Below are 68,533 nucleotides of genomic sequence, written 5' to 3' on the forward strand. Positions count from 1 at the left end.
ATTCATTTCTGCAAAAATCTCAAAATCGATTTTAATTTTTTTTTTTTGGGGGGGAACAAAATTGACTGATACGACGGTTTTCAATTCTTTTTCAATTCTTTTTTTATTTCATTTCCATTCAAAACATAATACAAAGTAATATAAAACAATACAAATCAAATACAATTTTACAGAAGGGCATTCTTACTTCGTAAAAAAAAAAACCAGTATAATATAGAGCATAAATGGATATGGAAATGAGGGGGATCCACTAAAAAGCAAAGCTTGTAAAATTGTGGATCCCCCTTGGAAAAGAAGAAATTATAGTCGATTTACTATATGCGTACATGCATGTATTACAGGAAAGAAAAAGAGAAAAAGAAATCATATTGACGGAAACATAAAAACTGAACAAATGCAAAGCTATTCACACAAAGAGGTCTTCGTTGCAAAGGATATGTTGCGCAAGACAGGAAAAAAAAACAGAGAGAGATGATGACAAGACGTAGAAGACAAGACAAAACAAGAGACAGGACAGTACAAGACAACTAGTTTTTAAAAAGGAGTAAAACTAAGAATGGGAAAGGGCTGACCATGAACCAGCTTGATCTGGTGAAATAACAAAGGATATGACTGGACAATATAGATGAAAAAAGATAAAATAAAAGTGAAAAATGTAAGGATTATAATCAAGATAATGAAGTGTTAGTTCCGTTGAGAAGAATTATAGGAATTAAGCAGGATACGTTTGAGTTTACGTTTGAATGAATTCAAGGAGACACTGTCTTTAACATTATTAGCGAGTGAGTTCCAGAATTTAGGACCGTTGAATAGGAATGTATTTTTGGCCAGTAAAGTTCTGTAAAGTGGGATGTGAAGTTCGTCAGAGTGTCTCGTGGGGTAGTTATGATAAAATTGATTTTTAGGGAACATGGCATCAAAAATATGGGGAAGTGCATTATTATTATAACTATACATGAAGTGCCCTAACTGTAGTAAATACAGGTCTTTGACTTCCAACAGTTTACTTTCTAGAAAAAGTGGGTCCGTATGAGAACGGAAACATGTACTATGAATGATACGAAGTGCTTTCTTTTGCAAAAGCAACAATTTATCTAATAAATATTGATGGGTATCACCCCAAATAAGAATCCCATAGTTCAAATAAGGCAAGATTAAGGATGAGTAGAGCATGATTAATGATGTGGAGGGAATGCAAAATTTTAGCCTATTAATAATACCAATATTTCGTGAAATTATTTTGGATATATTTTCAATATGATTTTTCCAAGAAAGTTTACTGTCAACTGTTATTCCAAGAAATTTGGTGTAAGGTACCATTTCTAATGGGGTATTATCAAATATAATGTTCATCGGTAACTTGTCTATGGAATTACTAAATAACATGTATTTTGTTTTGTTAAGGTTCAAAGATAATCAATTGGCTCTTATCCACTCAGTAACATTAATAAGTTCAGAATTAATAACATCAACTAAAGTTTGTGGATTCTGATGAGAAAAAAATAAGGTCGAATCATCTGCAAACAAGATAAGGGATAATATTTTGGATGATCTACAGAAATCATTTATATAAATTGTGAAAAGAAGTGGGCCCAATAAGCTACCCTGGGGGACTCCACAGTTAACATATTTCAAATTGGAGTTATGATCTTTAACAAACACGTATTGTTGTCTGTTAAGTAGGTAGCTCCTGAACCACTCCAAGGCCTTCCCTCGCACACCATAGTGAGATATTTTTTTAAGTAGGATTTCATGATTAATGGTATCGAAGGCCTTGGAGTAGTCCAGGAAAATACCCACAAGGTGACTAGATTTGTCTAGAGCATTGACTACTTTGCTGACAAAATTCATCAGGGCATGAGTGGTGTTGTGCTTGTCGCGAAACCCAAATTGAACATCAGATAAAATATTATGCATTGACAAAAATTTTTCTGTTCTGACGTATACTATTCTTTCAAGGATCTTAGAAAATGTGGACAAAAGAGAAATAGGTCGGTAATTACCGACATCCAACTTATCACCTTTTTTAAATAAAGGAATTACCTTGGCTATCTTCATTTGATTTGGTACTGTACCATTTTCTAAGGAAAGGTTGAATATATGCACCAGCGGGGAAACAATAGAATTTATTACGGATTTTAAAAATAAAATTATTAATTTCATCAAAGCCAGGGCTTTTTTTATTTTTCAAACCAGATACTATATCAATAACTTCTTGATTATATGTTGGAGCAAAAAATATTGAATTTGGATTAGGCGGGCCGAGAAAGTCCGAAAAACTTTTCGTCGCGGGAGGAATATCTTTAGCTAGATTTACGCCAATGGAAGAGAAATGGTTATTAAAAATATTTGAAAGGTTGTCACCATCATCAACAATGACATTATTAAATCTAATTTTGGAAATACTTGATTTATTATTGGAGAGATTCATGGTCTGTTTTAGAACCTTCCATGTGTTTTGCATGTCGTGTTTATATAGAGCCAACTGCCTCGCAAAGTAATTTTTCTTCTCAATGCGTAATATTTTAGTAAGTGTATTCTTATAAGATGTGTATTTTATTTTTGATTGTTCTGTACCTTTCATTTTGAATTTATAAAATAAGTTATTTTTTCTATTAATCGAACGTAAGATAGATGGCGATATCCATGGTGACTTAGAAATCGTTTTGTATGTATTACGCTTATCTTTTTTTAAGGGTATATGCAGGTCTAATTTCTCATTTATTATATTCATAAAAAGGTTAAAGGACGCATTAACATCTACAGAATTGTATACAACTGACCAGTCGACATTATCCAAAGAAGCACCTAGACTGGCTGTATTTTCGTGCGTAGGTCTACGTCTTCGTTGTTGGGAGTGTATCGGTCTAATTGGTCGTCTTAATGAAAAATGAGTAAGAATCGGGAAATGGTCCGTCATGTCAGAAAGTATTATAAAAGAATCGGGAGGAGGGAGAATGTTGCAGAAAATATTGTCAATAAGTGTAGAAGTTTCATTAACTACACGAGTTGGTTTAGAAATCAGAGGCAAGAAGGAGGCCGAAAAAAAAGTTTCAAGAAAATCTTGAGATATATTGTTGTGTTTCAATAAATCAATGTTAAAATCACCTATAAATATTACATCCTTATTAACGAGAGCTGGATTATTTGTTGTTTGGGAAAGGTAAGTTAGAAAGTCATTTGTATTTGAGTTTGGGGGTCTATAAACTACACCAATAATCATATTTTTACTACCAGGAATATTAATTTCAATAAATAGAGATTCTACAGTGGCGTTCATGGAGTTAAGATAATCACAAACCGTATACTCGTAGTCATGTGAAATATAGAACGCTACCCCACCCCCAGGTCTGTCTTCTCGGTTATTCATTACGAAATCATATCCGTTAAGAGAAAATTGATGGTTAGAATCACACGATATCCATGTCTCAGTAAGGCCAATTAAAGAAAAGGGGCATTTTTTAGAATTTGAAGTGTTATTCAAAAGTAACTGAAGTTCATCAAAATGTTTATTTAAACTTCTTATATTAGCATGCATTATGCTGAATGTATCGTCCTTAAATTTTTTTGTAAGATTATTTACCTGATGTTGCGTAATATACTCAGAAGAAGGATTTTGCAATATGTTATGATCCTGTTCAAAATCGAGATCTAATTCTTCCGAAGCTAAATTTATATTATTAGTAACAAAATTATCATAAAATGAAGGATTAATTGGGTTGTTAAGTACAGTATCCTGAGGTCTCAATTCGCTGAAGAGGTCATCATTATCCAATGTTGTAAATGGAAGCTGAGGTGTATTGTCTATGCTAAGAAGTCAGTACATATCCGAAAGTGTTGTGTTATGTCCAATAAAGTGTCGGTCATGGTCATATAAGAGGCAGTAAAGCAAAGTAACAAAGTGAGGGGAGAAGGCAAAGAACACAAAACACATATAGAACATGAAGAAGGACGAGGAGGCGCAACACAAAGGATTCTTACGCAAAAACGAGAACGTAGGGCAAAGACCTCTAAGTGTGAACGATGCAAAGTCAGTGAGAACGGAACGATTATCGAAACAGACATTGGTGGAGGAGATAAAGTGAGAAGCTCCAAAATAAAATAAAATGTAGTGAGATACACCTATAAAATAGTACATTCAAATATCAAGATATAATTTCAAAAATGTATAGTGAGTAAAGAATAAAGGAATACGACATACATGGCATGATAATTTAACATATTTGAGCACAAGTCTTTTAATAATCTTTGCATTCTAATAATTGAACAAGAGTACCAATCACCAAATACTCAGAAATTATTTCATAGTTGTGGCAAGAGCGAACAAAAACAAAGTCAACTAGATTTTAATTCGTCATTAGGACGAATTAGGTGGTCTGTCATGATTTTTCATTCAGTGTCGGCTGATGTTGTATGAAATGATTTTTTAGATATGATTCATAATCTTGATCATAGACATTCTAGGAATAAATTTTTACCATTGCTAAATGTGATTATTAATGTGGTGATAACAACCGTCATGATGACAATGATAATGCAATACGGTAAATACGACATGAAGTTTGGAGCACGTAAAATGCCTTAAAACTCCTCAAAAATTTGATACGATTTACCGAATTTGGCTTTCCAAAATTGCGCTATGAAAGGAGCCTTCTATTTCAGAGCAGCAAATTTTTAATCTACAGTTTCATGTTTTGTATGGAAAAACTTTTTAAAAATTGTTTATTCTGTCAACATTTTTTCTTTTAAGCTTTCAAACAAGAATTTTCACAATGTTCAAAACGTCTGGTAAATTTGAATTATTTTTAATGAGAAATTTTGCAATGCTACAATTTCACAGCATTCACTTCAAAACTCACTAGTGATGTATCTGATGAAAGAATTAAGTAGATTTTTTTTTTTGGGGGGGGGAATGTTTGCAAAATTTCTGAAATTCCTAAACATTTCACATTATATTTTCCGTCAAGAATTTTCAATATCGATTTATTAATTGTGTATGACTTTAGCATTAACTTGAAAATTCTTTCTTGATGACTTTACAAAAAAAAGTTAGGTGAAAGATTCAAATACAGGCAATTTTCCCGCAAAATTTCAAGAAAATATTTATTTAAGTAAATCGCATTTTTTTTATTTCACAGAAGGTATCTGAAAATCTGTTATATTTTATATTTAGTGAAAATAACCAAATAAAAAAAATCTGGAAATTTCCACAAAATGTCCGGAATGAAATTTTTCAACACAATAGCGTTTCAATATTGTAGCATTTACTACGAAAATACATAAATGATGTTTTACAATGTTAAAATTACCGCTTAAAAAGTTCCGGAAAAACTACGAAAAATGTCCTACACGAAAAACCGCAAAACCAGTGAGCTTCAAATTTACAGGAAGACCGTAAAATTGGTTAATAACACATTTTCTCAAAAAAAATCTCCAAAATTAGGCCCACAAAAATTTTGCAAAAACTTAAACAGGTCACAAAACATTGATGCTGCGGTCAAAAGTGAAAATTATTCACACGTTATTTGCAGAGAATTGTTTCGACTACATCATATCAAAATTTGAGAGAAAACTGACCACTAATAAAAAAGATACAGTCAAATATGCATAAATACGTTGACGTATATTGCAAAAATGTGTAATTTTTATTTCTAACATAATTTTGTGGTATTTACACATTCTCCAAATGAGATATTTACTATATGCAAGAGCGAGGAAATATTGGGGGTCAACGGACTCCTTTAAGAGCTACAGTGAATTTTATATAGGCATATTTTTGCCCACTTTTGACTTATTTTGCGAGTTTTTACGCGCGTGTATTGCACATTTGAATTGACGCGCATTTGCGTATTATTGGTCGTAAGAGGCTGAATGAGGTATCAAATTAATCAGAAGATCATGGACAGTGAACAAACATAAAATAAATGACGACTCGAAGATGCAAACCGATGGTAGGAGCAAAAACGCGCACGCATACCTGTGAGCGCGCAAATTTTTGACATGCTCAAAATGGCCTGAAACGTACCCAAATTTGACCACGATTGATTTGGGGAATTTTAAAATTTTGACGCGCGCGTACGTGCGCGTCGTGACCTTTGCATGACCTCTGTTGACATGTCCTGATGACCTGTCATCTGAACTTGATATGATGCAAATATGAATGATTAATGATGATTAGTTGCGATGATATGATCAATAATTTAATTTTACAAAATGGCGCCTAGATGACGTCATCAGGATTTGATGACCTTGAAAAGTTTCGTTTCGCGATTCCACAATAATATCCATACATGACATGAAAATCAAGAAATTTGACAGGCCCGATTTTGAGATAACCTGGCGTCAAAATTTGGCAATAAAAATAAATAAAGTAAAATCTGACGAATATAATAGGTGATCTGTCATATTCATGACAGACCACCTAATAATAAAGGGAAAAAAAAAAAAAAAAGGGGGTCAAGCCAGGTTTGAACCACCGACCCTAGCGTTACCAGGCAGGTGCGTTATCCAGTCGACCACGATCTTCCGGACAGACAGGGAGCGCAAAACAGGAAACATATTGTCAATGTAAATTGTTGCAAGTACAAAAATGTCATGATGACAAACCTAGTACAAATTCCAGTTTTGAGAATAGTACAAGCTTTAAAATGAAACAATGGACATATTGTCTAAAGGGTACATTCTAAGGTAAAACATATTTAAAATTTGGCGAGAAAAGACCAATATTTACGTAATTAGAATCAATTTACATGAGTGTTGTGACATCATGAAACAGAAAACACTAATTTTTAGTTCCGACGCCATGTTGATGACGTCACGATGTTTTTAAGGGTCAAATGTGGCATAAATTCATATCTTCAATTCATATTCTATTCGAATAGGAAAAAAAAATTGGGGGTCAACGGACTCCTTGAAGAGCTACAGTGAATTTTATATAGGCATATTTTTGCCCACTTTTGACTTATTTTGCGAGTTTTTACGCGCGTGTATTGCACATTTGAATTGACGCGCATTTGCGTATTATTGGTCGTAAGAGGCTGAATGAGGTATCAAATTAATCAGAAGATCATGGACAGTGAACAGACATAAAATAAATGACGACTCGAAGATGCAAACCGATGGTAGGAGCAAAAACGCGCACGCATACCTGTGAGCGCGCAAATTTTTGACATGCTCAAAATGGCCTGAAACGTACCCAAATTTGACCACGATTGATTTGGGGAATTTTAAAATTTTGACGCGCGCGTACGTGCGCGTCGTGACCTTTGCATGACCTCTGTTGACATGTCCTGATGACCTGTCATCTGAACTTGATATGATGCAAATATGAATGATTAATGATGATTAGTTGCGATGATATGATCAATAATTTAATTTTACAAAATGGCGCCTAGATGACGTCATCAGGATTTGATGACCTTGAAAAGTTTCGTTTCGCGATTCCACAATAATATCCATACATGACATGAAAATCAAGAAATTTGACAGGCCCGATTTTGAGATAACCTGGCGTCAAAATTTGGCAATAAAAATAAATAAAGTAAAATCTGACGAATATAATAGGTGATCTGTCATATTCATGACAGACCACCTAATAAAGTAAAATCTGACGAATATAATAGGTGATCTGTCATATTCATGACAGACCACCTAATAATAAAGGAAAAAAAAAAAAAAAGGGGGGTCAAGCCAGGTTTGAACCACCGACCCTAGCGTTACCAGGCAGGTGCGTTATCCAGTCGACCACGATCTTCCGGACAGACAGGGAGCGCAAAACAGGAAACATATTGTTAATGTAAATTGTTGCAAGTACAAAAATGTCATGATGACAAACCTAGTACAAATTCCAGTTTTGAGAATAGTACAAGCTTTAAAATGAAACAATGGACATATTGTCTAAAGGGTACATTCTAAGGTAAAACATATTTAAAAGTTGGCGAGAAAAGACCAATATTTACGTAATTAGAATCAATTTACATGAGTGTTGTGACATCATGAAACAGAAAACACTAATTTTTAGTTCCGACGCCATGTTGATGACGTCACGATGTTTTTAAGGGTCAAATGTGGCATAAAATCATATCTCCAATTCATACTCTATTCGAATAGGAAAAAAAAATTGGGGGTCAACGGACTCCTTGAAGAGCTACAGTGAATTTTATATAGGCATATTTTTGCCCACTTTTGACTTATTTTGCGAGTTTGCACGCGCTTGTAATGCACATTTGAATTGACGCGCATTTGGGTATTATTGGTCGTAAGAGGCTGAATGAGGTATCAAATTAATCAGAAGATCATGGACAGTGAACAGACATAAAATAAATGACGACTCGAAGATGCAAACCGATGGTAGGAGCAAAAACGCGCACGCATACCTGTGAGCGCGCAAATTTTTGACATGCTCAAAATGGCCTGAAACGTACCCAAATTTGACCACGATTGATTTGGGGAATTTTAAAATTTTGACGCGCGCGTACGTGCGCGTCGTGACCTTTGCATGACCTCTGTTGACATGTCCTGATGACCTGTCATCTGAACTTGATATGATGCAAATATGAATGATTAATGATGATTAGTTGCGATGATATGATCAATAATTTAATTTTACAAAATGGCGCCTAGATGACGTCATCAGGATTTGATGACCTTGAAAAGTTTCGTTTCGCGATTCCACAATAATATCCATACATGACATGAAAATCAAGAAATTTGACAGGCCCGATTTTGAGATAACCTGGCGTCAAAATTTGGCAATAAAAATAAATAAAGTAAAATCTGACGAATATAATAGGTGATCTGTCATATTCATGACAGACCACCTAATGAGTTGAAAGAAGGGGACATGCCCAACATATTTGAAATGTCAAATGGATAATAGAAAAGGAAGATTGTCATTTAATGTTAATAAAAGTAATTATTAACAAGAGGCAGACATTTCCTTTTCAAGTATTGTGTAAACAAAATGTGGATTATTCAACTTGTAATCCATAGTAAAACTGACAACAAAAAGTGATGCAAGCATGCCTGGCATGATCAAGAGCAAGTAAACACAGATTATTATTTTTTTTTTATATACAGTGCGTCCCAGAAAAAACGAAACCGATATTTAGCGATCATTTATCATTACTTAATCATAAATAAAATAGACAAATGACCTACCAATTTAAAGCTTAGAATCTCCTCTTTCATCTGATATTTCTCAGATTATTTTTCATTCACGCATGAGTGAGCAAATACAATTTGAAGAAAGGATATCAAAAACTCATTTGGCGGGGGGTATCTGGGTTTCAAAAAGACAACCACATTTTTGAAAAGTTCGATATCTCCTCGTTAATTTGATACCTAAATTACAGAAAATGGTCAAGAAATAACAAAGTTCTGGTCATTTGAAATAAGGCTTGAATTTCAATAATTTCATAAAATGAAGAGGTTCTCCAGGCTGGCTTTCAAACTCACTCGACACTCCGTTTTGTTGGCGATCAGCCATGCATTAAATCTTTTGTTCACCATCCGAAAGCTTCTGTGGGAAACCGGTAAAAACACGTTTATCTCGTGAAATTATGGAAATACAAGCCTTATTTCAAATGACCAGAACTTTTTTATTTCTTGACCATTTTCTGTAATTGAGGTACCAAATTAAAGAGCAGATATTGAACTTTTCAGAAATGTGGTTTTCTTTTTGAAACCCAGATACCCCTCGCCAAATGAGTTTTTGGTATCCTTTCTTCAAATTGTTTTTGCTCACTCATGCGTGAATAAGAAGTAACCAAAGTAATATCAGATGAAAGAGGAGATTCTAAGCTTTAAATTGGTTGGTCATTTGTCTATTCTATTTATGATTAAGTTATGATAAATGATTGCTAAATCTCGGTTTCGTTTATTCTGGGACGCACTGTATATATAATTGGGTAATGCTAATGTTACAAAAATATAGAAGTCAAAATTGGCATTAATCGAGACTGAAGACATTGTAGTTCATGATTTGCATAACTCAGACGCTGTTTTATGATCTTGCAAGAGGGGGGGGGGCGCTGAGACAATGCTAAGCAAAAACAGAAAAAATCCCCCGTGGATGGGACCATGGAGTTATAACAATTGAAGGAGAGGTCATGCCCAGCATGTTCAAACAACAAATGGATAATATTAAAGGAATATTGCCATTAGTGAAACAGCCATTGGAAATTATCACAAAGTGCAGACATTACCATAATCAAGCATTTTTTAAACAAGGTGTTGATTATTCAATTGGAAAACGATAGTATAATAGACGAATAATGACGCAGCATGCTTGACATGGTCAAGAGCAAATAACAAAGATCTTTACTCATAAAATTGGGTAATGTTAATGTTACAAGAATAAAAGAGTAAGTCAAGCATGGCATTAATCGAAACTGAAGACATTTGTAGTAAATGATTTGTTTATCTTTGGCGATCTTATATGATCTTGCAAGATACTAAACATGTGAGGAATGGCATGCGAGGCATGATAAGTGAACATAATTGTTTAAGCACAAGTCCTTTTTGTATTCTGATAAACAATCAGGAATACCAAACACCAAATTCTCAGTAATTATTTTATAGATGTGCATGGCAAGAGCTAACAAAAGGTAAGGACTTAACGAATTGAAAGAAGGGGTCATGTCCGACATGTTCAAATACCGAATAGATAATATAAAAGGAAGATTACCATTTGGTGAAGCCAGCCATTGGAAGTTATTTCAAAGGGCAGACATTATATAATCAAGCATTTTTTTTTAAACAAAGTGTTAATTATTCAATTGGAAAACGATAGTATAATAGACGAATAATGAGGCAGCATGCTTGACATGGTCAAGAGCAAATAACAAAGATCTTTACTCATAAAATTGGGTAATGTTAATGTTACAAGAATAAAAAAGTAAGTCAAGCATGGCATTAATCGAAACTGAAGACATTTGTAGTAAATGATTTGTTTATCTTTGGCGATCTTATATGATCTTGCAAGATACTAAACATGTGAGGAATGGCATGCGAGGCATGATAAGTGAACATAATTGTTTAAGCACAAGTCCTTTTTGTATTCTGATAAACAATCAGGAATACCAAACACCAAATTCTCAGTAATTATTTTATAGATGTGCATGGCAAGAGCTAACAAAAGGTAAGGACTTAACGAATTGAAAGAAGGGGTCATGTCCGACATGTTCAAATACCGAATAGATAATATAAAAGGAAGATTGCCATTTGGTGAAGCAGCCATTGGAAGTTATCACAAAGGGCAGACAATTACCATAATCAAGCATTTTTTTAAACAAAGTGATGATTATTCAATTGGAAATCGATAGTAACATAGACGAATAATGAGGCAGCATGCTTGACATGGTCAAAGCTAATAGCACAGATCTTTACTCATAAAATTGGGTAATGTTAACAGGTTAATGTTACAAGAATAAAAGAGTAAGTCAAGCATGGCATTAATCGAAACTGAAGACATTTATAGTAAATGATTTGCGTATCTTTGGCGCTCTTTTATGATGTTGTAAGATACTGAAACATGTGAGGAATGGCATGCGTGGCATGATAAGTGAACAAAATTGTTTAAGCACAAGTTCTTTTTGTATTCTGACAAACAATCAGGAATACCGAACACCAAATTCTCAGTAATTATTTAATAGATGTGGCAAGAGCTAACAAAAAGTTAGGACTTAACGAATTGAAAGAAGGGGTCATGTCAACATGTTCAAACACCAAATGGATAATATAAAAGGAAGATTGCCATTTGGTGAAGCCAGCCATTGGAAGTTATTACAAAGGGCAGACATTATATAATCAAGCATTTTTTTTTAAACAAAGTGTTAATTATTCAATTGGAAATCGATAGTAAAATAGAATAATGAGGCAGCATGCTTGACATGGTCAAGAGCTAATGACACAGATCTTCTCTCAAACAATTGGGTATTGTTAAAGTTACAAGAATAAAGAAGTCAAGTATGACATTAATCGAAACTGAAGACATTTGTAATTAATGATTTGCATATCTTTGGCGCTCTTTTATGATCTTGCAAGATACTAAAATATGTGAGGGATATGGCATGCGAGGCATGATAAGTGAATATAATTATTAAGCACAAGTCCTTTTTGTATTCTGACAATCAGGAATACCAAACACCAAATTCTCAGTAATTATTTTATAGGTGCGGCGAGAGCGAACAAAAGGTTGGCAGTGAACGAATTGAAAGAAGGATCATGCCCAAATGTTTAAACACAAATAGATAATAGAAAAAAATGCCATTCTGGTAAAACCAGTCATTAGAAGCCAATATCAAAAAAGGGTGGACATTACGATAGAATAAAACAAGGTGTCGATTATTCAACTGAGATCTATAGTAGAACAGACAAATAGTGATGCGAGCATGTTTTGCAAGCATGGCCACGGGCTCACAACTAAACACAGATATTTACTTATTCTCTAATTAGGTAATGTAGTTATTGCAAGGGCGAACAAGGAATGTTAAATAATGATGCAAGCATGCTTGGCATGATCAAGAGCTACTGAACACAGGACTTAAACTAATTTTTAAATTGGGTAAAAATTGGTATTGCATATGAAGGTGAGGAAAAAAAAAGAATTAAGAATTAACGAAACAAAAACAGTGATTTCAAATTACTAAAAGGGCATGCATGATAGAATCAACTTTCAAGAGAAGGTGAAAAATATATGCAATGATACCAAGCTAGGTTTCGGCCACACGAAGAGGAACTGATGTAAATAACTAGAGTAGATCACTAGATATTACAGATAGATGAATAATAGATGCATGAAGATATTCATCCGTTTGAGGCAATGATATTTGAACGTTCAATAATATGATGCTAAATACTAAAATAAAAGAATGTAAGCATGGTGTGAACAAATTCATTATGTTAATTAGGACAAAATAATAAGGTAGCAATATAAAATTTGTGATACCAGCCAGGATATGATTAGCATAGCGAGAAATGGTCAATAAAAGGGTGTTGAAATAAGATAAGAATTAAAAAGAAAATAAAATAATAAAAACTTAATCAAGCATTGTAATGAGTAATAACAGTTACAAATAACGTTACCATTTAGATAATGATATTGGTGGAAAAAATAAATAAAATGAAATAAAAAGGGCATGCATGACATGACAGAGGAACATACATGAATTTGTCAATGTTGCTTACCTCTAAATGTACATGTACCAGTCCCATAACTTACTATGGCTATTAGAGCTATGCACAAAATCTAATCTAAACGTAAAAGGGAAAATGAAATAAGTGTTCATGGAGATAATTAACAAAATATAAAAAAAACAATAAAAATGGCACTAATTACCTACTGAAAAGGGTCAAACAATTTAGGATCCAGTAATAATGAGAAAATGCTGTTGTATTCACTAGCTACTCAGAATAATGCATGCTTGTATGAAAGTGTACAAAAGCCAGCACATTATTACCTATCCATTTGAGGAATTATTGTAAATTTGTATATAAAAAAAGATAATGCAAAACTAATAAAGAGAATAATGTATGCATGGTATAAGGTGCTTTATAATGTCCGTTAGACAAAAGATTAAGGTACCAATATATAATTTGTGATGCCGAACAGGATATAATTAGTGAAGCAAATGATGAAGAAAAGGGTGTTGTAATGAAAATAAAGATTAAAACAAAATAGCCATGCATTGTAATAGTAATAATAATAATAATTAATAAGCAGTTGCTGTACCATTAAACAACATTACCATTTGGATGATATTGGTGGAAGAAAAAAAAAATAAATAAATCTGATGAAATAAAGGAAGTATGCATGACATGGCCAGAGGAACATACTAGTACATTAAATCGTCAATATTACTTACATGTAGCTGTAAAGTATCAGTCTACATAACCTACTATGGCTTTCTGGACTAAGCACAAAATCTTATCTAAAAATAAAAAGGGGAAATGCAATTATATATTCATTAAAGCAGACATAAAATTCCAACGAATTGCAAAACGAAAAAAACATTAATTATTGGAAAGGGTCAAACAATCTAGAATCCAGTAAGAATAAAGAAAAGCAGTTGTATTGACTAGCGAAACATGTACTGAAATCATAGCAGTAGAGGTTTTACAATTTACCAGTCAACATAACCTGCTATAGCTTTCAGAGCAATGCCTAATAGGGAAATAATGTGTTTATTTCAGAAAACAAAATTCCAGCAATTATGCATGAAAAATGACAAAAAAAAAAAAAAAGCATCAATCATTACTGGAAAGAGCCAAACAATCTAGGATCCTGTAATAATGAGAGGAAATGCAGTTGTATTGACTGTTTTATACATGTAGGTAAACATGTATGGTAATCATGACAACATAAATTTTTAGAATTTGTTTCAATTTCGGCTGACATGATTACTCAAGTTTCAAATCATAATGAAGGGGTCATTATTCTCATCTTAATGGATGAAAAATGGGACAAGTTTAATTTCATTATTGGAATAGCTCCATCATAAAACCTGTCCAATCGGTTATCAAGTAAAAATCAATAGCGATAGCAAAGTTTTCTCTCATTTTGATGAAGAAAAACTAAAAAAATAATTGTATTTCATATGATTAGCATAGCAAATAATGATGAATAAAAGGGTGTTGTAATAAATTAAAAATAAGGATTAAAACAAATTAAATAGCCATGCATTGTAATAACAGTTACTGTACCATTAAACAACATCACCATTTGGATGATATTGAAGAGGATTAAGGAAATAAGGATTAAAACAAATTAAATAGCCATGCATTGTAATAACAGTTACTGTACCATTAAACAACATCACCATTTGGATGATATTGAAGAGAAAATAGATAAATAAATAAAATTGAAATAAAGGAAGCATGCATGACATGACCAGAGGAACATACATTAAATAGTCAATATTACTTACATGTAACTGTAAACTACCAGTCTACATAACCTACTATGGCTTTCTGGACTAAGCACAAAATCTTCATCTAAATATAAAAGGGGAAATGCAATAATGTATTCATTAAAGACATAAAATTCCAATAATTTGTAAAATGAAATGACATTAATTATTGGAGAGGGTCAAACGAAACTAGAATTCAGTAAAAATAAAGAAATGCAGTTGTATTGACAAGCTAAACATGCACTATAATCATAGCAATAGAGGTTATTGTTTCAATATATCAGTCAACATAACCTACTATGGCTTTCAGTGCTGTGCCCAATAAGTATAGTCAAATTGTAAAAGGGAAATAATGTATTCATTTCAGAAAACATAAAATTCCAATTGTTATGCATGAAAAAAAAAATGACATTAATTATTACTGGAAAGGGTCAAACAGTATAGGATCCAGTAATAATGAGAGAAAATGCAGTTGTATTGACTGTATTACATAGTCGTAGTAATCATGACAATATAAATTGTTTGAATTTGTTTCAATTTTGGCTTACATGATTACATCAAGTTTCAATTCATAATGAAGAGGTCATTATACTCATCTTAATGGATGAAAAAAAGGACAAGTAATTTCATTATTAGAATAGGTCCATCATAAAACCTGTCCAATCAGTGTACCAGTCAAAATCGTATCCATGATCGGCTGAATAGTGATAGCATAGTTTTCTCTCATTTTGATGAAGAAAAAATAGAACAATAATTGTATGTCATTTTGCTTCGATTTGCTTCATTTCATTCTGGTTTGATTCACTTCAATAATTTGTGATGCCAACAAGGAAATGATTAGCATAGCAAATAGTGGTGAAAAAAAGGTGTCGTAAATAAAAAAAATAAGGATTAAGACAAGATAGTCATGCATTGTAATGATAAACGACAGTTACTGTACCATTAAATAACATTACCATTTGGATGATATTGGTGAAAAAAATAAAATTGAAATAAAGGAAGCATGCATGACATGACTAGAGAAACATACATTCAATAGTCAATATTACTTACATGTAGCTGTAAAGTACCAGTCTACGTAACCTACTATGGCTTTCTGGACTAAGCACAAAATCTTAATCTAAATATAAAGGGGAAATGCAATAATGTATTCATTGATGACATAAAATTACCAACAATTTGTAAAATGAAATGACATTAATTATTGGAAAGGGTCAAACAATCTAGAATCCAGTAAAAATAAAGAAATGCAGTTATTGATTAGCTAAACATGTACTATAATCATAGCAATAGAGGTTATTGTTTCAATTTACCAGTCAACAAAACCTATGGTGATTCAGGGCAATGCCCAAAAGTCTAGTCAAATTGTAAAATGGAAATAATGTAGGCCTATTCTTTTAAGAAAACATAAAATTCAAATTATTATGCATGAAAAATGACATCAATTATTACTTGAAAGGGTTGTGCAATCTAGGATCCAACAATCTAGGATCCAGTAATAATGAGAGAAAATGCAGTTGTATTAACTGTATTACATAGACATACATGTAGTAATCATGATAATATAAATCGTTTAAATTTGTTTTAATTTTGGCTTACATAATTACTCAAGTTTCAATTCATAATGAAGGGGGTCATTTTAATGGATGAAAATGGGATAATTAATTATTTAGCAATTATCCAAATGGGGATAGAACATGATGGGGTATATAATACCTGTATAGAAGATGGATCATGCCTACTCCATTCGTCCTTGCAAAGTTATGGGGATTGAATGTGATCGGTCTCCAATGATATTCATAATTACCATAGTCATGATGTTGCATGTGATAAGTAAATCTACTCAGTCCAAGTTGACCACTGTGAAGAAGGTGCATTAGGGTTTTTAGTCTGCAGCAGTACTTTGGTTCCTTGAATCCTTATCCTGGTTTTCAATTGCTTGGTTCTGCAAATGTTATATGTAACTGATGCTAGATGACCACGCTCGCGTTTCATAGATGGGGGGTAGGTCAGTACGGACGGTTACACGGTCGCCATCCCTACGGTTGCCGTCAGTAGCCCGGGGTTGCCTTGGCTGCTCGAAGGCGCGAAGAATTCGGTCCCGGTCGTACATCTATGCAAAACGGACTATGATGGGATCAGAAGCTTCGGGGCCGGGGTTCCGCTGGCTCCGTTGTGGGTCCTCTTCGTAGGTAGACGATGAGCATTGATGATTTGAATTTGGTCTGCCTCTTCAACGGGAATTTCCAGTAACTTGCCCAATGCAAAAGATGTGGTCTTGTAAATATCCTCATTGGTTTGTTTGGGGATGCCGTAGAACAACATTTTTTTTTTGTTTTTTTTTGTGGTGTATTTCTAGGTTCAGTAGCTTGTCGTCGAAATCAGCTCTAACTTTGGCGATAAAACGTTCTTTACCAGGTAGTTTATCCGCTTCTACGGTAGATATTCTCGCTGAAGTATCCGCTGAAGAAATTTCAAAGTCATGTACAGCGGAATTCACCATCCTGATGTCTGATTTAACAGCATTAAGATCCGAAATTACGTGATCCAATTTGATATCAAAATCACGCTGGAAATCCGTGAACATTTTCCCTATTTCAAGTAGCAAGTAGTCATCTTTAGGGTCCTTAGGCGTGTAGGGGTCTGAAGCGGGAGTAGAAGTAGGAGGGTCAGCTTGATGGGCTGCCATGGCTCCGGGGGGTACGGCTGTAGGCAGGTTGGCCACGAGTTGGGGGGGCTTGTTGGAAACAGTTACGGGAACTGGCGAAGGTGTTTTGGCACGTTGATTACCATGGCTAACGTCCTTTTGGGTGGAAGGTTTTAATTCAAATTATAGTCACGACTATTCGAAGAATTCTGCATTTTGCAAACAAAATGTAGTATTATGTAGAATATATGTTCAAACTTGCAGTCAGAATTAGAAGTCAAAAGGCATCTCTCTAAGTTTCAATTCATCATGAAGGGGTTATTTTAATGGATGAAAATGGGATATTTAATTATTTAGCAATTATCCAAATGGGGATAGAACATGATGGGGTATATAATACCTGTAATGTATAGAAGATGGATCATGCCTACTCCATTCGTCCTTGCAAAGTTATGGGGATTGAATTTGACACGGTCTCCAATGATATTCAAAATTCCAGTCATGATGTTGCATGTGATAAGTAAATCTACTCAGTCCAAGTTGACCACTGTGAAGAAGGTGCATTAGGGTTTTTAGTCTGCAGCAGTACTTTGGTTCCTTGAATCCTTATCCTGGTTTTCAATTGCTTGGTTCTGCGAATGTTATATGCAACTGATGCTAGATGACCACGCTCGCGTTTCATAGATGGGGGTAGGTCAGTTCGGACGGTTACACGGTCGCCATCCCTACGGTTGCCGTCAGTAGCCCGGGGTTGCCTTGGCTGCTCGAAGGCGCGAAGAATTCGGTCCCGGTCGTACATCTTTGCAAAACGGACTATGATGGGATCAGGAGCTTCGGGGGCCGGGGTTCCGCTGGCTCCGTTGTGGGTCCTCTTCGTAGGTAGACGATGAGCATTGATGATTTGAATTTGGTCTGCCTCCTCAACGGGAATTTCCAGTAACTTGCCCAATGCAAACGATGTGGTCTTGTAAATATCCTCATTGGTTTGTTTGGGGATGCCGTAGAACAACATTTTTTTTTTGTTTTTTTTTGTGGTGTATTTCTAGGTTCAGTAGCTTGTCGTCGAAATCAGCTCTAACTTTGGCGATAAAACGTTCTTTACCAGGTAGTTTATCCGCTTCTACGGTAGATATTCTCGCTGAAGTATCCGCTGAAGAAATTTCAAAGTCATGTACAGCGGATTTCACCATCCTGATGTCTGATTTAACAGCATTAAGATCCGAAATTACGTGATCCAATTTGATATCAAAATCACGCTGGAAATCCGTGAACATTTTCCCTATTTCAAGTAGCAAGTAGTCATCTTTAGGGTCCTTAGGCGTGTAGGGGTCTGAAGCGGGAGTAGAAGTAGGAGGGTCAGCTTGATGGGCTGCCATGGCTCCGGGGGGTACGGCTGTAGGCAGGTTGGCCACGAGTTGGGGGGGCTTGTTGGAAACAGTTACGGGAACTGGCGAAGGTGTTTTGGCACGTTGATTACCATGGCTAACGTCCTTTTGGGTGGAAGGTTTTAATTCAAATTATAGTCACGACTATTCGAAGAATTCTGCATTTTGCAAACAAAATGTAGTATTATGTAGAATATATGTTCAAACTTGCAGTCAGAATTAGAAGTCAAAAGGCATCTCTCTAAGTTTCAATTCATCATGAAGGGGTTATTTTAATGGATGAAAATGGGATATTTAATTATTTAGCAATTATCCAAATGGGGATAGAACATGATGGGGTATATAATACCTGTAATGTATAGAAGATGGATCATGCCTACTCCATTCGTCCTTGCAAAGTTATGGGGATTGAATTTGACACGGTCTCCAATGATATTCAAAATTCCAGTCATGATGTTGCATGTGATAAGTAAATCTACTCAGTCCAAGTTGACCACTGTGAAGAAGGTGCATTAGGGTTTTTAGTCTGCAGCAGTACTTTGGTTCCTTGTATCCTTATCCTGGTTTTCAATTGCTTGGTTCTGCGAATGTTATATGCAACTGATGCTAGATGACCACGCTCGCGTTTCATAGATGGGGGTAGGTCAGTTCGGACGGTTACACGGTCGCCATCCCTACGGTTGCCGTCAGTAGCCCGGGGTTGCCTTGGCTGCTCGAAGGCGCGAAGAATTCGGTCCCGGTCGTACATCTTTGCAAAACGGACTATGATGGGATCAGGAGCTTCGGGGGCCGGGGTTCCGCTGGCTCCGTTGTGGGTCCTCTTCGTAGGTAGACGATGAGCATTGATGATTTGAATTTGGTCTGCCTCCTCAACGGGAATTTCCAGTAACTTGCCCAATGCAAAAGATGTGGTCTTGTAAATATCCTCATTGGTTTGTTTGGGGATGCCGTAGAACAACAAATTTTGTTTTCGGTGGTGTATTTCTAGGTTCAGTAGCTTGTCGTCGAAATCAGCTCTAACTTTGGCGATAAAACGTTCTTTACCAGGTAGTTTATCCGCTTCTACGGTAGATATTCTCGCTGAAGTATCCGCTGAAGAAATTTCAAGGTCATGTACAGCGGATTTCACCATCCTGATGTCTGATTTAACAGCATTAAGATCCGAAATTACGTGATCCGATTTGATATCAATATCACGCTGGAAATCCGTGAACATTTTCCGCATTTCAAGTAGCAAGTAGTCATTTTTAGGGTTCTTAGGCGTGTAGGGGTCTGAAGCGGGAGTAGAAGTAGGAGGGTCAGCTTGATGGGCTGCCATGGCTCCGGGGGGTACGGCTATAGGCTGGTTGGTCACGAGTTGGGGAGGCTTGTTGGAAACAGTTACGGGAACTGGCGAAGGTGTTTTGGCACGTTGATTACCACGGCTAGAGTCCTTTTGGGTGGAAGGTTTTCTCAAGTTATAGTCACGACTATTCGAAGAATTCTGCATTTTGCAAACAAAATGCAGTATTATGTAGAATATATGTTCAAACTTGCAGTCAGAATTAGAAGTCAAAAGGCATCTCTCCAAGTCGAAAATTTAGGCGTATATTCCATGTGATAAAAAAACGTAGCGGAGCGGAGCTCACTTTAGACACGTCCGTTCATGGCGAAATCTCGGTTCAACAACAAATCTCAGTTCAACGGTTCTGATGAACGCCGATGATATGTTACGTGTATGGGGTATGTGCATAATGGTGATAGATGGGACCAAACCCTAACAATATCTGTGATAAAAATGTATCCTCATGATGCTTTTTTTTTAAAATAGGAGGACATTCTCAAATTGTAAACTCTTGAGAGCCATGGTTGTTTCTGGTGGCTCAACGGGTCTGCAACGTGACAAACTGTGAGGGCGCTATGCTCGGGAACAGGGTCCCACTGGTGCGGTACTATATTGACAAGCCAAAGTAAGGAACAATAGGGAGTATTCACAAAGAACGCTTTCAAGAACCTAGAAAATATATTGCAAATGCCCTTCACAACAACAACAAACATCAACAACCAAGCATCCTTTGTCGAAATTTGGTGAATCAAAGCATCACTGTCTGGAAAAATGACAAATTTCCACCACGAAACTGCTCTTCCGGTTTAACCAATGTTCGACAAAGACCTCCTAGCTGTTCATTGCCATTGACTCTATTCTTAAATTCATTCTGCGTCGCAGTTGCGAAAAAAAAATCACTAGTTTCTCCAACATAAGCGAGGCCAGACACAAAATGAATTTGGTATCTCCAAAATACTCTAGCAAAGGTGGCATGGATTAACGCATGGAACCGAGATAGCATTAGGTGTAAAGTCTAACGTTAATTCCTGGCTGTCGCAATAGTGGGAGTTGATCTTGAACCTCGATCTAACCCTAGTTATCTTTTGTAAGTCTTCGTGATTGGCAGAGAATGTCATGGAAAGGAAACACGCATTATCCTGCAGTCACAAATTTATCTGATTATGGGCACACATGAGTATTACAGACCCCCATTCACTCACGTGTTATATTACAGCTCATCAAAAAATCATTAAAAATCAATCCCTCGATAGATTTTGCTTTAATTCACTGACATTAGTCACATTTAACAGTACATTAAGACTTGATATGGTAATCAGGAACTTGCCCAGCTCAATCAAAAGTTAAATGGCCTGCAATAAGACCAACCATAATTTCGGCCAGTTCATTGCCAGAAAAACCATAAATGAAATACAAAAATGCAGTCTAGCCTCCCCAAACGCCTTAATTATGAAAGAGTATGAACATAGCATTATCTTTATCGTCCTTTCATATACAAGCATTTGATCTATTTTTAATGAATTATTTTAATCAATAAAGTCACGTGATCTTTACTTACGCCTGTCCGGCATGCTTTGCGCGCAGATGAATTACTCTCCTGTGCCCTATAAAGCAGCTTGCCTGTTTCCCTCGATCAAGAGGGCGAAAACACTTTACCTATACATTTTGACGTTTTCTACATGTTGATTGTCACCATCTGTTGGTAAGGGCGGTCATTTTTTAAAAATTTCATTCGGTTTTAGAGAAAGTGTGATATTGAATATCGCTTAGGGATAGCGACTGGTTGTTGATTTGAACGGGAATTAGTTGCACAAAATAATTAAAGCCATTTTTACAAAGGTTTTCAGTTCAACTTCAAGACCACAATCCATCATTTATTTAGGAATTTTACATCACTCATCTAGCAAAGTTTTATTGGAGGCGGAGCAGAGGATTATCTCTTGTGTTTTTTGGGGAACGCAACAATAGCCGTCCCCCCCCCCCCCACCAAACACAAAAGATAATCCTCTGCTCCGCCGCCAATGACTACTTACATGACATACTTATGAATAAAAAATACGACATTGATCTGTCATTCTTTACTTTACACTACAATTCCAGTGCAACGAACTTGGTCACATAGTTTGTGTTTTGATAGGTCACTATGGGTAATAATTTACATTGGGTGATTTCAAGTACGGTGTTGAAATCTGGTGTTGGTGTTGGGACAACACCAACACCAGCTACAAAACCGTACTTGAAATCACGCTGGTGTTGGGATTGACCTCGGAAAATATGACGTATTTCCGGCAGTTTGTGTTGAGCTCTGGTGTTGAATGTCGTCTGCTCAACCGAGCATTACAGCAGGTGTTGACGATCTACGTGCAATTTCCCTATTCACCAACACCAACCCCCGGGATTCGGGAAATCGTGATTTCATGTTCGGTGTTGGTGTTGGAGTTGATGAACTGTAGTTCACGAACAGGAGGCGAACACGAAGAAACACATAATGAAAAATACGAGACATTTGGCTTCCTCCTGCTCGTACGCACGGGCGTCCGTCGATATAACACATGATATTTAAATGAAAATATGCACCCTTTTTCTTAAAAGTTGATGGAGAGGGGAAAAAATTGATCGTATCAAGTCGGGGTATTCAGTAATGAGTACAGGAGAAACTATATTTCACTGATTTTTATGATTCATCCCATTTGATTAACTCATCTATTCGTGTTTTGGGGCTAATCTTTCCCTTACGCATTGCTTTTTGGCAGAAGTTCTATGGAAAATGCACCTTTTTTCACACAAACTTTGAGACACTCTGTATTCATTCCCCCATTGCTCGAGAATGAATGGGCAGTTAACGACGGGGTGAAAGATTTATTGAAGAATGGAGTGTATATTTCATGAAAATGAAAGCCATTTCCCCATTGGATGTTATCTTCAATACGTGTTTTTTATATGAATTTGGTTGTCGAATAGGCTCTCCTGGCATTTGAGGTCTCTATCGGTGACGTGACGTCACTCAGGATCGTCATGCCTGAACCATCGGCCGGGCAGGCGTCGCAATGGTAGTATGATTTATGCATAATGCACTCGATATATACAATAATCTTGTCCTCCCGTTCAAATGAATGTGAAACTCATATAATTTTCATCAGAGCATTCAACAGGAGTACTGTAGTACACATTTCTTTGTTATAAGTGAATTAAAGTCCCTCCAGTGAGTTTGATCACCCCTATTGTGAAAATGTATCACCCCTAAGTTGTAACATAGTCAGCTGTTTGCACTCAGGGTCACTCCGTGACCTGTGTGTGCGTTCTAGAGTTGTACACGATTTTCTGTTTCATTTAGGTAGAAATCTTGCATAATGCCCCGTAAAATTATCTATTACAGTTAATATTAGCGCAAATCATTAGAGTTTTACACATTTTAATGAAAAATAATGCTTTCTGATTATTGCAGTGATTTTAACCTGTGCATTCTGTACAATAACATTTTACTGCAATTTCTTCCCGATTTCACTTTCGTCGTCGAGAATTTCTCGCGTAAAGTTGAGATAATCAGCAGCGCAGAGGCGTGACGTCATAGGATATCGATAACGCGATCGACATCGCTCCTCTGAGCTCAGCTCGGTGTTGGGGCTCGGTTCAGCAGCCTTTTCATGCTCTCAACACCAACACCGAACATTAACACCGTACATGAAATCACCAATTGTTGTCTCTACTGGGGCCCCTTGCAGAAAGAGTTGCAACCAATCGCAACTCTCAAAATCATGCGCAACTTGATTTTCAACCAATCAACATCGCACAACTTGCGTTTGAGTTTTTAGTTGCGTTTAAACGCAAGGAGTGTGAAAACGTCTTCCAGTTTATCACAGTATGATCGTGTACCATACTGCAGTGACTGACTCAGATTGTGTGTGCTTTAAGGTAGAAAGATCTATGATATAGAAATGAAAATATGATAACATATTCAATTGATATTGATAATATAACCTAATTGACATGAGGGCAATCTGGCCATGCAAGGTGCCACATTAAAGCATTACAAGAAAATTTGAATTTCCTTAATCGCAACAATGTCACTATTTTAATGAAATTGGTGAAATATTGGTCTGATTTAAGGAGTTATGATATGGGAATATGAAAATACCTTGATCGAGAAATTAAACGTAATTCTTTAGTTTGAAAAGGACACATTCTAAGCTTCAAAAATGATTTTGTCAAAATTGATCAAGAATACCCCCAAATTAATGATTTAATTGAATGCAGAAGAAACATAGTAATAACTTCAAACATATGGGAAAATACAATGTGTGGAGATTAGGGTTCACTGAAGCTTGAGATGTGCACGTGGTGTAATCTCAAAAATTAGCGAAAACTTGTGCCAAAGAAACTCTTGTATATTTTTTTCACTCTCTTCTACTAAACATGCTAAAGAAGGGTATTTATTGCATTTTATGTCGGTGTATTTATTTAGGCAAACACATTCACTTGACAAGCGGTTAAAAAGTACGGATTCGAACAGCTTTATGTGTCCCAAGAGCCACTCCAAATGTCCATAGCCACGCAGTCAGTACTCTCGTATGAGCTTGAGTCGTAATAATAAAGCCAATCTGAAAAAAAGTGTAGACAAATAAAAACATAGTCTAATCGCCTTAAGAGTTTAATCCAACTATTTTAATTTTGGTATTGTAAAATCGCATGAATAGACAGAACGCTAGCACGAAGTAATACTAAAACCGAAACAGACGAGACTGACACAGTGGACGGGAGTGGACGCGCTAAACGACGAGCAGTGATTGGCTGACAAGGTAAACAAATTAGGCTTAGGAAACATCCGTTAATTGAAACAAATTTAGTAAAAGAACACAAAATAAAAAAAATACTAAGCCTAACATGGACACCTGACAGCAAATCACAGCTCGTCATTAAGCATGTTAAGCGTCCATTGTCTCTGTCGGTTCTTTTATAAACATATTGCTTCGTTCCAGCGTTGTGTTCATTTTACTCTGATAACTGATTGTTGAAAAGCTGAGTATATCAGGTTTTGAGGCTATTTTACGATTTTGTGGTTTCAAACAATATATAAATGTGAGAATGAAAATCCGGTCAATATTTTCCCCCAAAATATAAAAATCATGGCCAAATGTACATGTTTTTGGTCAAAAATTTGAATGTGTATTGATAAAACAGAAAGTTAACTTTCTGTTTTATCATAAATATAAACAACTAAATTCAAATTATCAGCATTTGACACGAAAGAGGATATAGAAAAGAGAATATTAATTCATGACAGTATTAATGTATTGATTTGATTAGATAAAGGGCAGATACTTAAAAATGTATAACGTGATAAAACGAAACGAAAAAGCAACCTCCGCGTCTTACACTAATTATACTGACTACAATTCGACCGACAATAGAAATTGCTTTATTGCACAGAAGAAACACCCTTTTCCTAAATTAGGGAACCATAATGGTGAATTTTTACAAGAAATAGGCCAAATAAGCAAAAGGAGTTGGGTAATTTCAGCAGCTCCCCGAGGGGGTAGGCTTCGATGTGCCAGGTACTTCTTTATATGTACGTGATAGCGAGCCCTACTCCCTAGGGGAGCTGCTGAAATTAAAGCTACATACCACTTGGAAAAGAAGTATGGGTTTTCTCCATCAGCTACATAATTATACAGAAGTGCTAGGACATCGTCAGCTACCGCTTCAGGGGGCCCCGACATCACCCCACCCTTTTCCCGCTATCATTCCTATTTTCTTAAAAAATACAATTATAGAGCACCCATTGGGAAAGGGGGCATTTCTACTATACTCTCATTGTTTTGAAACCACAGGAGAAGAAAGAATAAATTTTCTATCAGCTGTATACAAACAAGCTTACTTCGGTAGTCACTTGTGTTTCCCGCTCTGTCTGTGAAGCAAGATATATTCCTGTCAACAACCTGGCAGTTCAACCAGCATGGCCACTGATAGTAGTACCAAACATGCCAAAAGTAGGATATGCCGAGATTGAGAAGATCATACTCTTCCTCGCTCTCTATGAGAAGTAGAGATGGTCCAACTCTGTTTCCGTTTCCGAGTACAACCTCGTCCAGACCGTTACAATAGTCACGCGCACTAGTCCAGTTGAATCGTCGGCCAGCCAGTTCCAGAAAACACTTCGTTCCTCCATACACCCATCCGTCTGGACAAACTTAAATATAAGACAAGAAAGAAGATAAAGGCCGTACATAGATTTCCATCATAATTTTTGTTTAACTGGAGTATCATTATTAAATTTGTTATAAAAGTTTGCCATTCGGGTTTAGTTTGAAATGTATTCATAAAAGGTTAAACGTTATCACACTGTAATATGATGGAAAAGGGGCTTTATCAGAGGTATGTTTCACAGAAGGAAATGTTCGTCAAAAGACGCGAAGCTTACTATGATATGTAATTGAAATATTTTTATTTTTGACAATGGGACAATTTTTAGGCAGAAAAGTGCCTTCATCGTTTACTTTTGTCCTTAAACATGTTAAATAATTTATCCTTTTTCTACTTTTAAGGGGGCACATTGGGGGATGGGCAAAATCTCGTTTTGCCCCCCCCCAAAAAAAAATTATTTAGGGGGGCAAGTGCCCCCTCCCCCCCCCGCTTCCGGCGCCTATGAGTGTCAACATTGTTATTCGGCGGTTACGTCACAATACGACATGGATGGACCTAAACCTTAGGCCTATACTCCTAGCATAGGCCCTCATGGTTATTTAAGCGTTATTGTCCGTGTCCTGTGTATGAAAAAAGCATGTGTCTCAAATTGCGAGTAAGTAAATCGTTTATGGAAGGATCTGAAAAGAAGGTAAAACCACGTCTTCTGCGTTCTTACGGATACCCCAGTTCGTAGAAAATATTAAGTAAATGAAGTCACCATCCCCACGTCTGTTTTATCTTACATAATCCTTCATCATGTTCAACAGTAAGTAACAAAAACTAAAATATGCCGAAAATAGAAGTAACTTTTTCAAATAAAACAAATGGAATATAAATTTTAGTGAATCGTCTACCTAACAGCCCAAAAAAAAAAGATTTGAATAAAAACAGAAACTAAATTTTAGTGTGGATTGAACTAGCATAGTTAGTGTAAAACCCCTCTGAAATGAAGGTAAAAAAAATCGTCTTCTGTGTTCTTTCGGATACCCCAGTTCGTAGGATTTTCGGAGTAAGAAAATATTTGTAAATGAAGACACCATCCCTGCGCCTGTTTGATATTACATAATCTTTGATCATGTTGATTAGTAAGTAACAAAAACTGAAATATGCCGAAAAAAGACAAAAATAACGTTTCCAAAGTTAGATAAAATAGCTGGAATGCGAATTCTAATAAAACTACTACCTACCATCCAAAAAAGTTGATTTGAATAAAAACAGAAAACAAACCAAACTTAAGTGTGGATTGAATTAGCATAGTCACTGTAAAAACCCCTCTGAAATGAAGGTAAAAAAATCGTCTTCTGCGTTCTTTCGGATACCCCAGTTCGTAGGAGTTTTGGAGTAAGAAAATATTTGTAAATGAAGCCACCATTCACACGTCTGTTTCATCTTAAATAATCTTTGTTCATGTTCAACAGTAAGTAACAAAAACTAAAATATGTCAAAAATAGAAGTAACTTTTTCAAATTAAACAATTGGAAATGTAAATTTTAGTAAATGGTCTACATACCAGCCCAAAAATTGATTTGAATAGAAACAGAAAATAAACTAAACTTTAGTGTGGATTGAATTAGCAGTCAGTGTAACACCCCTCTTAATGACTTACCTTAAAATGAATGTATTACGGGGTGTGTGTCAATGTTGGACAAATCAATAAACCTGAGAATCTCATTAAAATCAGTTGTCAAATAAGATTTTCTTTTCTTTTTTTTTACATCATTCACTTACCTGCCACTGCTACATATGTAACAACAGTATGGGTATTGATAATGTGTTTAAGACATGTATTGTATATATCTAAGCGCTCAAGGACTTATTATTACCCCGGCCATCGGATCGAACAGTCATTCCCGGGTATCCATTTAACTTCTGGGTGGAGAGTAACAAAATGTGGATTGACGCTTTGACATCGGACGCGAGCTCACAGTGTGATTCCAACACACGGCACTACCACAAACTGCTTAACTACTTCTTCTACTTTTGAATTTCTATCCTACTGAGCTACACTGCAAAAACTGCGGTGTTGATTTAACACCAGCCCGGAATCTACTATGTCCACACCAGAGAAGCATTGAAACAACACCAATTTGGATTCAAACTCATGCTGTTTTAATACTAATTGTTTTGTATAAACACCTATCTGGTGTCAGACCAAAATGAAACTGGTACACTTCTCTGGTGTGGACATATATAGATTCCGGACTGGTGTTCAATCAACACCAGAATTTGTTGCAGCGTACTGTTCTCGATGCAACCATCGGTCAATTTATTTCTACCGACCACTGAATGTCCCTATAATTATACTGCAGGGGTGGATCCAGAATTCTGAAACAGAGGGTGCAAAATTAGAAAATCAGAAAAAAATCAGGGTGCACAGATTTGTCTTTCCTAGATTTTCCTGTACACTGCAAAAACTCTGGTGTTGATTTAACACCAGTCCGGAATCTATACATGTCCGCACCAGAGAAGTATAAATAATACCAGTTTCGTTCTGGTCTAACACCAGATAGGTGTTTATACAGTGCGTCCCAGAATAAACGAAACCGAGATTTAGCGATCATTTATCATAACTTAATCATATATAAAATAGACAAATGACCTACCAATTTAAAGCTTAGAATCTCCTCTTTCATCTGATATTACTTAGATTATTTCTCATTCACGCATGAGTGAGCAAATACAATTTGAAGAAAGGATATCAAAAACTCATTTTGCAGGGGGTATCTGGGTTTCAAAAAGAAAACCACATTTCTGAAAAATTCAATATCTGCTCTTTAATTTGGTACCTTAATTACAGAAAATTGTCAAGAAATAAAAAAGTTCTGGTCATTTGAAATAAGGCTTGCATTTCCATAATTTCATGAGATAAACGTGTTTTCACCGGTTTCCCACAGAAGCTTTCGCATGGTGAACCAAAGATTTAATGCATGGCTGATCGTCAACAAAACGGAGTGTCGAGTGAGTTTGAAAGCCAGCCTGGAGAACCTCTTCAATTTATGAAATTATTGAAATTCAAGCTTTATTTTAAATGACCAGAACTTCGTTATTTCTTGACCATTCTCTGTAATTTAGGTATCAAATTAAAGAGGAGATATGGAACTTTTCAAAAATGTGTTTTTCTTTTTGAAACCCAGATACCCCCTGCAAAATGAGTTTTTGATATCCTTTCTTCAAATTGTATTTGCTCACTCATGCGTGAATGAGAAATAATCTAAGTAATATCAGATGAAAGAGGAGATTCTAAGCTTTAAATTGGTAGGTCATTTGTCTATTGTATTTATGATTAAGTAATGATAAATGATCGCTAAATCTCGGTTTGTTTTTTTCTGGGACGCACTGTACAACACCAATAAGTATTAAAACAGCATCGGGTTGATTCCAAACTGGTGTTGTTTCAATACTTCTTTGGAGTGGACATTATATTCCGGGCTGGTGTTAAATCAACACCGGAGTTTTTGTAGTGTTAGCAATTATTTTGAATGAATGATTCTTGAAATATTCAGTAGATGGAGCGTGTGCCCCTTGCAAACAGCCCGTATCCTCTCTGTTCTACCGTTATTGCATTATCTTTTATAACCCCCCCCCAAAAAAAAAAAAAATCGCCAGGCTTCTGGTCTAACACCAGATTGGTGTGGACATAATATTCCGGGCTGGTGTTAAATCAACACCAGAGCTTTTGCAGTGTTAGCAATTATTTTGAATGAATGATTCTTGAAATATTCAGTAGATAGAGCGTGGGCCCCTCGCACACTGCCCGTATCCTCCACTGTTCTACCGTTATTACATTATCTTTTATAAAACGAAAACACCCCCCAAAAAACTCACCAGGCTTCTCACAGTGAATTCCCACATAGCCTCCATGACAGGAACAATTATACCCATCAATCTTCTCCACACATGTCCCTCCATGAAGACAGGGATTGGAGTCACATGCTGTAAACACACATAAAAAGAGTTGTAAAAAACATGTATCGTGAATGTAAAATTTGTTATAAAAACTGCTTGTAAATAATCATAAATAATAATTATGAAATATTGCTTGTAAATAGTTCTTTATACACTGAAAAAATTAAGGTGTTGATTTAACACCAGCCCGGAATCTATTTATGTCCACACCGGAGAAGTGTTAAACAACGCCAGTTTCGTTTTGGTCTAACACCAGAGTGATGTTTATACAACACCAAATAGTATTACAACAGCATCGGTTTGATTCCAAACTGGTGTTGTTTCAATACTTCTCTGGTGTGGAAATATAAAGATTCCGGGCTGGTGTTAGATCAACACCGGAGTTTTTGCAGTGTAAAATGATACTGTGACCATTGTCCGCGCCATTATTTCAACGCGGTCTTGTCAACATGAATAATGCTTAGCATTATCATACTAACATTGCCCTCGGTTTTGAAACATACCTATGTGGGAAGTATGTTGATATCAACAAAATATTGCAGACGCTTAATGTTTCATTCGGCATGCGCTGTTTAGTAGTCTAATCAAAGAATGTAGGCCCTATATATTTCAATCACGTGAACAAAGGTTTTACTAATCTTTAAACTTCTCAATATTCTTGAAAGGGATACACTGCCGAATTTCTCGAAATAGCGACTGGTCATTTCGTGAGTAATATTTCGAAACTTCATGTTGCTCACAATGAATTTCCCATTTTCCTTCATTATTTTTTCTGAATACCCCATTAATTCTGGCTAATCTTAAATCAGCTATTTTCAATCAAAAACGTACCATGTTGTTCACACTGAATTCCGGAATAGATCCCAGGACAGGAGCAACTGAACCCGTCAAGTTCTTCCATGCAGCTTCCTCCATGAAGACATGGATTGGAGTAACAAGCTGTAAAAACAAATTGCGTTTCGTAAATACTGTACATTGTAAACCGACTTATCGTTACAATTTCAATTTTGTGTTACGACGCAGATCATGCCCATGTCCATAGCGATCCCTCCCCCACTTTCGTGCACAGCTATCAAAAGGGTTTTTCGAGATAACACGCACACCTACGACTGTATTTTTCACAATAATTCTATGGGAATGAAACAGTTGAATGTTTTTCCTTTCTTCTTCGCTAATTTGCCCTAAAACGTTCAGAAAAGGCTCATAATCTAGCCAGAAATTTTTGAAAGCTTGCAAGCATAATATGTATTATTCTATATCTACCACGTTCGGAAACAAATTTCATAGATTTATACCTGGATGGGCGCAGTACAAGTTAACCTTGTCACGTGCTTCCGGTGGTGTTCTGACGTCGTACTCGGGGTGATCACGTGTTAGGTACTTGGGAACATATTTCACCCATTCACCGGTATACTCAGAAACTCCATAATGACAGACATCCTGAGGAATATCGGCACATGTTCCGGCACCATAAACGTCTTGGTACAAATAGTTCAGAAAAAAGGAAGTGGCATGTAACATTTATATGGTACAGTGCAAAAACTCTGGTGTGTTGATTTAACACCAGCCCGGAATCTATATATCTATATATTTTTGGTCTAACACCAGACAGGTGTTTGTACAACACCAATTAGTATTAAAACAGCATCGGTTTGATTCCAAACTGGTGTTGTTTCAATACTTCTCTGGTGTGGAAATATATAGATTCCTGGCTGGTGTATCAACACGAACCACCATGTACCTCAAAGGATGCCGAAGGCGCCAACACGGATCTCTCCTTATACCACCCCGGATCAGATCTGGGATGGTCCGGGGTCTATATGTGACTCCCGGGGGAGGGGCCACTTACATTGGCGAGTGGATACCATGCGCGACCAAAAAAACACGTAAAAAGGATGTCTTTTACACGATAGGGCACGTTACGTACGTAACGTGATAAGGGTGTCAAAAGTACACAAAAAATGAAAAAGGGTATGTATTTCGCTAGGAAAATTACGTGTTTAGGGTCAAATTTGCGGGGATGATAAAGCAAAATTAAAATGTTTTATAAAGGATGTCCTTTTTGCCCCAACACTTCGTGTTTAGAGTCCGATTTGCGAGAGGTGTAGAAGGTGGGGTCGTACTAAACCAAATAAGGTAAAGGAGACGACCGAAGGACCCGTTACATTAAAACATTCCTGTACTTGTTTAGGGGGTTCATTTCAGGGAATATTTGCAAGAGTATCGTTTTGTTTCCAATAACTATTAAGGGTAGGGTTTCACACACGCCAAGACTTGTTAAGGGGTGCATTTTCACATTTTCAGAATATGGAAATTACGTGCTTAGTGTGCTTTTCGAGACCCCATGGTCGCGCATGGTATCCACTCGTGAATGAAAGTGCCCCCCCCCCCGGGATGTGACCGGGGCTAAATACTTCTACTGCTACTAATTCACTGATAAGAATCATATAAAAAAATCGTATACATTCGTAATACCTCAGCATGATGAACATTTGTCCGTAATTCTTGCCATAATATTACCTACCTTGCTGTTGCCAATTTGTTTCAGGGATTTTATTGCTTGTCTGAATTCACCACTTTTTCTCTCTTTTTTTCTTTTTTTAATTTCTCTCACACGCCATTCCAGGAATTCCGTTTTGACTACAAAATAAAATGAACATCAGATATCATCAAAGTGACCAAACCAACCAACATGGACAAAATGGTTGAGCAATATAATACAATTAAATTTTTCTTTAGATGTGACGTAATGATATTCATTAATGTATATTTTGGTGAATTAATTATCGGATGGCATATGTATCTTATGTAGTGACTTTTTGCGGCTTTAAACTGGGCTTCATCAATAAATGAATGGTTTATACCATGTATACCCTGGAGGATTTCTACGATTATTCCTTAATGGTAGTGTTAACACATGTGTTTGTGCCCACTCCCCCAAATGGGATAAATTACTAAACGAATACGGATTGAAATAAAACTTACCCTTGAATTGGTGGTTGAGTAGGATAAGTATCACGATGGCTCTCTCCGTGAACTGTTTGGATAAAGATGGACAGAGGTCACATATACTACTTAATAATCATATCTCTTGATGGAGGCGCGCGATAGCTCAGTCGGTGGAGCGGGGGTTTCGTATTCCGCTGACCCGGGTTCGATTCCCAATTGGTGCGCTAATACCCGCGCTAGTGCCCCTTTGAAAGGTCCCTCGGAGAGGACCTTAAGCCGGCGGTCGTCTGGTTGTTTGCCTACAACCTTTCATGCTTTCTTTGCAACCAGGTAAACAAAAAAATCACTACCAATAAAAAAAATCTCTTCGAGACTACTTCGCTTGTTCCCCGAACTCCGCACACACATCTAGTGAACACTCACTCCTGAAGATGGACAGTCAACCTGTGATATGCACTTATTTTAAGAACTAGAGTCACTTTCAGAAAATGAAACTCTACCTTCTATTCTTTCTCTTCTGGGCCCCGTATAACAAAGAGTTGCGATTGATCCGACCACTCGCACCTATGGAAAGCCAGCAAAGTCAACATCTAAAATTCATGTTTCTTTTATAGAAAAAATAGATGTGAATGTATATCCATAAATTCACTGATATCTTTTACAATTTGGTGTGTTCTCCTTTGATGTTGTTTTTTATTGCAAATTTCCTGTAGGAAAAATATGACACTGATGGATTTCCATAGAGTGACGATTGATTGGATCAATCACTACTATGGAAAGCCAGTAATGTCAACATCTATAATGCATTTTTGTTTTGAAAAATATATATGAATGAATGTCCATAAATTCATCGGTTTTTTTACAATTTGTTGTGTTCTCTTTTATCATTATTTTTCAAATGTCCTGAAGAAAAAAATATGACACTGACAGATTTCCATAGAGTTACGAGTGATTAAGACAGGGTTCTGGCCTCTCCATTTCTCTCTTACCTATATCCACTTTCTTAGCCCTTCTCGGACTCCCCAACATGGCTTACAGTAAACCACTCCCGCAATCATATACATTTCGCATATTCGTTGTGTTTGCTGATGGTTAAAACCCTCTATGGTTTCATACACCAACCATTTTATCTGTAACTTTATTTTGATTAACAAATCTATGAATTTGGATGTATCTCTTATTTTAACGAAATGTAATAAAATCAATTTGAATTCAATTAACTTATTTATACAGAAGGTTCGTCAGCTTCAGCAAGTTGCTTGAAATGAACCAAAAGTATACCTCGAGTAAGGTAATCCTTTGAACCAATAACCTAAAGGAACAAGAAGTATTTAAGTTTGGATTCTCACCATTAAGTGATGGATATAGAACAATTTGACAGATACTTACCATTTCCGAGAGTCAAACACTAACCCAGAGGCCTGTAGGACTAAGTAAATAAACCACACTGTAAAAAATATTGGGTAAAATTTTAACCAATTATTTGTAAAACCAATTTGGGGCAATATTTTACTCAATGCGGGAAACACATTGTCCTTTAGAATTGGCAACATTTCCATCAGACTGGTTTAATAAAAATACCCAAAAGAAATTGCCAATGTTGGTTAGACACATAAATTACGGTCGTGGAGGATTTTTACCCGATATTTTTTTTAGAGAGCAGCTCCTAAAACCTCACTTTACGAAGCCGATTGCGAATAGAGAAAAGTTATCAAACTGCGGTGACGTTTGCGAGACCCGGCGAAGTGTTGTGATGGATATGCCTAGGGATTGAGTTGCGAGGGAATTAAAATTGACGGCACAAAACTAGAGAAATAAGCCAGTTCGTAGTTCCATTCTGCGCATGATCAGAGGAAGGTCATTTGTACTAAAGTGACATGGTGGTTTAAAATCTAATGAGATAAGCACCAACTTTGATGTCTTGATTATTCATATATTCTTTTGAATTGTGGTTTTCATTTACATCCACAAAAAACAACAATGCGTCCACGAACGACTGGTATTTCACAGTTTGCCAAGTACATTGTGCAACATGCTATGATATGCATTCAAAGTAGGAATGCAACAAATACCTTCATGAAGTGTTCATTGGTGTGCTATTCTAGTCCCCTGGTCTATTCAATTTCTTCATCCTGCTATGTAAGGCAAGCTTACGTAATATCTTGCTTTGAAATCTGCCTATCATAATGAAAGAAATGAAAGGTCATTTGACCAAAATTGTCCCTGAAGTAACTACGAACTGGTCTATTAATTTGTATCAACTGCCAAGGCGCGTACGGCGCTGATGCAGATCAGATCACTTTTAAATTCACCACCCCTGCATCCTTTATAAGCGTGCATTCACTTATCCACACTGTTAAAAATGCTTCATTCTATATTGCAGGAAAATATGATTGGAATTTATCGTATATTTCGTTTGCATTAATGATACTCTATTGCATCTGTACCCTCACAATTTGTCTCGTTTTTTGTTAATATATATTTCTTCTGATTTGTATGTTGAAAATAGATAATTCAAGTTCACGTCAACCGAATAAGCTAGGGACATGGTATGAAACTGACGATGGCGATGCCTCGAGGGGTAGCGTGACATCAAAAATGATCTAGGGACAACTGCAGAAAAAAAAGAACTTAAATGTCCACTAGAAGAGATATCAGAGAACCGTTAAAGGTCAAGTCCACCCCAGAGAAATGTTGGTTTGAATCAATAGAGAAAAATCTTACAAGCATAATGTTGAAAATTTCATCAAAATCGGATGTAAAATAAGAAAGTTGTGACATTTTAAAGTTTCGCTTATTTTTTAGTTAAATGCACAACTCAGTGATATGCAAATGAGAGAGTCGATGATGTCCATCACTCACTATTTCTTTTGTTATTTATCGTTTGAATTATACAGTATTTGAAATTTTACAGAATTGACATTAATGTAGAACTTGACTAAACCACATAATCTTAAACATTGTTAAGTCCACATGTTCAGGGATGAATAAAACTCGATTTCACATGACAAGGGGGAGAATATCAAAATATTTCATATTTCATATAATTATGGTGGAAGCGCCGTGGTGTTGCGGTTCTGACTCTCGCCTTGTAATCAGAGGGTCGTGTGTTCGGATCCCACCATGGTCTAGCATCCTTTGGCAAGGCATCAATCCACACTTTGCCACTCTCACCCAGGTGCTAATTGGGTACCGGTAGGAAACAACCGTCATTGTTGTTGGTTAAGCAAGTGTGCGGCTAACAGGGTGATTGAAATGCTATGAATCCAGTGACCGGGTAGTTGGGACCTTTCGCAATTCTCAAGGACGCTAATATTAGGGTCCCCTAACACAAAAGTTAACGCTTAACCATACACTTGATTTTTAAGATTGATTGTACATTATAGTCAATAGAATCAAACATAGAATCCTGCTCTACAATCAATGATAAGCTTTGTGTTACAGGGGGGTTACAGGCCCTACAGATCCACTTTTCGTGTGCAAAATCCTTTCCCGCGACACCCGCACCATACATGCATGTATATTACGACTGATGGCTGGAGATATTCGAAATGCAGGATCTAAAATAGATTATGACTTGGATAAGAAAGTGGTTTTTCGAACAAATCGAGTACATATTGAGTGAGGAAAAACTTACTGAATGAAGGATTAGATATAGATCATTACAGTCCATCGAATCGATATTGCATTTAATGTGGATTATTGGTGGATCACTGGCAATTGATTTCATGGGTCAGATCAACCTCTCCAGCCGAACCATTTCGCATGCGTTGATATGTACACAGCATATGCCATACGTTTGAACTTGCGGGTTTCTTTTGTTTCTTTTTTTTACTCCTACACAAACGATATGCCTCTAGCACACGATGTAATGGGCAATATGTTTTACCCTCCCCAGAAATGAGGGATTAGATTCAAATTCCGGGGGGACCACTTCCATTAATAAGTGGATACCAGGCACGACCATTGGGTTTCGAAAAGTGCCCTAAACAAGGGAAGCAATTATTTTCCAGATTATGAAAATGCATCTCTTAACAAGTATTTGGCTTGTGAAACCCTACAAGTATTGGATATATATATATATCCCATTTGTCAGCATTTTAAACATCGTTTTGACATCCTTTTAACGTTACATAGGCCTGTACGTAACGTACTTGCCCACTCTGTCCCCTTTTACGCGTGGTCGCTCCTGGTATCCACTAATCAATGGAATTTGGCCCCGGGCGGCCTCTCGAGCTCTGGGAGGCGGGAGCCAGATGTGGCTTTGGAAAGTCGTCCTCAATCGGATATATCGCTGTTACCATAGTAGCAACCAGAATTTTGCACATGAAACCCATATTGAATGTTTCCGTTGCAGATGCGAAACTAAACAAAATCTCATATCACACAATTTGCATTGCAGGACAGAGTTTTACCACCATGATGATGGGCCCAAAAAAGTCTCTTCCAAAATCAACTACCGTCTTAAATAAGCGTGCGCGTCCTCAAACGAAAGGTCGGGACTAATAATTGTGAAGCACTCTGAGCAGTAGTAGATTGATGAAGCGCTATATAAATGCCAATTATTATTATCATTACAATTATATAGAGCAACTGCATAGTCTGACTAACCTAATTGTCCAAGGTAATATGTAAGACGTTGACAATGCAGTCAGACCGGCTAGTGCTAATGAGCAAAATAGGCAAGATACATCCAAATCCTCTCGTGGATAATTCTTCCTCCCTGCAAAATCTCGTGAATCGTGAGATTTCTTTCTCGAAGAATTATACCCACTTTATCCTCATTGACAAGTCAAATAATACCAATGCACCACTGGGCAGAGTAAATGTTTCTGTTTCATGTTGGCCAACAAAAAAAAATATCTGGTAAAGAATATGTTGATAAATAAGTGGATTTTTAGGCCAGATCATGTGTCACAAACCTGAATTTGTTTACTCTGTTTTTTTTTTCTTCAAATTGTGAAAAATATTTATATTGAGCCTCAATGACATCATTATCACCACAAAGCTGGAATTCTTTGCTTTCTCACAATGTCACTTTTCTATCGGGCACCTTTTATTCAGGAGAAGATCATGCTTCTCCCATGCAAGGTGCAAGACGAGCTTCCTAAAATTTTTGAGTAGCGTCAACTTCAGAGTTCTCATTGGCTGGATAAAGTTTCAAAACAACAGGTGCAGGTGATTTTAAGAGATTACCACATGGGGAATGTGAACCTGGAGGCCCCCGCATTGGAAGCGTTAGAATTCGGGTGGGTGCGTGGTCTCTTAGACCATGGACCTAATAGGTCCATGTTTTGACCAATCAGGGTTCAGTATTCCGGTTTTGAAGCTGCTTTTTTAACTTGGCCAATGAAAAGTGTAATCTTGACCCGATTAATCTCAATTCTTATTTTGAAACTTATGTCACTCGAAAAAAAATATGATATAAAATAATTGGGCTAAAACAAAAGTAAAGTTTTAAAAATCTACTTTTGCCAGATGAAAATAATTATTTTTGTAACATGTTTTATATCAAAAGTTTCATTACGTTACAGAATGAACCGAACACATGATGTGAAAGAATGATTCTTCTTAACAATGATACCAAAAAAATCTTGAATTTTTTTTTGTGCAGGAGTTTCTGCATTTATTGTAAAGTCAAAATAAATTTTACAATACATAAAACATAATCGTAATATGACATGAAAGTACATTGTAATGTGACAGATTTATAATAGTATCAAACAAAATTTAGACATAAATACAATAAGGATAAGACAAAGTAATGAAAAAAAAACAAATGCAGTGGCACACTATATAAGCAAAAAAAATGCTTGAGCAATAGCAGCCAAAGTGGGAAGAGTGCTACATGGAAACCTAATATATTATACTGGTCCGGGTCTGGAAGAAAATGTTACGTCACAAATCATTAGAAAAGTAGAAAGAAGAAAAAAGAAGAAATGAAGAGTGCGTGTGTGTGCAAGTGGGTGAACGTGCAGGTGTGATACTAAGAATACTTCGATAAAAGATATTTTTTCAATGAAGCTTTAAAAGAAAAGATAGATGCAGTGAGTTTTATATCATTGGGCAAATCATTCCAGATTTCTGGGCAGTGATGTCTGATCGTTTTATGTGCGAATATTGTTATCGGGTTTGTGAGTTGGATGTTGGATGAGTGGCGTGTGGGATATGAATGAATGTTGCTGTTGTAAACAAAAATATCTTGAAAGGGTGTAGGTATAGATTTAGTTGAAAACTTGTACATAAAAATGGCAGTTTGGAAAGTATGAATGTCATGAATTTTTAATGTTTTCAGGTTCCGAAAAATAGGATCAGTATGTGCTAAAAATTGCGAGTGGGAGCAAATGCGGAGTGCTTTCTTTTGGAGGCGTAGAATTGAGTCTAATTTGGTTTTGTTGCAATTACCCCACAATATGTTGCAATATTATATATGTGACAAAATAAAAGAATTGTAAAGCATAAACAGCGATCTTTGGGAAAGACAATATTTCAGTTTGAATAGTATGCCAATACCTCTGGCAACAAGTGTGCTAATAAAACGAATGTGGCTATTCCAAGTTAAATTAGAGTCAATTAATACACCTAAGAATTTCGTTTCTTCTTTTTCAGCAAGATGGATGTTATCAATGTTAATGGAGCCACGAAATATATGCTTAGAATTGATGCGTTTGAAGTACATGAAATTTGTTTTGTTAATGTTTAAGGAGAGTTTATTTGATTTAAACCACATGGACAATTTATTCAATTCATTATTGAGTACTGTTACAAGCGTTTCTTAGTTACTGTGTGAAAAAAATACATTGGTATCATCTGCGAAAAGAACATAAGTAAGTAGGGGTGAAGCATTGATTATATAATTCATATAAATTAAAAATAACAAAGGGCCTAAGATAGAACCCTGTGGTACTCCACACTTAACATTGCAAACTTCAGAAGATTTAGAGTTATAATAAACATATTGATATCGATTGTACAGATAATCTTGAAACCATGATAAAACAATCCCTCTGATTCCATATTTTTGTAATTTATTCAAAAGTATATGATGATCGATAGTATCGAATGATTTCGATAGATCCATGAAAACTCCGACAGTATGCTCTCTTTTTGAAAGGGAATCTGTTATTTTGTCGTATAATTGTAAAATTGCATAGTCAGTTGAATGTTTTGACCTGAATCCGTATTGATTGGGCATTGATAAGTTATTTGTGTCCAAAAAAGAATATAGTCGTTTTTTAAATTATTTTTTTCAAGTATTTTGGAAATGCTTGGTAATGATGAAATAGGGCGGTAGTTGGCGATTTGGCAAGGGTCTTCTTTTTTGTATATTGGAATTATTTTTGCATTTTAAGTTGATCGGGGAAAATTCCATTTGTGAGAGATAAAATGAATATATGTGATAGTGGAGAAGCCATTTAATTGTTTAAGTTAATGTACACTGATACCGTCATGACCACTAGATTTAGTACATGTAGCTTTAAATGATCGAACTATTTCTAAAATTTCATAAATATTAGTGGGATTGAAAAATAAGGAATGTTCAGTATTGTTGTCTAAATATTTTGTAAAGTCGTTTGCATTACTTACTATTTTAGATGAAAGGTTAGTGCCAACATTGGTGAAAAAAGAATTGAATGCATTAGCAATTTCGGAAGGATCTTGCGTTTTATGCCCGTTTTGTTATTATCTTTGTTGTTTTCTATTTTGTTAGAAAAATACGATTTACGAGCTAGACGGATTATTGATGTTAATCTATTTCGGTATTTTTTGTATTTTTGTATATGTTCTAGAGTGGGAGATTTAAGCGATATCTTATATAATCGATTACGAGTGAATATTGATTTAATTATGCCTTGGGTGATCCATGGTTGTTTATTCTTCTTTTTACTTGGGTTGATTCTCGTCAGAGATATATTTTTGTCATAGTATTGAAGAAGTTTATTTAGAAATATGTCATATGATCTGTTAACATTATCTTCTCCAAAAAACGTCTTCCCATCCCTCTGCACTCAAATCAGTTTTAAGAGCATCTATGCCATGTATGCCGTGTCTAGTTTCTTTTCGCCGGGTGACTTTTCCTTTCATGAGTGGCTTATGTAAATGTTTATAATCTCGGCATATCGTAAATATTGGTAGATGGTCAGAAATGTCGTAGTAAATTATTCCGTTGTTGTTAGTATTATTATCTAATAAATTTGCATTGCAAAATATATTATCTATTATTGTGTGTGATGTACTTGTTATCCGCGTTGATTGATTTATCAGAGGACTAAAGGAAAATGATGAAAACAAATTAATTAACTGTTGGCCAAGAGGAGAGTAAGGCATTGATATGTCTATGTTGATATCTCCCATGAGATAAATATCCTTGTTTTCGTGTGATATTGTTTCAAGACAGGATTCCAATTTATCGAAAAAAAAAATGTTAGCGATGTTATTTGGTGGTCTATAGACTACACCGACTAATTTGTTTTTATTGTTATCATCAATAATTTCAATGAATAATGATTCTATACCTTCAAGGTGAATGTCATGTCTTATCTTGAAATGTAAATCATTATGAATGTAAAAAGCGACACCCCCTCCCATTCTACGTTTACGATCACTATATTTTAATGTATAATTGTCAATATTAAAAATGTTTGGTGAAGTTGAGTGTAACCAGGTTTCTGATATGGCGATTAAGGAAAAGGGAAATGTATTCAATATGGATAAAAACTCACTGAAAGTATCAACATTTTTTTGCAAGCTTCTAATATTTATGTGCATAAGGCTAAAGTCGGTTGGTTTATCGATTTTAGCTGTGTTGAAAGCTGAATTAAATTCGTTTGCAGTGTAGTATTTACACTGGGGTGTAAAGACTTCATTATTCATGAATACGTCGTTTATGTTCATAAAAGGTTGAATAAACTTCGGTTTGAAATAAGGAGTAGTGAATTTGAGGTGAAAGGTGCGTGCATGTGAGAGTGAAAGTGAAGTATTACATAATAATAATAAGGGTGTGTCGGATGTTTTGAGCGTACATGTACATGATTATGTGACGAACAGACTCCGGGCTGCACAGTATAACAAACAAGAGAGGAAAAAAGAAGGGGGATCCTCCGGAATTTTGTTAACCTGTACAAATGCATGTCTTTGGTTGAAATAAATCTCGGAGTTTCATTAGTCTCAGAATAATAAAAAAGTGAAATCTACGTTGGCATGATACAATGAATACTAACAATGTTCTATTTAACCTCATGGATATGATCGTCACCGAAAAAAAATCAATTTACCTATCATTTAAGCGTATTATGGAATGTAAGAGCGAGGAAATCAAATTGTTTACAAAAGTGAAGTATGTTGACAACGAGGATATCCATTTACATATAAGAATCGTATCCAGGTCATTAATCTACAGTTTTAGGTCTATATTGTCGATTATGTAAAGATGCATGTAGCCTACATTGGAAAATCGGAGTGAAAGTGAGATACTATTAAAATGGAACAAGGTGATTGAAATAACATGAATAGACAAACGTTGGCATGGTACATAGAAAGTATGCAAATGATTAATAGAAGCAGGGAGATAATACAGCAAATGCATAGATACTATAGAAATTACTTTCGATTGTGAGAAAATTCCAGTAAGAGTAATGTGCACATGTACTACACTATACTATTCAAAGTGGATAGAGCTTCATTGAATCTTGCATAAAAATTATAAAGCTTCAAACATGTCAAAGGAAAATGGGTTGCAACACTTAGAATTACACGCTGTGTGTAGCGAGTTCAAGCGAAGCCAAAAGATTATCAGATATTTTTAGCATAGTAAAAATAAAAAATAGATCCCTAATGTGGAAAAAGAACAGGATAAGAAAATCAGACAATGCAACAGGTAACAAAGTGACCATTTTAGAAAATTGCAATAAAAGAATCATTTAGTGATGAATAAATTCAGGATACCAGGGGTTACATATCGTGACAACAGAAAATTCTTATATGGAGAATGAGAATTTTTTTTTTTCCTGTACTGAGAATATGAAAAGTGTCATCAACTTTAGATTGTCAGTTATGTTTAAAGACATATTTTTTAATGAGTATAATACACAAGGAAGACTCGCTCCGATTCAATGAATTCCTAATTTTTTTCGGAAATCGTCATTACAGAAAAAAAAAACTCGAAATTTTTTCTTTTCCATTATTTGGTTACGGATTTTGCAGAAAGTTCAACAGTTGCAAAAATGAATATTTTTTTTAAATGTTACTTTATACATTGCCCAAATGCAAAAATTTGAATATTACAATAAGAGAATGCGTCATTTATAATTCACGTTCATGTAATGCTGATCTGACTCTGTCAACCTATCGCAATATAACTTTTTTTTCGTTAAGATCGCATCGACCAAAGAAAACATCCTTTTTAAATTATGCAGAGATAGATCCTGTGAAAGCAGGAATATCTAAAAGGGTTTTAATTTCAGTTACAAACAAGCGAGACAATTCTGAAAGTAGAATAATATACTATTAGTTTGGTTTAATTTTGGCTAGAATGTGGTGAAATGTTTAGGTTAAACTAGCTGATATGATAATGTAAACTCATATTATCACAAACAAATTGAGTTATGATGCATACGATTCAAGGGTGTATCTATATATGTATAGACAAAATACATGTTGATCTATTCTGTTAACATATAAAATATCTCGTTTATATTGAAAAAAAATGTACTCCTAAAAAAGTCGAGAAAATAAAATATATCAAAAGGGGAAATGTCTAACCCTGACTATATTTGAGTTAGGAAACAGCAAGACTAGTTTGTGATGGCTTTTCAAAAAACCAAAGAATTCAATATGACTCATACTGTCTACATGACCATATATATAACTGTTCATAGCAATATGATAGAAAATTCCAAAATTATATACACAGCGTGTAGAACAGAATAGTACATTTGGCTGGTTAGAGTTGAATGTAAGTATCTAAATATGAATTTAGAGCAGCAAGGACAGAGTTAAAAAGGGGACTTTGGGGCCAAGCTCGTTAAAAATGAAAAAAAAACCCTCTCTAGTCATGAATTTCACAGATGGGAGAAGCTACTTTATGGGGACCTGCCTATTATCATGGATCCTACCTATGCTATTATCAACATCAGCCATTCTCTACCACGTTTAGTAAATAATGGAGCAATCACATTTCCCCTACGGCTGCCTCAATAGGAAGAGAGTCATTGAATGTTCAAGAGCCGGTATAGCCGTGCTAACGCCGTGGTAAAAACATGCAGTGCTTAGAACGTTGTATTACATGCAATAATTGTGCTGCAGAACAATTGTTATGATTACGAGTGGTTATCATGATCATTATCATTGTTGCTATTATTACTATTATTATTGTTATCATTTTTGTCTCACCTGCGAAGCAAAGTGAGACTATAGGCGCCGCTTTTCCGACGGCGACGGCGGCGGCGTCAACATGAAATCTTAACCTGAGGTTAAGTTTTTGAAATGACATCATAACTTGGTAAGTATATGGACCTAGTTAATAAAACTTGGCCATAAGGTTAATCAAGTATTACTGAACATCCTATTAGAGTTTCATGTCACATGACCAAGGTCAAAGGTCATTTAGGGTCAATGAACTTAGACCATGTTGGAGGAATCAACATCGAAATCTTAACCTGAGGTTAAGTTTTTGAAATGTCATCATAACTTAGAAAATATATGGACCTAGTTCATGAAACTTGGACATAAGGTTAATCAAGTATCACTAAACATCCTGCATGAGTTTCACGTCACATGACCAAGGTCAAAGGTCATTTAGGGTCAATGAACTTTGGCCGAATCGGGGGTATCTGTTGAATTACCATCATAACTTTGAAAGTTTATTGGTCTAGTTCATTAAACTTGGACATTAGAGTAATCAAGTATCACTGAACATCCTGTGCGCGTTTCAGGTCACATGACCAAGGTCAAAGGTCAATGAACTTTGGCCGAATTGGGTGTATCTGTTGAATTACCATCATAACTTTGAAAGTTTATGGATCTGATTCATGAAACTTGTACATAAGAGTAATCAAGTATCACTGAACATCCTGTTCGAGTTTCAGGTCACATGATCAAGGTCAAAGGTCATGTAAGGTCAATGAACTTTGGCCATGTTGGGGTTTTTTGTTGAATAACCATCATATCTCTGTAAGTTTATTGGTCTAGTTCATAAAAAGTGGACATAAGAGTAACCATGTATCACTGAACATCTTGTGCGAGTTAGAGTAGTATTCAAAGTGAGCACTGCTGCTATATTGAACCGCGTGATGCAGGTGAGACGGCCAGAGGCATTCCACTTGTTTATTATTATCATCATTATTATCAATATCATCATCATCCTTGTTATTGATTATCATAATGTAATGATAATGATATAATAGTACAATGTAAATTAATAAAAATAAAGACTTTTGTTTATTCGAACTTGTATTTATTGATAGGTAATTATGGGGGCGTTCTTTCTTTTGTCACAATTGTAATTACATCGACTGGCTATTAGATAAAAGTGACGTTAAAGTTTTCTGTACGCCACTGTATTTGTTGGAAAGCAAAAGATCCTTACCAATTTCGTATGCATAACCTAAGGCTGGGTTTCAACCCTTTCTTGCCTTCAGAAAGCAATTGATATCGGTTTGAACAATAAATGGCGATGTTACGCTGGTGAAAACACGACCCCCAGAAGGCTGGATTCGAATGCAGAGGTGTGGCAGGGCAAGATAACACTTCTGTTATGTCACATCGGTTCCTTAGACGTGTTGTCAAACTCTTTCTATAACATGTCTATAATCAATGAATTTAATAATAATAATACCAACATGCACATTATAGCGCATATCACTGCCAAATGCGTCTCTATGCGCTTAATTGGATATTACCCTGGCTTTAGCCCCGCAGCCTTTTACAGCATTTCAAGGAATAAATTCCTGCCAGGTACCCATTTACCTCACGTGGGTCGAGTGCAACACAATGTGGATACATTTTTTGCCGAAGGAAATTGTAATTTCGTTTTTAAGAAGTTTGATATATTTTCTTACTTCCAGTTTGGCTTCCGTAAGAAGCACAGTACCGTACACTCTTCATTGTCTTTTGTTGAGAAAGTCTCTCACTCAATTGATTTATTGTCCCACACTACAGGTATATTCCTGGACTTCTCCTTCGACATCATTAACCATGACATTTTACTTTATGAACTGTCGCACTATGGTGTGCGTGGGAATGCCTTGGAGTGGTTCAGGAGTTATTTACTGAATGGGAAACAATATGTATCTTTAAACGAATATGAATCTGAACTGCGAAACACCAGTTGCGGTGTACCGCAAGGAAGTTTACTTGGCCCTCTTCTATTTGTTTTCTACATAAACGACTTCTATAGATCATCAAACTCCTTATCATTTATATTATATTATTTGATACCAATATTTTCTTTTCATATAAAGATCCAAATATTTTAGTTGATACAGTTAATACTGAGTTATTAAGTATATCGGAATGGATACATGCGCACAAACTTTCACTTAATTTACAAAAAAACAAATTACATTCTATTTAGCAACTCTTTAATAGATTCTTTACCTTCATGTATAATTCTAAACAACACACCATTAAAACAGGTTTCTCATACTTTTTTTTCATACATTTTGGGGGTCATAGTTGATAACCATCTTACATGGAAAAATGCGTATGTAAAACTATATCAAGAAATATTGGTGTTATCAATAGAATGAAATTTGTTTTACCACAATCCTCATTATTTATGCTTTTTCATCATTGATTTTGCCATACCTGAATTACGGTCTCTTGATTTGGGGTAATACCCATCAAACATCGATAGAAAATATTTTTATACTGCAAAAGAAGGTTATCCGGATCTATTGTAATGCTCCAATACGCTCTCATACTAATTATTTATTTTTCGAAAACAAGATTTTAAAAATTAAGGATTTATATTCATTCCAACTAGGTCAGTTTATGTATCAATATAAAAGCAATAATTTACCTATTGTTTTTCATGACATGTTTCATAAAAATGAGGGCATTCATAAATACCCAACTAGGCAATCAGATGAATTCCATTTACCGCTTTTCAGAACGTTCAAAGCCAAAAATACTTTCATTTATGAAAGCCCCAAATTTGAAGTTCACTTCATAACGACTTAAAAAAAACCCCCCTCTGTACACTTTTAAAAGAAAGTTAAAATCTTTCTTACTGAAATCCTATAATCACGTCTAAACAATCATCACAGATTTATTTCTTTATTCACCGTCCCTTTTCACTTATGCCCTACTTCGCTTCTGTTTGTCTACACTCCTCTCTCTGTAGTTCTCACATTCACTCTTCACCCCCCTCTTTCCTCCCTCCCTCTCTCTCTCTCACTCATCCGCTTTCTTTCTTTAGTTTCTCATTCCTGATCTGAGTTTTTGGCGTAATTTTCGTATATTTTGGTTATTTAATATTTTCTTTTAATGATGTCTCCTTTTGGTGATCATGGTTTGTATTTTGATTTGTATATATTAAATTTATTTCTTGCTTGTCATATTTTGAGGAGCCCGCAATATACAAGCTTTGCTTTTAAGTGGGATCCTCCATTTTCACAAAGTGTAAATCAAAAATCCTTTACGCAAGATTATTTTGTATGTAACTTTCTTATAACATGTCTTTTTAAAGATGATTTTATGACCTTGGTAGATTTTTTTATGATGTCGACTTGTTATGATTGTATTTATTTGATTTATATTTTGTTGAAAATGAAATAAATGAAATGAAATTACGCCATGATTGGGATTTGAACCCACGGCCCTCTGTTTCAACGTCCGAAGACTAATCCACTGGGCCACAACGCTCCACATTTTTATAGATTGCATTCGGGTAGCACTTACCAGGAAGAGAATATGTTCACGTAGACACCTTGGGGTTCTCTCTCAGGTGCATAAACATGGTTATAAACCACGGACGCCCTGAAAAAGCAAACGCTCAAGCTGCTCTAACAAAGCTTGAAGAGCCCCAAGCAAGTGCTTAAAGGGATGATCCGGGCTGAAAGTATTTATAGCTTAATAAATTGAGTAGAATTCACTTAGCAAAATGCCGAAAATTTCATCAAAATCGGATAACAAATAAAAAAGTAATTGAATTTTAAAGTTTAGCAATATTTGGTGAAAACAGTCGTCATGAATATTCATTAGGTGGACTGATGATGTCACATCCCTCCAAGAACTCCAACTCCTCCAAGAACTGGAAAACTTGGACTGACAACTGATCTAGTGCATTATATATTTATTGCTGCAACTTATTTCATTAAAGGGAAACATATTATTCACACAAGTATGAAATAATGATAAAAAAATATGATTTCATGTAACATAAGAAAACGCAAAGTGGAGATGTGACATCATCAACCCACCTAATGAATATTCATGACGACTGTTTTCACAAAATATTGCTTAACTTTAAACTTCAATGACTTTATTGTTTGTTGTCCAAATTTGATGAAATTTTCGACATTTTGCTCAGTAAATTCTACTCTATGTATTAAGATATAAATATTTTCAGCCCGGATCATCACTTTAAACCCACAAGCAAAAGTTCTTTCTATCCGTAAGCTTTTTAGCAATTTCTTAATCGTCAAGCGAATGCTACCAGGCAGTTAGCAATTGCTTTATATTACAAACTAAAATATTTGCTCGCTCATTTTTATGCAAACGGAATCAAGCAAGTTAAACTTCGATTAAACACAGCCACGCAATATCCTAAGACTTGATGGATATATGCAGAATATATTTGAATTAAGTCTAAGCTAAATCAATTAAATCTAAACATAATAACGTTTTTATTGTACATTTTTTACGCTTCATTTATATGAAGTTCCCGTAATATATTGGATTTAAGATTTTTCACATGTTTAAAGTATTAGTGCAAGGTTGTTCTTTTCGCCAAAATGCAGCAACTCAGAAAAAGGGTCTATTTTACTTAAAGGGGAATGAAACCTTTGGAAGAAGTAGGCTTGTGAGGAAACATAAAAATCAAAGAATAAGAACAAAGAAAGTTTGAGAATAATCGGACAAATAATGAGAAAGTTATGAGCATTTGAATATTGCAATCACTAATGCTATGGAGATCCTCCCTTTGGCAATGCAACAAGGATGTGTGATGTCACATGAGAACAACTTTCCCTTTGATGGACTATAAAATACCCTCAAAATGTCTCTTTTTTGCTTTTTCTTGTGTGATGCAAACTCTTTATCCATGATGCATTTTTTAAAATCTGTATTACATGCCCTCCTATAGAAAGAACACATGATCTACCGATAGATGTGATAAAAGAGGCAATGTAAGTGAAATATATATTAAAATAATGGGGAGAGTTGTACACAAGTGACATCACACATCTTTGTCGCATTGCCAATTTGAGGATCTCCATAGCATTGGTGATCGCAATATTCAAATGCTCATAACTTTCTCATTTATTTATCCGATATTTCTCAAAATTTCGTTGATCTGTTTCTTTGGTTTTTCTGTTTTTACACAAGCTATCTTGTTTTAAAGATTTCCTTCTCCTTTAAATGTTATGTTCATTGTTGTACACTTACTAGGAAGATCATGGGGGGGGGGGTTCTTCACTCCCATGGGACAATGAGTCAGATGCATGAAAAGTAGCAATTGCTTTTGCTAGGCTTTTGCTTGATTCCGTATGCATAAAAAAGCGAACAATTGTGTTTGCTAGTAAGTTCTAGCAATCGCTAAAGGCCTGGTCACACCACCCGAGCGTTGTTGAAACGGAGAGAAAAAAATCATCACCGCTCGCTACCGTTCACCATTTTCGATTTCGATTGTTTTTTTTCTGTTTTCAGTTTTTGTTTTCGATTTTTTCCCCAAATTTGTGAGCGAAATTCGACCCTCTCTTCCTACCGCTAAACCAACGCTCGCCACCGTTAAACCAACGCTAAAGCTACGCTGGTTTCAGCGGTACACCGCTAAGGCAACGCCCATGTTTTCGATTTTTTTTCCCCCAATTTTGTGAGCGGTGACAAAAATTGGACCCTCTCTCCCTCCTATCGCTCCATGACCGCTCCAACAATGCTCGGGCAGTGTGACTGCTATAATTTCATTGACGATTCAGCTATTGCTTAAAAGTGTATGCATAAAGCGAGCATTTCGCTTGTGCGTGCTCGTTTAAAGCACTAACGCTCTGGTCACACCGCCCGAGCGTTGTCGGAGCGGTCGTGGAGCGGTAGGGAGAGGGTCGAATTTCGCTCACAAAATTGGGGGAAAATCGAAAAAAAAAAAAAACAATCGAAATCGAAAATAGTGAACGGAAGCGAGCGGTGATGGTTTTTTTCTCTCCGCTCCATGACCGCTCCAACAACGCTCGCGTGGTGTGACCACGCCTTTACTTGGGATTTTTCAAGATCCGTCAGAGCAGCATAATTGAGAGATTGCAGATCAGGACGCTCGCGTTTTTTTTTTATCATGTTAACATGGTTAATGCACCTGAGCGAGACCCCCAAGGTGAACAATAGCCTACATATGCATGTTTAATCTCCTTATAAGTGCAAACCAAGGACCCCCGTTTTCACAAACAATTGTCGTTCCGAAGCCCGTTCCGAGGACCCTTCTTTTTAAGCCCGCTCCAAGGCCCCGTTTTTTGTCTCGCCCGCGGCACACCCCCGCCACTTTTTTGGTCGAGTGCCCCCCCCCCGGGCTCAAGCTGTTCTTAACTCATCAATCTCTTCTGGTTTACAGTCCTATTCAGGACTACTTTTAAGAAAGACCACTATACTCTAATCTCCACTTTCTCGCCTATACATTCCTTTTTATTCTTCTATCCACTGTTTCTATAACACTCCACATGGTGTACCGTAAACCACATCCACATCAGCAGATTGTACATGCCACCATGCAAAACTTCAAACAACATCAAACACCATTCTGTTCATTTTATTTCGATTTTACACGGCCAATAGTTTTTTCATTTTGTTACTGCAAGGTCTTTCCCTTTGAATAATCATCTATTTCATTTGTGGAGTTATCCATTTCTTATCATTATCATTTTGTCCTTTGCTATAGGTAAGTACTCAATTGGCCCGTATTCTTTAGTCGGGTTTAACTTAAACTCAGGTTTAAAGTTGTGGTTTAAGTATGGACAGCCAATTGTTTCATAATCACTAACAGTAGATATCATACTTCAGCTCATTTGGCTCTCAAATCATTCATAATTCTGAAAGAACTATAAATAGATGATTGTCTTCACAATCGAGGAATCAGGAAAGAGGACAGTAAACATAAGAAACATACAACTTAATAACTTGAAACCTGAGTTTTAGTTAAACCCGACTTCAGAATATGGGCCATTCATTTTAGATTTAAAACAGAATAAGAAAACAATGATCACTTATCAGAAGAATCTAATGTCTGTGAACACGTCACTCCGGGAATTGTGTGAGACCGACTGACCGAATAATCGTATTCTGCTTTCAATGCAAATGGGACGATCAAATTATATTTGCGAGGCCCCGCTTTTGTGGTATGAGATGGAAAGTGTTCTTTTTCATTCTGTCGTTAATTTGTAATGATTCACAGATCACGCACCATCGGTTGATATTAATCTGTAGTTCATTTGCACCCTCTCCCACACATCCCATCCCCCCTCTCTCTCTCTCTACAGTGCGTATAAAAAAAACGGGACAGATTTGAAAAGTCTATAAAATTTTAGTTTCAAATTATTATGTCTATATTTTGGTGTTAATAGGTGCTCTAAGGTCTTGTCTTTCAAATGCTAAAAAAAAAATTAGTTTCGTTCATGCTTGAGCGAACACGGGACGTTTTTGTTGGGGGTTCAAAAAGAGGCTTGCGCCAGAATTGCAGAATATGAGTAATATGATGTTTGGACTTCTTGCTAATTAGCAGACTTCCTCTTAACCTTTTCATTATCTTTGCCATAATTTTCAAATAATGCGGTCAAAATTCATTTTCAGATCTATTTATTTGCTTGAATGATTCTGTTATTTCTTTTTAATATGCTCTCTGTTAGCTTTGAATATTCCTTCTTCAAGCTGAATTTTTTTTCAACCAAATTATGGGAGAGCATGGATTTTTTTTCAAATCCTTTCATTATGTGCTACAAAGGTTATGGTGCCTTTTGAACAAAGCCACACAGATTGGCGGGCGCTCGGGTTGCTCTCCCCCCCCCCCCCCTCAATTAAAAAAATCATGACCAAGAAAAAAAAGTGGACAGGAAATAAGGAAAGATAGAAAGTAAAATATGATATCATTTTCTGAATATCATGTCAAAATCTATCACAAAATTTGATATTGTAATTTTTAAAAATGGGAATATTTGCGTGCTCACTTCGCAGGCTCACAACTTTTTAATACATTTTACCCGATCTGCCATATCTAGCTCCCTCAAAATTGACTCAATACACCATTGCCATTGAAAACATGAATCCCTTCCTGTGTTTCCTGTCAAGCAATTAAACTTGGTCAAGGAATTAATGACCCCTTGAAAAATAGATTCATGTCTTTTAAAGGTACATAACATTATTTGTTTCACATAATAAAACGATTTGAATAATCACAAGTTTTCCCAATTAATAATTTAAATCTTCTTGCTTGCGTTGACAAAAAAATCTTGTTTTCCCAGTTACTTATGAAGGAAAATTAAAAGGTAACAGAAGTTTGAATGAAAAAATAAAATAGGCCTAATTCAATTAAATAAATAACTTTGTAAATGAAATTTGACAGCATAATTCGAAAATTGTGGCACAGATAATGAAAAGGTCAAGAGGAAGTATCCTGATTACCAAGAAGTCTAATCATTGTATTACACATATTGTGCAATTCTGGCGCAAGCCTCTTTTTGAGCCTCCAACAAAAACGTCACGTGTTCGCTCAAGCATGAATAAAATTTATTTTTTTAAATTGCATTTCAAAGAGAAGACCTTAGAGCATCTATTAACACCAAAATATAGACATCATTATTTGAAACAAAAATTTTATAAACTTTTCAAATCTGTCCCGTTTTTTTTTGATACGCACTGTATATATATATATATATATATATACAGATAAAGGAAGAGGGCCCTTCGCAGAACGTGTATTGCAGCGCATCATGTTCTATGTACAGACGTAAATAACTCAATCATTGATGCAAGACGTAGCTTCAAGTATCTCTTTATTTCGGCTAGCTTTCGGCCAGAATTAGGGCCTTCATCAGGCCTACAATGCATTGAAACAAAGTGGAACAAAACCATACAAATAAAATCGTAATACCAACAAAGTAAATAATGGGTACAGAACAGAATGATTACACTAGGATAACTAAATGGCAAAGTAACAACAGAGGGGGTTGAGTACTGAACAGAAGGATTACAATAAGATTACAAAAAGATAACAACAGAGGGGGTAATGGCTTAAACGAGACGGTGGAATACAATGGAAATGATGGAGGACAAGGTATTTACCGGCAATGAGATTAACTGTGGATTCTGTTCATCTGAAGTAGTAGTAGATCTTGTGTAGGTAATACTGTGAAAAGGAGGATAATTGTTCAAGTAAAATAACAATTCGTTTCAATATTATACTATATCTGTGTTTGAGTACATTGTCAGTTTTCGGGATTATATTGATCCGTTAATATAGTATACAAGTAACTGTTGATACAGGTAATATTTGAGAGATTGACATAAAAAGTACATTGTATTTCACATGAAGATATATACGTAGGATAAATATGGATGTTTGAACGGTAAGCAACATGATAAACATAAAGAGCAAAATAAATATACGGCAATAAGGGGCAACGAAATCGTAATAATCAATCAAATATAGTCAAGTGATCAGGATACTAAGCATATACTGAACTGTATGGGGGTAAAAAGACGTAGCTATAAAACTATATAAAGTGGCTTGTTGGGGCGGGTGAGACTGTAAGAATGAGTCGAAAAGGTATGTACAGGGTTCAATAATTGTCAAAGATATTTATGCATATATATGTATGTATTCAAAATGTATATATAATTAGATAAAAGAAGTGGTTACCTATCATTCCAGTGTCTGGGAGTGTGTCGGCTCGGTGTGCAGGTAAGAGGAAAAGTGAAGTGAAGTGCATGTGTGGGCGTGCGTGTGTGTGCGTGTGTAGGGGGCATGTAATGGGTCAATGGATCTAATTATCAACATTGATTCCGTTTGGGGCGAGGGTGCGTAGAGTGGTGATCCAATATGATTCTCGGTGCAAGATGATTGAACGGTATTTATTGTCTATGTGTTCTATGGCCATGATTGAAACATCGTTTATAGAGTGATCAGGGAGGTTAAAGTGGAGGACATAGGGGATGATTTTAGTGTTGTGATTGGTGGTGGGGTTGTAGTTGCGGATTTCGGATCTGGTGTTGCTAAATCTGGTATAGAGTGTGTTTTCTGTTTTGCTGAACGGCTCTTGGAAGAGATATATCGACGATATTTTTTTCATTTGGACCGCATCACCCCGACTTCTCACCAAATTCCAAAATGATACCAACTCCCTCCACCCCACAATTAAATTTACGTTTGAAGCATCTCGCTCTGAAGTCCCTTTCCTTGACACAACTGTAAGAATTGACAATAACTTAATAGAAACCGACCTATACACGAAACCCACCGACTCCCATGCCTATCTCCTCCCATCTTCCTGTCACCCCCCTCATATCTTCAACAGCATCCCTTACAGTCAAGCACTCCGCATCGCACGTAACTGCTCCCAACCCATCCGCCGAGATTTCCACCTCAATGCACTCCAACAGCACTTCACACAACGTAACTACGACCCCAAACACACTGAGGAACAAATCGATCGCGCACGCCAAATCCCACGTGACCAATTACTTAATAACACCAAACGCCCCCCTTCCTCCCGAACCCCCCTAGTAGTTACCTATGACCCCATCACAGCTAAAATCCCTCGAATCATCCACAAACACAACCCAACATTATCAGAAAACCAGCTACTCCAAGCCACCTTCCAGGACCCCCCCATGGTAGCCTTCAGGAGAGCCCGCACTTTACGTGACCTCCTTACAAAAGCGGCTGACCCCACACCAAAACACAACAGACACAAAGACAACGAAAACAATAACAGCATCAACGGCTTCCGCAACTGCCAATCAAAAAGATGCATGGTACACAATTACACAACAGAAAATCAAACATACACCAGCACAATCACCGGCCAAACATACCCTATCAATTCACAACTCAATTGCAAATCTAAATGGATCATCTACCTCATCACATGCAAAAAATGTCATAAACAATACGTTGGCAAAACAGAAAACACACTCTATACCAGATTTAGCAACACCAGATCAGAAATCCGCAACTACAACCCCACCACCAATCACAACACTAAAATCATCCCTATGTCCTCCACTTTAACCTCCCTGATCACTCTATAAACGATGTTTCAATCATGGCCATAGAACACATAGACAATAAATACCGTTCAATCATCTTGCACCGAGAATCATACTGGATCACCACTCTACGCACCCTCGCCCCAAACGGAATCAATGTTGATAATTAGATCCATTGACCCATTACATGCCCCCTACACACGCACACACACGCACGCCCACACATGCACTTCACTTCACTTTTCCTCTTACCTGCACACCGAGCCGACACACTCCCAGACACTGGAATGATAGGTAACCACTTCTTTTATCTAATTATATATACATTTTGAATACATACATATATATGCATAAATATCTTTGACAATTATTGAACCCTGTACATACCTTTTCGACTCATTCTTACAGTCTCACCCGCCCCAACAAGCCACTTTATATAGTTTTATAGCTACGTCTTTTTACCCCCATACAGTTCAGTATATGCTTAGTATCCTGATCACTTGACTATATTTGATTGATTATTACGATTTCGTTGCCCCTTATTGCCGTATATTTATTTTGCTCTTTATGTTTATCATGTTGCTTACCGTTCAAACATCCATATTTATCCTACGTATATATCTTCATGTGAAATACAATGTACTTTTTATGTCAATCTCTCAAATATTACCTGTATCAACAGTTACTTGTATACTATATTAACGGATCAATATAATCCCGAAAACTGACAATGTACTCAAACACAGATATAGTATAATATTGAAACGAATTGTTATTTTACTTGAAAAATTATCCTCCTTTTCACAGTATTACCTACACAAGATCTACTACTACTTCAGATGAACAGAATCCACAGTTAATCTCATTGCCGGTAAATACCTTGTCCTCCATCATTTCCATTGTATTCCACCGTCTCGTTTAAGCCATTACCCCCTCTGTTGTTATCTTTTTGTAATCTTATTGTAATCCTTCTGTTCAGTACTCAACCCCCTCTGTTGTTACTTTGCCATTTAGTTATCCTAGTGTAATCATTCTGTTCTGTACCCATTATTTACTTTGTTGGTATTACGATTTTATTTGTATGGTTTTGTTCCACTTTGTTTCAATGCATTGTAGGCCTGATGAAGGCCCTAATTCTGGCCGAAAGCTAGCCGAAATAAAGAGATACTTGAAGCTACGTCTTGCATCAATGATTGAGTTATTTACGTCTATATATATACAGATATATATATATATATGTGTGTGTGTGTGTGTGTGTGTGTGTGTGTGGGGTGGGTGTGTGTGGGTGGGTGTGTGTGTGTGTGTGTATATATATATATATGAATCGAATTGAATTGAATTGAATTGAATGTATTTATTGTCCTGTGTAGGAAATTCATTTCACATCGGGATTACAAAAATTACAAATAGATATGCACACAGACAGAATGAAATAGACTTATAATGCCGTGGGATTACATAACAAAACAAAATGCCGTATACGTTATTTCAAATATAATAGAAAAAGTACAATTGCAGATATATAAATTGATTAATTTTTCAAATATTAATTGGTTTGTGATTCCATCTCCAGCCCGAATACGGGGGGGGGGGGGGGTGGAACGAGTATTGCGAGACGGTAAATTAAAGGTCAAGACCATCTCAGAAAAATGTTGATTTGAATCAATAGAGAAAAATCAGACAAGCACAATGCTGAAAATTTCATCAAAATCGGATGTAAAATAAGAAAGTTATGACATTTCAAAGTTTCGCTTATTTTCAACAAAATAGTTATATTAATGAGCCAGTTACATCTAAATGAGAGAGTCGATGACGTCAGTCACTCTCTATTTCTTTTGTTTTTTATTATTTGAATTATACAATATTTCAATTTTTACGAATTTGACAATTAGGACCTCCTTGCCTGAAGCACAAAATGTTAAAATTATGGAATTCCACGTGTTTAGGGAGGAATGAAACTTCATTTTACATGACAATGATGAGAAAATGAAACTATTTCATATTTCATATGATAAAATACAAAGAAATAGTGAGTGAGTGATGTCATCAACTCTCTCATTTGGATGTAACTGGCTCGTTCATATAACTATTTTGTTGAAAATAAGTGAAACTTTAAAATGCCATAACTTTCTTATTTTACATCCGATTTTGATGAAATTTTCATTGTTGTGCTTGTTGAATTTTTCTCTTTTTATTCAAGTCAAGTTTCTGTTGGGGTGCACTTGTCCTTTAAAAGTGAGTATTAAAAGGGGCGTGGTTCACAGTAAGCTCAGTGCAATTCCCCATTCTATCTGACAACTGTACTATTAAACACATGTTGAGAATTGGGGACAAAAGACTGCCTAAAACGTACTTTGTTAGTACGGGAGACAAACCCCTTTCATATTGCGCTTTTCACCGGCGAACCTCACCGCCGAAGTTCGCCAGCGAAGGGGAAAGTGTCCAGTATGAAAGGTACACAGGAGAACTTCACCGGTGAAGTTCGCCGGCTAACTTCTCCACTAGAGGTGGAGAACTTCACCGGTGAAACAGCCAGTATAAAAGCAAACCGGAGAACTTCTCCTCTTTAATGACGTCAGAGGACAAATTTTTTTTCTCCCAAAGACCCCTGTACCGAGATTCCGCGCGCGACAAGTTGCAACTCAGCTGAATGCTATGGCCAAGTATATACCCTCGAAAATGATTTTTTTTCTAACAATATTTATTTAAAAGCACTTTTTACATGTATAAAATGCGCTAATATAAAAACAAGGTGATATTGTTTGTTTTTCTCGAAATACTTCCAAAATATGTTGTAATTAATTTTTTGATACCTTTTTATAAAAGGTACGAAGTAATGTTTACAATTTTCTTTCGTTTTGTTCTGCAATCGCCCGTTGACTCTCGCCGGGAAGAAATGTCAGTGCGAAAGGGTACATTTTTTTCTTCGCCGGTGAAGTGAGGAATGCGAGGCGGAGAAGTTCACCGGCGAAGTTCGCCGGTGAAAAATGAAAAGGGCAATATGAAAGGGTAACAGAGGCGAACACAGGACCTATTGAAGTTGTAATAGCAGTGTAGAGGGTGAGATGGATCTTTTAGCCTGAACTTTAGCTAGTAATCTCTCGTTGTACAGAGTATCAATTTGGGGTAATTCCAGACCGATTATTTCTGGGCAATTTTCCGTGGACGTTCAAGCTTCTCTTTGTTCGATTTAGTAAGAGGTTGCTATAGAAGCAAATTACATTGAACATATTATGTTCCTTGAAATGCCACCGCGCTGTAAGGCTGCGGGGCTAAAGCCAGGGTAATAATATCCAATGAAGCGCATAGGGACGCATTTAGCAGTGATATGCGCTATATAAGCATGTTGGTATTATTATTATTATTATGTTCAATATATATATACATGTATATAAACTCCTCAAAAAAAGTTTGGAATTCTGTTTGGAAGTTTTGAAATCCTCCTCAGTGTTAGTACATATTACTGTGTAATTGATATCAATGGATAGAACATTTAATTTTCTTTATCCTACATGATATGATTATGGGTCGCATGGAGGTGCAGTGCCTTGAAATGTGGGACAAGGTCAAAATTCAACAGTTGCAAAATGACACAATATATTGAAAGTCAATGTTCTTTTTTTTCCGTGGTGATGAGTGGTTTCTTTTCATTGTTTTCATGCACCTTAACATCAACATTAAAAGCCCAAGCAATAGTCAGTGATCACTCCCATCCATTAAATAAGAAATACAAACTACTTCGTAGTGGAAGAAGGTGGGAATCAGTTAAGGCCAGAACGAGCCGTTACGGAAATTCTTTTATTCCTTTCTCAATTCGTCTTCTCAACCATTAAATAGAAAACAAGTCACCTTATTGCAGAATTACTCTTACCCTTCAATATTGCCATCTATGTCTCCTCTTTAATACAATACAAAACTGCCACAAATGTAAAGAGTAATGATAGTAGTACTAATAGTAATAATAGTAATGATAATAATGATAATAATAATAATAATAACTGCAACTATAATGATTACAATAATAGTATCGACATCATGGTCAATGTAGAGTTGTGGATTTTTTATATGTGAATTATGCTTCAAGTAATAAATAAATAAATAAAATAAAATGACCCGATACTTTTACTTATTTAACAGTTTTAGAATGATGGTAATGATAATTACACCGAATATGCCTTCTTGTTGAATGTTCGTATTTCAGCAATGATCTCGTTATACTCTTTTAATCGTCTTATGTATAAGAACGAATGTATTACGTGCATGCCAGTATTTTGTATTAATTTTGTCTCTCCTTGATTATGTATATTTGTAATTTGTATGTTTGCATGTAAACAAAATGAATTTCCATTTAGTTGGACAATAAAACATTATATAAAACATTAACATGGAATCAAACACACCTCTGCACAAGCAAACACACAACAAACAAACACAGAACAATCATTATTGTACAGAAGCAGGGGCTTGATATCAATGAATTTGTATCTCTATTGACACAAACATGACAAAGGAATCATGTTCTACAATTGACCCTTCATGACTACCTCATCCAACACTTTTGAATCCCCGGGGTGGGGGCACTCAGTATATAATGCATAGTGGGTATGTGCCGCGGAGGGGACCCCCATTTTCACACTCAAATTTCCGATCCAAGGCATAGCATTTTTGTCTTATTGAGAAAAAGAACAGAGAAAGCCGCTCCAAGGCATATAGCATTTTCTTCTTATCGTGAAAAGCGAAGAAAGAAATCCGCTCCAAAGCTTCGCATATTTTCCGTTACGCCGCTCCGGTCCCATTGATCTTCTACAATGAGCCGAAATTTTGGTGAAAAGCGGCCGCTGAGCGAGGTCCGACCATTGCCTATGTGCTAGCGCACCCGCCGCCCGTGCCGCCGGGCTAGCTGTATGCACGATGCCCTTTCCATGGGGATGCATATGCGCACTCACATGCAGGCGACTCGTTCCAAGGACCCCCGTTTTCACAAACATTTTTAGTTCCGAAGCCCGTTCCGAGGACCCTCCTTTTTACAATTAGCCCGCTCCGAGGCCCCCGTTTTTTGTCTCGCCCGCGGCACACCCCCACCACTTTTTTGGTCGAGTGCCCCCCCCCCCCCGGGTTTGAATCCTGCTCTTTTCTTAATTGCGTGATAACAAATATGGTATCATTTGAAAGAAAATTAAATGATCTTTTGAATAATATCACATATGCATTGTGTAAAATTGGAAGTTGGGATAAAATAATGGCCAAACTCAGATTTGCAAACTTCTTTTTCTCGTTTTGCAGCTTTTCAATTCAGACCTCATCCAACACTTTTGAATCCTGCTCTTTTAATGGTGGCATGATCCTTACAAGCATGGTATCATTTTAAAGAGAATTAAATGATCTTTTCACTAATGTAAAAAATCTATTGTGTGAAATTGGGAGTTGGGAGAAATTAATGGCCAAACACAGATTTTCAAACCTTTTTTTAGGGGTTTATATAAAATATCATTGATTTATTGATACGGCCCTGCTAGAGGTATTCGCCCCTCATTGTTTGATATCGTTGTTATCTAGATCTCTGCATGCGTGATTGACGACGAAGAAATCTTCAGAAGGTTGTAGAATCTCATTTGCGCCTTTAATCAATAATGAATAGATTTTCATACTTCTGAAAAGACAGATTCGAACCGATGGGACGATTTTTCTCTGACTCTTTCTTTTTCTCTCTCTCTCGCGATATATTCTATAACGATAAACAAACTTTCTGCGTGTTTGATATAGATGAAGACAAAAGAGACGAATGACATTATTTTTTGCGATATTACTATCGAATTTTCGGTTACAGCCCGATAGACCCTTATAAAAATCGCCAATGGTATTTGAATGGTGCCGAATGGTAGTTGAATGGTAATCTGAATGGTAAATGGTACGCGAATGGTATTTAAGTGGTGTTTCAATGGTAAGTTCTTAATGGTAATTGGTAGTTTATTTAATGGTAAATGGTATACCATATACCGAATGGTGTTTCAGTGGTATGTGACTAATGATATGATTGGTATGATGAATGGTATACCATTTACCCAATGGTGTCTCAGTGGTATGTGCTTGTAATGGTATGATTGGTATGATGAATAGTATACCATACATCCAATGGTGTCTCAGTGGTATACAATGGTGTCTCAGTGGTATTCAATGGTGTCTCAGTAGTATGTGCCTGTAATGGTATGATTGGTATGATCAATGGTATACCATACACCAATGGTGTCTCAGTGGTATACAATGGTGTCTCAGTAGTATATGCCTCTAATGGTATGACTGGTATAATGGATGGTATACCATGCACCAATGGTGTCTCAGTGGTATACAATGGTGTCTCAGTGGTATTCAATGGTGTCTCAGTAGTATGTGTCTTTGATGGTATGACTGCATGGTATACCATGATATACCCAATGGTGTCTCAGTGGTATACAATGGTGTCTCAGTGGTATTCAATGGTGTCTCAGTGGTATGTGCTTGTAATGGTATGATTGGTATGATGAATAGTATACCATACATCCAATGGTGTCTCAGTGGTATACAATGGTATCTCAGTGGTATTCAATAGTGTCTCAGTAGTATATGCCTCTAATGGTATGACCGGTATAATGAATGGTATACCATGCACCAATGGTGTATTAGTGGTATACAATGGTGTCTCAGTGGTATTCAATGGTGTCTCAGTAGTATGTGCCTCTAATGGTATGACTGCATGGTATACCATTATATACCCAATGGTGTCTCAGTGGTATACAATGGTGTCTCAGTGGTATTCAATGGTGTCTCAGTGGTATTCAATGGTGTCTCAGTAGTATGTGCCTCTATAATGGTATGATTGGTATCAATATGGTGTCTTAGTAGTATGTGCCTAGTGGTATATAATATAATCATGTTGGATAATTGTAAAGCTATAGTGGCTTAGTGGTGTTTGCCTAATGAATGCCATTTGTGTTAATGCTGAATGATATGCCCAATTGCATTACCCATTAACATAATTCCGAAGATTTAAAGAAAATATATCAAAGATTAAAAGGTATTTAGAGTTAATTAAATATTTGACCTGTGACTTTTATGCGAGCAGCTTCCCCAAATCAAGTGTATAATCGCTCATGATTGTAAACATGGTCTCGATATCTTGCATTCTTTTGAATTGTCTTTGTCCTTATTAAGTAAAAGGTCAATATGTGTTTAAATATTATTGATCCAGTGGTTATGATACAATATTATAAATTTGTTATATTTTACTATTGTACATAAATTTAAATCTGATGCAATGGGTGCATGCAAAAATAAAATCAATCGGTCAATGAAATCTTTTTTGATAAAAAGGTTTTAATTTTTAATTAATAAGTTTTATTCTATTTTTATAATCATTTTGCTTGTTTATGGCCGCTTTTTATGAAAAGAAATATATATTTAGTGTTCCAAGAAGATATTTGCAAACAATCCCAAATTCGATCAGATGCAAATTTACAGGTGATGATACATTAAGTTTATCTAGAACATATCAATTTGGATTTTTTTATGGATCAGTTGCAAGTTTGCAATGAAAAGTATGACTCTCATGATTTTGGAGTCTGAAATTGATTTGCGTTCGATTGCTTCGATTGCAAGTTTCTTGCAATGCCCCATATTTTGCTAAAAATGAATTCACTGTTGGTTGTCTTGGTCCCCCAACCTCTATCAAATTCCCATCCGCAAACCCTGATTTGGTCTGTCTGCAACGTCAAAAGCCCCATCTGACATTTTGTACGCTATTATAGCTGCTTCCAATCATGAATTATTTCACCCTTTTTTTACAAATGATATTTCCAAAATTCTAATTCTATTTTAGGCTCTAAATATTCTTTCCCACTTGTGGACGGCGTTTATAAAGAGGAGAGCTATTCTATAGGCCGGCATTACTTGATTGAAATGATTTATCCACATGGTCTTGCTCCCTCACCCCTATCAAAATTCCCTGCCGCCATACAGGGTATAGTACAATGTAACAGAAAAGAAATCTACTGAATGAAATCTCAATTTCAATCATTACAAAAGCAAATTAAAAGGGAAGAGGAGTGAGTAAAAAATATATATATTAAAGGGGAAAAACAAGAAAAGAAAAAAGGCAAAGGAGAAAAGAAAGATTAACAGAAAAGAAAAAAAGACAACGAAAATAAAAAAGAAAATAACATAGAGAACAGGAAAAAAAAGTGAAGGGATCAAAAACTTTTTTTCATAGATTCCAAGCTTAGATCCAAGGAAAACAGTGGCATGCACTCACGCCATCATGGTTTCCAACCCAGAACCAATCGAGAGGAAAAAGACACCCCTGATTTGGTTTTAATTCACCCCCCCCCACCCATATCGGGATGTGTATTTATCTGGCGAAGAAGTCCCCCCCCCCATATTTTGTCATAATTTATCCCCCCCCCCCCATATGCTTTGGCGAGAGGGGCCGCTTGGCTGCTTGCCAGGTAGCTCTATTATACGTGTTGTTCTCGCACTACGCACGCGCGAACGTCTAACCGCCAAGTGCAATATTTGAAAAAGAAAACTCGATCTACCGGTACTACCGTTTTGCTGTTGATAAGTCCGTCGATAATTCATCAAAAACTAAAGGAACACGGGTCAGATTCGGACAGCGACTTCAAAGTCATTTGTAGAAGGCTATAACAGTAAGTTCTATAACAATTTTCTTTGATTTATTTCTCAAATTGTCTCAAAATGTTAGATGTCGTTGTACTGCCACGACATGCACGACCACTGCACTGCCACCGGCACTGCCCCGTTGGCGCTGGCCGCTGCTCTACGGGCCGGGACGTGGCTTTGACGATAGGGAGTGCTTATGGTTTATGCTTTGTATTGGCAGAGTTAAGACCGGCGAGCATTGAATAGTAATTCGCTCATATTGCCTGATGTTTATTGTCAATGTTTTACAAAAACCATCTCTGAATACATTGAATTCGTGAATGAATGATTTGTTAATGCTAATGTCAAGACTGTCAAAGTTTTAATTGTGAATAAATAGACCGTTACTGCACACGTTAATTTACTGAAATTGAAAACTTGCCGACAAATATTGCTTTGAAATTAGGCCTATATTTTTGTTTTGTTGTTGTTGATAGATGTTGGTAAATGAGATAAAATGGAGGTGAAACATGGTAAGGGTCCTAAAGTTTTAAAAAATGATAAAGGCTACGCAGGTCTATAATAACTTTGCTACACTGTACACACCACTCATTGCACATACTATTTCAATGGTAAAATGTGCACTTTGTGTGTGGAACTGTGACTGGACGGAGTGACAAACGATTCCTATTCAATTTTTCTGGAGAGGCTGCAATAAATATGCAGAGAAAACTGGCGCTAATGCAGTTTTGCACCGGCCGATTACCAGCATACCTCATCACCAAAACTTGTTCCCAAATGTCATGACAGGTCTCTCAGTCACATTTCGATGTTAATATACCCACCGTTTTTCAAAATATTGGGAATGGCTGTATTTAGTCTTCGATCTCGACGTCGTTGATCTAATCCGTAGACATCACTTCGCGGATCTCTCGGATTCGCCGTAATATTTATATGGACTGAAGTTAGCAACCAAATCATGCTAACATGTGGCAAACAAACTGCCAGCATGCCGCATGCAAATCTTTTGATCGCATAACTTCGGTCCATATCAACATGACGGCGAATCCAAGCGATCCGCAATATTTTGAAAAATGGTGGGCATATTGTGTATTGATCTCAAAATGTGTGTAGACAATTCTGGTGGGGAGTTTTGCTTGAAGTTGCATGCACAACGAACAATTGTCCATAGACTGTGTACAACGGATAGATCGTCTCCGCACAGCGATTCGAAGACCGCTGATTGGTCAATAGCGCAGATCACGTCATGACCACGTGGTCCCAAAAATAATTCCTTTGGACTGCGTGCGGAAGTATCGATAACGATATCCGGTCATGTTGTGTACACGGTAAATGGTCTTTTTTTTTTTTTTTTTTTTTTTTTTTTTTTTTTAAAAACAAGTGCACACCTAGTTACCAATAATGCATACAGCATTTCCATTTATTTGAAAGCAGGATAAAAGAGCATTGTAGATCAACTGCCTTGCTCACGGAATAGGTGCCGCGGCCGGGGATCGAACCCCGGACTTTCCATGTATATAGTCAGGCGCCTTAGACCACTCGGCCACGGCACCTCCACTGGTCCACTGGTCTTGGTTCGTGATCGGATCGCTCCGGTATCGATCGAAAATTATCGAAACTGCAATTTCATGCATATTCACGCGACGCTCCAAAACCCGGAAGCCAATTGACTTTATGCACGTTGCGATAGACTCTACAAATTCCAAGGAACACGATGACATATAGACGCTAATTCGTAAGATTTTGACGGAAAAGCAAGAAGTATTCAAAATTCGCTTACCTGTGCGGTATCGGTGAGAAAATAGATCCTCCGAGAATACCTTTCATAATTCATATAAAATATAGGAAAATTGAAATTCTAGGTCGATTTTGGTACGAGGTGATAGGGAATTGCACACTTGTTTTGGTGGAATTCTGTGTGGGAAACAAAAGGCTTGCACTGCGCATGCTTACTATATTTTCATTCATAAATTGGTTCTCGGCAGTGGCTGGATGACGTCATGTAATAAGCAAAAATGTACACGACCGCTACGTTCACGCTCCGCTATCCGTTGTACACAATTGTTCACTGAGTGAGTTGGCTGGTGTGAAACTGCATTAGTGCCGGAGGGTATTCTTAGATCCTTTCATGGGGCTAGGCATATCAATTCTTAAAGTAAATTTTATCCTCTTTTAAAGTTAAGTTTGTCCTGTGATCACATTTTATCTGTTTTTATTTATTTACTGATCAAAACTTGCCTAAAAAACGTCTGGAGTTCATCCACTGGCATATGATTGTCCATGAACGGATCCATGATTTCTCAAAGGGGGTAGTGGGGCACATTTTCCCAAGGAAACTTTAAATAACAAGCAAACCAAAAAGGAGATCCTCTTGTATGAGACAATATTTTTAATATAATATTTGCTGTAACTTTCGAAGGGGGGGGGGGGAGAACATTTGTGTAAGAAAGCCACATTTTTATCAAACACATCAACTATTGCTCTCAAGGTGGGGGCACAGGTCAAATGTGCCCACTTGGATCTGCTTCTGCGATTGTCAATACCAGAAAAATGGAATTTATGTCATCGATTACCCTCTTGAAAATTGCTGCTCTAGAAATTTGATTTCAGATGACATAGCTGGAATACTCCCCAGGGAGTGGAGGATGTGCACATATTGTGTGCGGGAATGACTGATTGAATCCGATGACGGGGTAATAATATATCTGTAAAGCGCTTAGAAACGTCGTTCCGATGGATTAAGCGCTATATAAAAGCGGATTATTATTATTATTATTATTATAGCTATTACTAGTATAAAGCATGCACAGTTATAATACAGCCTTGTCTGAACTACGCTGAAATACTATCACATTTCCTTATTTTTATCCTAAATTCTGGGCTGGTAATCAGAGGTCCATGAAAAATATCTTTAACATTAAAGTTCTAAGATCATTATTTTTCTATTACTATATTAGTATTCTATTTTTGTTTGTATCTGCACATACATGCAGATTTTACAACACTTAAATTGATTTTATTTCATTTTCAAAGTTTGGACGACGGATACACTGGATGATAAGGTAGATGATCCAGCCTTATCTTGGAATGACACGACGGGTGTTGAACACAGAAAACGTACCGTGTACAAGAAACAATTGGAGTTTATGAAAGGTAGGTGTGTAAGAATTTTCTTCAGTAGAAAAAAATGCAAAGCTTCATGAGATAAAACATTGGGGCAACCTCCCATTATATAATAGGTTATTGTCTACCCATCTATGGTTAAACATAAATTTATTTATCATATTTTACAAAATGTTTTGTTGATATTTGTTAATTGGTATCATTCAATTGAATGGTAGAGTATACTGCAAATTTCTCAATATATAAAAAAATATATGAACTTCTAAAGAAAGCTTACACACATGACAAGCATTCATATTTTGAACCCTTAGCTAATATACTGTCCTTTGCATTGTTTTCATCCAATATTTCTTATTACAGCTTCAAGGAATTAATCCTGCCGGGTACCCATTCATTTCATCTGGGTCTAGTGATGCAGTGTGGATGAAATTCGGGCTGAAGGAAAACACACCATGGCTAGGACTCAAATTCACGACCCTCTGTTTGAAAGGTGAGAGTCAGAACCACTAGACAACGACGTTCCCAGCTGATGTCATATCCCCACTTGTTCTTTTGTATTTTATTACAAGAAGTCGCGCTAATTTACATTTTGTCCTCCGAGAACTATAAAAAATGGAGTGAAAATTTATTTCAAAGACATGTCCACCCTAACAAAAAAGTTGATTTGATTAAAAAGAGAAAAATCAAACATAAAAATCGGATGAAAAATAAGGAAGGTATGACATTTTTAAGTTTCGCTCAATTTCACTTAATAGTTACATGCACATCCAGGTCGGTATGCAAATGAGGGAACTGATGACATCACTCATTCACTTTTCTTTGTTTTTTTAAATATGAAATATTATAATTTTCTCCTCATTGTCCTATGAAATAAAGTTTTATTTTTATTTTTTATTGTCAAATCTGTAAAAAAATTGAAATATTGTACAATTCAAACAATGAAAACCAAAAACAAAAGTGAGGGTCTTATTTTGCATCCGATTTAGATGAAATATTTTGCATGATGCTGGCCTGATTTTCTCTGTTGATTCAAAACAATCTTTTCTGT

At 36.2% G+C, this 68,533-nt stretch overlaps 1 protein-coding gene and 2 long non-coding RNA genes across 3 annotated transcripts; 1 reads left to right on the forward strand and 2 right to left on the reverse strand.

The window, feature by feature from the left end:
* Positions 1-11,420: 11,420 nt before the first annotated feature.
* LOC121410881 lies at positions 11,421-15,142 on the reverse strand. Its single transcript, XR_005969396.1, has 3 exons — positions 14,928-15,142; positions 13,866-13,931; positions 11,421-13,254 (listed from the first exon to the last, which is right to left on the reverse strand). It is a non-coding gene; the product is annotated as an uncharacterized LOC121410881 (long non-coding RNA).
* Positions 15,143-24,777: 9,635 nt separating this feature from the next.
* Positions 24,778-34,332, reverse strand: LOC121408928 (neurogenic locus Notch protein-like). The gene is made up of 6 exons (XM_041601045.1): positions 34,293-34,332; positions 31,650-31,832; positions 31,186-31,293; positions 30,274-30,381; positions 26,141-26,452; positions 24,778-24,863 (listed from the first exon to the last, which is right to left on the reverse strand). The coding sequence occupies exons 1-6, from the start codon at positions 34,330-34,332 to the stop codon at positions 24,778-24,780; spliced, it is 837 nt and encodes a 278-aa protein (XP_041456979.1).
* Positions 34,333-64,347: 30,015 nt separating this feature from the next.
* Positions 64,348-67,860, forward strand: LOC121405935. Its single transcript, XR_005968731.1, has 3 exons — positions 64,348-64,388; positions 67,396-67,515; positions 67,846-67,860. It is a non-coding gene; the product is annotated as an uncharacterized LOC121405935 (long non-coding RNA).
* Positions 67,861-68,533: the final 673 nt, after the last annotated feature.

This window comes from Lytechinus variegatus, chromosome 1 (genome assembly GCF_018143015.1).
Source record: "Lytechinus variegatus isolate NC3 chromosome 1, Lvar_3.0, whole genome shotgun sequence".
Classification (NCBI taxonomy): domain Eukaryota; kingdom Metazoa; phylum Echinodermata; class Echinoidea; order Temnopleuroida; family Toxopneustidae; genus Lytechinus; species Lytechinus variegatus.

Excerpts from the sequence above, each read along its gene's own strand:
- LOC121408928 (XM_041601045.1), bottom strand. The coding sequence starts at position 34,332 with ATGTTGGGGAGTCCGAGAAGGGCTAAGAAAGTGGATATAG. Across the intron at positions 26,453-30,273 it reads AATTCACTGTGAGAAGCCTG|TTTGTCCAGACGGATGGGTG; the intron begins GTGAGTTTTTTG and ends CTTATATTTAAG. Across the intron at positions 24,864-26,140 it reads AAACACAAGTGACTACCGAA|ATTGGCTTTATTATTACGAC; the intron begins GTAAGCTTGTTT and ends ACTTTTTTTCAG.